This window comes from Nuphar pumila, chromosome 1 (assembly GCF_984573655.1).
Source record: "Nuphar pumila chromosome 1, dmNupPumi1.hap1.1, whole genome shotgun sequence".
In the NCBI taxonomy this organism is placed as follows: Eukaryota; Viridiplantae; Streptophyta; class Magnoliopsida; order Nymphaeales; family Nymphaeaceae; genus Nuphar; species Nuphar pumila.
In genome coordinates this window covers 18,966,643-19,023,583 of record NC_143249.1, presented here as the reverse complement: position 1 = coordinate 19,023,583, position 56,941 = coordinate 18,966,643, and the positions used below count along the sequence as shown (strand labels likewise).

General features: G+C 37.6%; 3 protein-coding genes and 1 long non-coding RNA gene across 4 annotated transcripts; all 4 read left to right on the top strand.

Moving 5' to 3' along the window:
• The first annotated feature begins 8,503 nt into the window (after positions 1–8,503).
• LOC149848223 (proteasome subunit beta type-1) lies at positions 8,504–26,573 on the top strand. The gene is made up of 7 exons (XM_089985122.1): positions 8,504–8,618; positions 8,764–8,871; positions 19,050–19,131; positions 25,578–25,707; positions 25,807–25,949; positions 26,048–26,134; positions 26,331–26,573. The coding sequence occupies exons 1-7, from the start codon at positions 8,557–8,559 to the stop codon at positions 26,403–26,405; spliced, it is 687 nt and encodes a 228-aa protein (XP_089841248.1). The 5' UTR covers positions 8,504–8,556; the 3' UTR covers positions 26,406–26,573.
• A 2,376-nt stretch (positions 26,574–28,949) lies between these two features.
• On the top strand, positions 28,950–34,351 carry LOC149848222 (GPI-anchored protein LLG1-like). The gene is made up of 3 exons (XM_089984538.1): positions 28,950–29,345; positions 30,439–30,495; positions 33,794–34,351. The coding sequence occupies exons 1-3, from the start codon at positions 29,255–29,257 to the stop codon at positions 34,153–34,155; spliced, it is 510 nt and encodes a 169-aa protein (XP_089840664.1). The 5' UTR covers positions 28,950–29,254; the 3' UTR covers positions 34,156–34,351.
• A 6,448-nt stretch (positions 34,352–40,799) lies between these two features.
• Positions 40,800–45,632, top strand: LOC149848221 (uncharacterized). Its single transcript, XR_016432675.1, has 3 exons — positions 40,800–40,823; positions 45,422–45,503; positions 45,580–45,632. It is a non-coding gene; the product is annotated as an uncharacterized LOC149848221 (long non-coding RNA).
• Positions 45,633–46,743: 1,111 nt separating this feature from the next.
• LOC149848220 (uncharacterized) lies at positions 46,744–48,082 on the top strand. Its single transcript, XM_090010761.1, has 2 exons — positions 46,744–46,968; positions 47,841–48,082. The coding sequence occupies exons 1-2, from the start codon at positions 46,747–46,749 to the stop codon at positions 47,925–47,927; spliced, it is 309 nt and encodes a 102-aa protein (XP_089866887.1). The 5' UTR covers positions 46,744–46,746; the 3' UTR covers positions 47,928–48,082.
• The last annotated feature ends 8,859 nt before the right edge of the window (positions 48,083–56,941 follow it).

Here is a 56,941-nt window from a genome sequence, read left to right as displayed (position 1 = left end):
TCACCTGATCTGCACTCCCATTTATTCTCTTTACTACATTATTTGTTCAATATTTTACAAGGAGAAACTCTAATTGAGGTAGCGGACCATGAGAGAGAATGCACTATCATATGGCACCCTTGATTTATGCCCCTTACTTTACCCCTTGCCTATTAAGAAGTCAATTGCTTTGACATTGCCGCAATGCAGAGTTTGAGTGCCAGGCTTTCAACACCCTATTCTTGGATTGATTTAAGGAAAACATCTTTATTCATCCCTAAATTTATTCATGCTAAATCATTGAAAATATCAAAAACAAATAAAGCATAATGTGGAAGCGTACATGAATACATTGTTGCACTGGTAGATTTTGATGAGGTTAGATCTTACAAAACCTCTATTGGTAGCCTTTTCTTGTTCTTTAAAGCTAATGAGAGATGAACAATTTTCTTTCTTAATGAAAAAAAAAAGAACCACTATATATGGTTTTGGGGACCATAACCTAATTGTAACCACCCTATAGTCTTCTTTCTAATTTAGCCCAACATAAAATCAGAAACTAACATATGAGGGCACATAATATATCTACACATTATTATAACCACACTTAATAAGATGTCATATGGAACAATCGTATAAGATCACTTTAAATTGGCTCTCACCTTAGACAGTTTATAATGTGTGATTAATTACATATGTAGTCCTATATAAAATATCTAACAATCTTCCACTTGGGCCACATATATCACAATACAATCACGCATTATATAATAACCTTATGAGCTCAAAAACATTGTCTTACCGGATGACATCTCTAACAATCTAGTTCATTGATCATGTCAACATAAAACCAAAGTGATCTTTAATACATTAATCATAAATGGGCCTATTAATGATCACATATATTGACATAACCAACGACATAGATCAAGTATGGATGTGAAGCATGAAAATTACATGTAATGTGATCTGAACATGTCTATTTCCAACTGATTATGTCTTATTCTTTAGTGAGATCATAATAAACAAGTGTAGAGTGAAATTGAAACCTAAGCCTTATACTGCAATGATAAAATAAAACTTTATTTTATTTCAAAACATCCAAATATAAACTCTCACTAAACCAATATATCATTAAATGATATAACACCCATTTGAGCAGTATGCTCGAGAAAGAACTTGGGTGGTAAATCTTTGGTAAGCAGATCTGCAATCGTGGAGTTTGTGCCAATATGTTAAATAGATATTTGACCATTCTGCACTCTTTATTTAATAACAAGGAACTTAATGTCTATATGTTTTGACTTCGATGCACTTCTATTATTGTTGGAATATAGTATTGCTGAATTATTGTCACAAAACAACTTTAACGATTTTTCAATATTATTTAAGATCTGTAGTCCTATGACAAAATTGCATAACCATATTCCATGATTGGATGTCTCATAACATGTTACAAACTTTACTGTCATAGTGAAAGATACAATGAGTGTCTGCTTAGCACTCCTCCAAGAGATAGCTCATTCGACCAACAAATAAACATAGCTTGACATGAATTTGTGACTCTCTTGGCATTCAACAAAGTCAAAATCAGAATACTCAGTGATATCTAACTGATTCGACTTCTTGTATGTGAGCATGTAATCCGTTGTTCTTTGTAAGTATCGCATAACCCGTTTTGCTGCTTTCCAATGATCAATTTCTGTGTTACTCAGATATATGCCTAACATCCCAACAATGTATGATATATCCAAATGTGTACACACTTGAGCATACATCAGACTCCTTACAGCATATGCATAGGAAATCATTTTCATATCCTTAACTTTAAAATGATGTTTAGGGCACTGAGCGAGACTAAACTTGTCTCTCTTAGCAACAGGGGTACTGTCACCTGGTTTACAATCCTTCATGACAAATCTGTCAAGAATCCTTTCGATATATCTTTTTTGCAATAATACAAGAATATCTCGAGAATGATCTCGATGTATCTAAATTCTTAATACAAAAAAGGTGTCACCAAGATCTTTCATTTCAGATTTCATTATAAAAAAATTCTTGGTTTCATGCAATAAGTCTATATCATTATTAATAAGTAGTATGTCATTGACATATAAAACCAAGAAAATGTATTTACCCTTACTGAATTTATGGTATATGCATTCATCAATTACATTCATCTCAAAACCAAATGAGAGAACAACTTGATGAAATTTATTATACCATTGACGGGAAGCCTGCTTGAGTCCATAGATGAGTTTCTTTAATTTATAAATCATTTTCTTTCTATCGCATAAGACAAAATATTCTGGTCATACCATATATATTGTTTCGTCAATGTCACTATTAAAGAATGCAGTCTTTACATCCATCTGATGTATTTCTAAATTAAAATGAGCCACAAGTGCCATCATTATTCTGAAAGAATCTTTTGTAGAAACTGGAGAGAATTATCTGTATAGTCAATGCTTTCCTTTTGAGTAAATCATTTTGCAACAAGACGTGTCTTATATCTTTTCCCATCACCCTTTGAATCTCTCTTAGTTTTAAATATCTATTTGCAACCAATGGGTTTCACACCTTCAGGTAATGGGACAAGATCTCATATGTCATTGTCTTTCATGAATTTAAATTGTTCTTGCATGACATATATTCACTTTTAAGAGTTAGAACTCTGTATAGCTTGAGGAAAGTTGATTGGATCATCTTTCTTTAAGCCAATATCACTCTCATATTTTTTAAGAAAAATAATGTAATCATTTGAAATTTCCCTTCTCCTCTGTCTAGTGGATTTTCTTAATAACACTTGTTTTTTAGTTACTTGAGGTATTTCTTGAGGTGTTTTTTAAGGTTATTGAGTTTGCACTCCAAGAGTAAAATCTTGATTTTAGATAGGAAGATCTTGAACATTACCATGTTTCATATTTGTTTGAACAATGTCAAAAACATCTTCAAAGAAACAAGCATTTTTCGTTTCAAAAAAGGACTTATTCACATGGTCATAAAATTTATAACCCCTAGATCTTTTAGAATATTCAACAAAATAGTAGCTAACCGTTCTTGAATCCATTTTTTTTTCATGTGGCCTATATGGCATTGCCTCAACTGGACATCCCCAAATATAAAAATGTTTCATATTAAGCTTCTTGCCTGTCCACATTTCATATGGGGTTTTGGTTACTGCTTTAATTGGTACTCTATTCAGTACATAAGTTGCAAACTTTAGAGCCTTTCTCAAGAGGGATTCTGGTAAATTAGAATGACAAATCATACTTCTTACCATATCCTTTAAGGTTTTGTTTTGTCTCTCAGCAACACCATTCATGCTAGAAGTGTCAGACATGGTGTACTGTAGGACGATACCGTATTTTTCTAGGAAGATAGCAAATGGCCTTGGACGTTGTTCACCTGATCCATCATATCTACCATAGTATTCACCAACACGGTCGGATTTGACGGCTTTAATCATTTTGCCAAATTGAGTTTTAACTTCTGTCTTAAATTATTTGAACACATCCAGTAATTGAGAATTTTTATGAATCAAATATAGGTACCCATAACATGAATAGCCATCTATCAACATAATAAAATATTATTGACCATTCCAAGAAGCTGTAGGGAATGCCCACAAATATTCATATGAATAAGTTCTAAGACGTTTGTTCTTCTGTCGGCACCTATCTTTCTTATGTTTATTCATTTTTCTTTTATGCACTCAACACAAGCCTGAAAGTCAGTGAAATCAAGAGAATCAAGAATTTCACTTGTCACAAGCCTTTCAATTATTTGTTTAAAAATATGATCGAAGCGCTTGTACCATAATATAGCAGAATTTTTATTGACTATTTTTTGTTTTGTACCACGTGAACTCGCATGCAAGGTTTCATGATATGAGACAACAATATTAAGTAAATATAGGTTATCGACTGCAGATAAAAAACCATTTTCAATAAGATTTGAATTAAGAAACAACTTAAACTGACTATTTTCAAATAAACAAGAATAAGCAAATTCGTCTAATGCAGAAATAGAAATCAAATTCCACCTAAATGACAGTACAATGTATGTTTTTTTTAAATCCAAATAACAATCAGTCTTTAATAATAACCTAAAAGTCCCTATTGCCTCAACTTAAACTGATTTACCATCACCCACATAGATGAATCTTTCAGCATCAATTAACATTCGACAACCCTGCATAGACACACTTATGTGAGTGGTAGCATAAGAATTCATCCACTAAGTGTGCTTGAGTATATAAGTTAAATTAACCTCAGAAGAAACGAAAGTGAGGAGGGTACCTTTCTTTTCATGTCAAGCATGATATTTGATACAATCCTTTTTCACGTGACCCTCACTCTTGCAAAATAAATAACTGAACTTTGCAATTTGATGTTTCTTTTGCGATGGAGGGTCTATTGCAGCTTCCTTATCATTTTTTTTCTTATATTTATCTTTAGAGGTAACTGCCAAGTGAACACTTTCTGTCTTTTCTTGTTTCATTCTTTCTTCTTTTTACACACAATAGAAAATGAGTGCATTTAGAGTCTATTTATTCTTTTGATAGTTATAACTGACCTTAAATTGATTGTATTGTGCAAAAAGAGATATCATAATTAAATGCACGAGTAAGTTATCATATAACTCTAACTTTAGTGCCTTTAGTTTTGAAGCAAGATGAGACATTTCTATAATGTACTCCCTTATGTTACAATTACCTTTATACCTAATTGAAACAATACTTGAAAGGAGAGTGCTTGTCTCAACCTTTTCGTTTTTAGCAAAATATTTTTCAATTTCCTCAAAAAACTTTTTGGAATTAACTTCTTCAAATATAACGCCTCTGAAGGTTTTCGAAATTGCATGTTTCATGATGATAAGACTCATGCAATTGGATCAATCCCATCTCTCATGGTTCCTTTTATCCTCAGTAGAACTCCTATCAGTGAGAGTAGTGGGTTGATCCTCTCGAAGTGCAAGATCAAAATTCATGCACCCGAGAACGATTATAACATTATCTTTTCAGTTTTTTAAGTTTGTGTCATTCAAAATAAAGATTGAATTGATATTTGCAAATATTGTAGAAGCAAAAGAATCTACTAAATCAAGAACAAAAAAAAACATAACAAACTCATAATTAATATATATATTCACATGCATTAACATTAATTAACATATTTAAACTATGGTGAACCCCATCACAAGATACCCAACACAACAATAACATTTAGTCTTTGAACATGAATGTTAACTTGTAAGTGGTGCTCTTATTACAGTAATAAAAAATGAATAATTAATCTTGTCATACAACAATATTTTCTTTAGACCGACTCATTATTCACATGGAAAACTTGATAATCATCACATATTTATTATTGAAAGTATATTTGAGCTTGGCCAAATAGTAATATTTATTTGGGCCGATCACTATTCACATGAATCTCAATTATACAAACATTTTAATAATCAAAATAAGTAAATTTTCACAAGAGATGTTATTTTGGTAACATGTTTCAATCAACTCATTTTAGAACATCAGACTTTCATTCCAAAGAAGAATACTAAAGTTCGAATATAATATGTAATTACATGCATATGAATAAGAAAAATAAAGTCATAATCCAAATTGGGTCAAAAATATCCGAAGTCGACCCACTAAAGAGACCCAAATGGCACACCTGATGACCTGAATCTAATAATTAAAATAAAAAAAAATCTTAATTTTTTTTCTCTTTTTTTTTATGAGTTCCATGGCATATGTGATTAGGGTCTGACCCATCGGGTCGGGTCAGACCCGACCCGACCCGCGGGTCATGTCAGACCTCACTCGACCCAGGTCGGTCCCTGCAAATCTAATGGGGACCGAGCCAAGCCCGTCGCCGAACCCTGGTCACTCGATAGTGGTTGGGGCGAACAGATGACTTCAGACCACCGTCGTCGAACGCCGACATAATGTCTGACAAGGGTGACTAAGCGAGGGCCAAGCGACACCTCCCGATCGTCAGAATCCAAAGGGAAGGGCCAGATCGACCCCTCCTCCATTCGGATGTTGCCTGACGGCGTGGGAAGTCCCGAACGACCCTCCTCCTCCATGGCACAACCGTACAGTGAGGGAAGGATCAATCGACCCTCCTTCGCCATCGCTCAGACGGTGAATAGAGGAGGGGGTCATCCAGCCCCAAACCAAATCCAGAGAAAGAGTTAGGGGTGGACCGTTTGGTCCTCTCGGTCTCCTCTTTTCTTGTGCAAGCATCGACAGAGTCAGACGGTGTTCGGCACTCTGTCCAACGTCATCCGGTGGCCTGTGGCCACCGAAGGGGGGCGCCACTCCTTGCTGTTGGTTGCCGGTCCCAACAACCCCCAAACGACATCGCCGACTACGATAAAAAATAACATTTTTTTTATGAGTAGCTCCAAATGTCGACGGTCAAAGGGGAAAAAATGAATCCGATGAGATTCCGGCGACCCAAAGGAAATATATTATGGCAAAATCAAGCATTTCAACGATACAACAAGAACAAGAGGCTCTAATACCATTTTTTGGATTGATTTAGGAAAAAACAACTTTATTCGTCCCTAAATTTGTTCATGCTAAATCATTAAAAAGATAAAAAATAAATAAAGCATAATGCGAAAGCATATTCGAATCCATCGTTGCACCGATAGATCTTGATGGGGTTAGATCTTCCAAAACCTCTATTAGTTGCATTTCCTTCTTTTCTAAACCTAATGAGAGAGATACAATTTTCTTTCTTGATGGGGAGGAAAAAGAAAACAACCACTACATATGGTTTTTGCGACCATAACCTAATTGTAATCGCCCTATATATAGTCTTCTTTTCAATTTAGCTCATCATAAAATAAAAAATTGACATACGAGAACACGTAAGGTATCTATACATTATTATAAATACACTTTATAAGATGTCATATAGCCCAACGATAAAAGATCATTTTAAATGAGCCTTCACCTTAGATAGTTTATAATGAGCGATTAATTACATATGTAGACCCACATAAAATATCTAACACCTATAACTTGAACACTTTAAGCCAACCCACTTAGCCAAATATGGCGGGCCTTGTGGGCAGGTGACACTTCTCTTAGTAGTTTCAAGTTAGGTTTTCAAAGGCCAAATGTATCATGTAACTTATATAGTCAAAGGCTTCGTGTTGGTAAACACATTATTTATATCAATCTAAGCTCTAAAAGCAAAATCTAACCACTGAATAGTTTAACATATTTTATTTATTATTATCATATATGTTATAGTTGACTCAAATATGGTGTTTTATGCTATTTTTAAACCACCTTTACTTTTATGAATTGTGAGCTGTTGAAAACTTTCTTTTATACTAAATAAATATGTCCAGCTAGATTTATCATTTGGTGGTTAGTTAAATGCAAACAAGAGTGCATATCACGGTATGATGCCATGGTACAGAACTGCCGTATATTTTCCCTTTAACAAAAAGCAAAAGTATGTTTTTAATTAATTAAAAAAATTAAAGTGCATCTTTTAGGTGAGTTTTTTTATTATGGAAACTGGAATATGTGAGCTGATATGAACCAATATTTTTATAATTTTATTTTTTCAAATCTAACACTGTAGATGGATTCGGCGTGGTCCATTTGCTTAGAATTGACTATTAGATCATTCTATTCAGATCAAGAAATATGATTTTTTAAGCTTGAATATTTACAAAAAATTTAAGCTGTTGATTTTCAAACCCTAAAAGGTCCATTTTATAAATCATAACCAAATGATCCAAGAGTCGGTTTCTATAAAACCAAGCATCTAGATTGCAATCATACAGTGAAAAAAAATAAAAATAAAAACTTATGAAAATCTCAATGCATACCATTTTACATATTTTACTAGTTTACATATTTCAGTTTTTATTATTAACCGATAGTTAGCTGTCATTTTAAAAAATTCTCAAGAAAATGTGATCTAATTAGAAAATAGAATATCCACTAGTACAAATATGGTTTGTATGTATAAAAAAGGAACATAGAGTGTTTTTTGAGCTTAAAGAAAGTAAAGAGGGCCTAAACACCCGACTTTCATTTTTTCTCGAATTTGAGTGAGTTTTCTTTTTAAAAATGTCAGTTTTCAATATCTGGTTCAAGTGGATTCAAGGAAGAAATTTGTTCTCTCCTAATTTCAGATCAATCCAAATATGAATCCAAAATGCAAACTGTAGATTATATCCAAATCCGATTCAATGAATTGAATCCAAATTCGAAGTATATGTGGTAGCACTAAATCACAAAAAACATGCTATTTACATGAAAAACACAAGCAAATCGGATTTTGACTTGGATTCGAACCAAATCCAACTTAAAACAACGATCCGAATCTGAAAGCAATCAGATTTAACAGATACAGAATCCAAACCGAATGCACAATCGGATTTTACTTAAAGGATCCAACTTGAAAATAACGTCAGACACCGATCGGATATCCGATCCGTTTACAACCCTTCTTGTGCCTAAAGAAATCTAAAGAAAGGTAGTCCCAAAGACGCCACAAAAGCGAAGCAGACAACCTCTCTCTCTCTCTTTCTCAAACGATGCCGCCGGTCGAAATCGCGAAGCAGCAAGCGAACTGGAGCCCTTACGATAACAATGGAGGGTAATTTTCCAACCCATTTTTATCCTTTTTCCCTCTCATTTTTCTTCTGCGAATTCGCTGGGTTCGATTTCGTGGTGAAACGATTCCGATCGATCGATTTTCACCTCCCATTTTGGTGGGTTTGTTTTTGTCTTTCTGATCTCAGGACGTGCGTCGCGATCGCGGGGTCGGATTACTGCGTCGTCGCCGCGGACACGAGGATGTCAACGGGCTACAGCATCCTCACCCGCGACTACTCCAAGATCTCCCAATTGTTCGTTCCCCACAAACCCTAGCTTCCTCTTCTCTTACTTTTTATTCTTGATTTTTGGATTGCCCGCACTCGGAACCCTGGTTTTAGTTGCTTTGTTTGAGCTCGTATCTGTTCTTTAAGGGGCTTGTTTGAATCGTAGCTTATCGCTCTCTCGGTTTTGGTTGCTTTCCGTTCTGTTCCTTTGTTTGGTTTTTGTTAGCTGTTTTGGTAGTCATGATCTCGAATGTTTTTACACGCGATTGGGATTAGAGTTTTCGGGTTTTTTCTTGTTTCGGACTGAGTGAAGTTTGCGGTAGACGGATCTACTTGATGTTTGTTACATTTACACCTATATGCAGCAACTAGCGCACAGATTTAATACCAACAAGAATAAAATGAGAGGTATATAATATGTCCTGGGAAAACATTGTGATGATATCTGGACTCTTAAAAACATAGGGTTTGATCACAAAATCTCGCAAAAATAGAATATACAATTTCCTGCAATATGCTCATGCTTAAATAGGCGATAAAAAGCAAAATATCCATAAAGCTATACCCTTAGAATTACATTAGGGCTGCACGCCAATAGATGTCCCATTTGGTCGACTAAGAGAGCTATGAGACAGTTAGTTTGGCATTTAACTACGTAGTGTACAAGATCTGATTTTGAGGAGAATGATTGATAGGAGTGATTGTCATGTTGCAAAAATTATATGACATCCTGGCTATGTCACATGGGTGCGGGTGCCGTACTTTCAAAAACCTTGGCTGCGGGGGTGCGGCAGGGCAAAAATGTAATATATATATATATATATATAAATATATATATAATTTTGAAGTTTTAACCATTAACATTGTCATAATATCATTCATCATCCATGCAATATATCAACCTAAATATCAATCAAATAAGTAAAGCAATTACATAAATCAACCCAAATATCAATCAAATAAGTAAAGCAAAAAAAGAACTAAATTACGTACCAAAGTATATCTTGATGAAGTAATGGATCTTAATAATTTTCTTCTTCATCATCAAATGCATCATTAGAAGGAATACTGGGCTCAGCTAAATCCATGTTTGTTATGTTGAAATCATGCTCTCCCTCGAAGTCACACTCTTCTGGGCTTACATATCAAAATTTGGATGTTTCTTGTCTGCGTTACAAACCCAATTTGAAAATGTTAAATACAATACAAGTATATTTAAATGAAAAACTAAGAAATAATCAAATAACTAAGAGAGCAAATTAGTACCTGTATTCAATATTGGTTCGTGAAAGTAATCGAAGATTATAATGAACATATACTAAATCCTCTGCACGCTTGCTGATGAGTTTGTTTCTCTTCATGTTGTGGATTTGAGAATATGTGCTCTAATTTCTTTCACAACAAGATGAACTAGCAGACTGCGATAGCAATCTTAATGCAAGACGTTGGAGAAAAGGTGTTTCTGATCCAAATGTTGACCACCATGTGATAGGATCTATATTATCATCTTCTCTCCCGAATAATTACGGTTCATATAATCTCGAAGATAAAAATTTTTCAAACTCTTGTGTGACTTGATGTAGAAGATATGCTTCTGGAAAAAGTCTTGTCATACACATATTTCTATGTCTTGATAGCTCTGGGTCTAAATTTGGAGGGACACAACCAATACCACCAGCCCACCACTTATTTACATAATATTTTGGATTAAGAGAATGTACCATGCATTGTAAAAGAGTGTTGCTCTTATCCTATATTCTGACTAAAATTGAATGAATATGATTAAAAACGTTTGAATCATCCAATGCAGGATTTTTTTCTTCATGCTTGAAAACTATGACTTGCATTTTTTCAATCATATTATCCCACATTTCATAAACTCTGTGAAGCATGGGCTCATCCTTATCAACTTCTCTTAACATTTCCCAAATAGGTTGCGTAAATTGAATGGAGTATACCACTCTGTCCCCAAACTCATCATCAAGAATGAATTTTTTAATTTCTTGAGCCTTGATATCATCATCAACATGATAGAATATCCAATTTTCATCAGTCACCTTGTTAACCAAAGCATTTTTTACTCTTTTAATCCTCTTCACTATCACAATGATAGACACAAAATGTATTTCAGCGACCTTCAACAATTTCAGGTCAGAATGCCTATTAAATATAGCATTAGCACGATGGTGGTTAACAACAAAATTCCTAATGCTTTTGACATTTCTTTCTAAATCTTCAATCCATGAGCATAAAGCATATGCTTGTGCATTTTCTTCTTTTTTGGCGTTGCAGATGCTCTTTAGGGTCAGATTTAAGCTATGTGCTACACAGGGAGACCAAAAAATATGAGGGTACTCACTTTCCAAACTCAACACTGTACTTTTACAAACTGGTGGTTTGTACCACTTTCTGATCACCCACTTCTTTTATGACTTCTATAAACAATCCCTTCAAATACTCTGCATTTTTATATTCCCCAGATGCATCAATTGCTTTCAAGAATATTGGGCCACTAAGCGAACAAACAATGAAATTGATCAGTGGACGCCTTTGAATATCTGTCCATCCATCAGACACAATAGAAACTTCATTTTGCTCTCATGAATATTTTTTAATCTCCAGCAACCTCTCCACATTTGCCCTCTCTTCTTCAAGAAGTGTGGTTCGTATTTTTTCTGAACTTGGAGGCATATTGCCACTCAAATTACAATTTGCCAAGGATGTTACTAAATCCTTCCAATAAGGATTTCTAGCTACATTAAATGAGAGTGAAATAGAATAAAAATATCTCTCAACTTTTCTATCCAATTATTCTTTTTCATATGTATTGAATGCTGCTTGTATCGTTCCTCTACCTCCTACATTGACTTTTTCTTTTTTTTCAGCATTTTCTTGGTGGCTTGCAAATGACATACTAATTGCACAAGAATCGGTCATTGTTTTTCTCTTCTCATATTCTTATTGTATTTTCTTGTATTGTCTTCGCATTGCCTCATCAATTTTTCTGCATCTTGAAATGCCATGTCCTGGTATCTTCAACAAATGAGCTTTCACTCTTGTGTAAGACCCAACAAAATCTCTTTCGCAGAGCTTGCATCAAAATCTCTTATTTCCACCACCTCCTTCTCCAATTTGTGCAAGTTTATTTACATGTACCCATACTGGCCCCACATCATCAATCTCACTACAATTATCAGCAAAACTAGCAGCAAAACTCACATGTTGGGATGAGGATGACGCAAGTCCTTTCCTTTTATCCGTCGTTTTTATCTTGAAAACACAAAAAAAAATACATTCAAAATTTCAAATCAATTATACATACATTATCTTGATATAAAAAAATATATAATATATAATATAATAAAATCAGGAGCAAGGAGGGGGGATCTGCCCCTCCCCTGCCAAAAACAGGGAGGGACTCATTCCCTCCCCTGAAATAAGAGGGAGCAGGGACGGGGGCTCAGCCCCTCCCCTGTCGAAAACAGAGGGAGCAGGGGGCGCTCAGCCCCTCCCCTGCTGACCCAAAAAGAGAGCGAGAGAGGGGAGGGGGGGCTTGGCCCCTCCCCTGCCGAAAACAGGGAGGGGTCGAGCCCCTCCCCTTCCGAAATTAGAGGGAGCAGGTGGGGCTCGACCCCTCCCCTGCCGACCCAACAAGAGAGCGAGAGGGAGCAGGGTACGTACCTGCGACGAGGGAGATGAGGAGCCTAGGAGGTGGCGTCGGGAGGAGAGAGCTCGAGCTGAGCTGCGCGGGAGAGGAGAAGAGAGATTAGGGCAAAAAAAATTGCCCTAATCCTCCTTTTCATCATTTTTTTTAACATCCGAAACATGGATGAAAATGACCCTGAGTGCATTGACCGCACCCAGGGTTGTGTTGACCGCACCCGGTGCCGCACCCGCGTCGCGTCGACGCGGGTGCGGCACCTTCTTTGCCGACGCGGGTGCGACACCTGCTTTGCCGAGTCCCTGTGACTTAGCATCCTGGTCTACTTGAGAGGTGGAAAAGGTGTTTGGGCAGTTGTTTTTTTTCGGGGTGTGGGGTGGATATGGTAGGATGTGTAATGAGATGTTGGTCTTACTAGCAGTAGCGATTTGTTAGGTGCAGAAGTTAAAAAATCAAGTACAATGTGGCATTCTAATAACAATGTCTTTGATATCCCAACCATTTGGTTACTTTGTTTATGATCCACAAGTAATACCATGAATGGTCCATTTCTTACTCTCATACATAGCGTCTTATCTGCCATGAGTAATAGAAAGACTCCAGAAAAGTGTCTGTTTCCCATGTCTACCTTCATATCCTGTGGAATAGTTCTTAGTGGGAAGCAAAAGAGGTCCATATCTTAACCATTGTCACACAAAAGGACATTACCTCAACCAGCAGATAAAATTTGGTTTAGTCCCATCTGTTAAGAGCCATGTTGCATGGATAGTTTACCGTGTTTGTGTCCCATATTGATACAACAATACACCAAACATGACATCTCTCTCCATGGGCACAATCAAACCTGTGGGACATGGTCAACACCACTTCCATAACTTTATCATTTTAGTGGCCTTGATCCTTTATTTTGTAATTACTTGTATTTTATTTTTCTTTTAAAATATTTCATTAATTATAATTTATATGCAATTTAAATTTTTTAACAACTTGGAATTGTATTTAATTTTTATTTATCATAGTGTCTTAGAATTGTTGTTAAAGAATTTAAAATTAAGATGATTTTCATGCTTTATTGTTTTAGATTTTGAGTATTCATCAAGCGTGTACATCATTATATATATTATATGTGTGTGTAAAATTTCCCAAATCTCTAGTGAGTTATAGACAGGGTTATATGGTTGTATCCTAGTGTTATAGTTGTATGAAACTTCCATGTTGTAGCAATGCCTTGTATCCATGTCTGTGTCTGTGTGACATAGGTTAGGAGACGGAATCAAATGACAAACAGGGAAAAGTGGATAATCAAAGGAGAGGGAGCCAAAGGATATGCTAGTATTTTTATCTTGAACCTATTTAGGTGTTCTAGGTCTACCATTGTAGAAGAGGGAAATAGCAAGGTGGAATTATTTTTCTTCCTTGAATTAATTAAAGACAATCTGGTGAGATTTTAGTTGTTTTATGATTTAGTTCTCTGTGAGTTTTGAACAAGATCCTCATCAGTTTGTTCTTTAGGAATTGAAGCCTGTAACCGAAGTACACCATGGATGTTATCCATGTTACAACAATAAAGGCTTCAACAATGGTGTTTCTTATATATCTAATGATATTTCTCTTTTTTGTTATTGCCCATGAGCATGTTCTTATCCATTTAAAATGGAAAATTTGTCACATCGGCATTTACCTCAACTGGATCAGATGGTTCTTTTTGAGTCCCATGTTTTTTATGTAGCTAGAAAAATCATCAAATTTAATTCAGTTGTTTGATGCGAGTACCATATGAAGAACAAACACAACTTATTAAAGAGCCACTTTGTTGAGTTGTTTATCCTGGGGAAGACTCCTAGTAAGAGTTTCGTTAGCCCTTCCATTTTTTTGTCTTCAAAGAATTCCATGTTGTTTAGAATAGAGTCAAGGCATAAGAGAAATCCACTATACTAACTGATAAGAAACTGAAAATAACGGAAAGGAAATTATTTCTAAACCCCAATTCTTCCATAACATAACAGGGCGGGGTTGCGCACGAGCTAAGTTACGTAGGTTGCTGCTATTGATTGCCCTGTATTCCGCCTCTGTACTAGATCTCAAAACTGTTATTTGTTTCTTGTTGCTCCATGAGTTTTCGTTCTCTCCCAATGATACAAAAGGCAAGAAGAAAATCTCATTAGGACAGCCATCCCATTCTGCGTTCGTGTATCGGTCTCATAGTGAACTAGTTTTTTTGAGCCTAAAGCCGTTGAGCTTGCGAGACTCGATGATGTTTAACTCGACAAGCTAAAATGAAATGAATAGATGAGCAGAGCGCTTCACGTTCCTTTGCCTCTCCCTGCTCCATATCTCTTAGTTAATTCCAATGACAGAGCAACCTATGTGTGCTTAGATGAAAAGGATTTGCGGATCCGTAGTGCTTATGGGGGATCAATCCGTATCTATGAAAACCTCAAAAGTAGTTTTTTTGTGTTTTTTTCCAATGGAATCTTGTTAAAATGAAGAAAAAAAACTCCAAAACCTTTTGAGAAAGAAAAAAAATCTATCAAATTGCATGTGATTTTGACTTCGAAAGCCATGAGTCCCATTCACAAAAGCCTACAGAACAAACTTGCTACTTTTGATTAACTCATTGCTACTTCTGACCCTTCCAAACACCTGTTCTTCTCCATGGAAGTCTCCTTTTGCAAATCTCTCCTCCGAACCTAACTATACCTTTCGCGGTTTGAGTGGTTCTGTTATATGCACGAATAACTGTAGTGAAGAGCAAACCAGGGAAACTCTGCACATGCCAACCATCTAAAATAACCCGTTTTCCAGATCTCTCTTCTCGGAGCACGACTTTAAGATGGTCTTCTATTTTGAGAAAGATAGTTGCCTTGCCTTGTGTGGTTTCTGTCAGGTCCGAGGCCTCATCCTCAATTCAGTGAAACTCCTGCATGCACCATTTATTGCAGGAGTGCTCCTAATTTTCAGTCCATGGTTTTGGCAGGATATGTGCCTAGCCCATATTTGAGCCGGATCACCGATGATCGCCAATCACCCTTTCTTCCCCCCTCCAAAGAGATGAACGGCCCGTGGGTCTTATCGGTCAATTGCTTTCCTTTGGACCCGAGCCCCCAATTCATCTATGTAACTTGACCCTTTCTTTAATGAGTCCATTGAAAAAAAGCTCCCCAAGGTAATCCCCTCCTAACGGAGAAGGGAAGGAGGTTCGACAGTTTTGGGGTTGAGTCAATAACATGCTATGAGTCGGGAATCTTTGCTCTTTTGCATTTTCGCTGCCTGCATTCTTCATGTCTGTCTGGGACCTTTGCATATTGTTTGAAAGAAATAAAAAGGGGGTCTCGTCTTTCTTGGTATGCTGCTGAAGCAACTGTAGAACTTGTTGGGCGATCCGCCAGAAAGATGGGGATGAAGTCAGTTGGGCTGGCTGTTATCCATAGCTAAACATCCATCAATGGGCCTGATTGCTCAACGTCTGAATGAATATGAAGCATTAAGCTTGAGACAGTTGATTTGGTTAAAGATCGAACCCGACTCATTATAGTTTGCACTGGTGAATGGAAGCTCCTTTACAGTGTTGTGAAAAGTGTTGAGGTGTAGCGAGGCGCTCCACCAAAAACCGAGGCGAGGCGTAAAGCGTAAGCGTCAATTTTTTTTTTAAACTTTAAAAAATTTATAAAAAAATATCTAAAAATACAAATAAATAAAGAAATGCTTTATTGATGAAATAACAACCAATAAGAAATAAAAAATCTCAAATAAGTACTAAAAAATATGAGATTAACATATAAAAGTAACTAAAAACTGATTATATAACTGGAAAATATATGAGATTAACTACAAAAAAGTTAAAATATACTAAGAAATTGATTACATAACTGAAATAACTGGAAAATATATGAGATTAACCTACAAAAGTTAAAAATATATGAGATTATTCTAAAAAATATGAGATTAACATATAAAAAATAACTAAAAAAATGATTACATAACTGGAAAATATATGAGATTAACCAACAAAAGATAAAATATACTAAGAAACCAATTACATAACTGGAAGATATATGAGATTAACCAACAAAAGTTAAAATATATGAGATTATTCTAAAAAATATGAGATTAACATATAAAAGTAACTAAAAAACTGATTACATAACTGGAAAATATATGAGATTTGTGTCACATGGGTGCGGGGTTGCGACACTTTCAAAAAACTTGGGTGTGGGGGTGCGGCAAAAAAAATATATATATATATATATATATATATATATATATATGAAATCCAAAAGTTGGACATAAATGATCTTGGGTGCGGTCAACGCACCCAGGGACAGGTTGACCGCATCGGGTGCCGCACTTGCGTCGCATCGTGTCGATGCGGGTGCGGCACCCAGTTGGTCGTGTCCCTGTGACATAGTATGGGATTAACCAACAAAAGTTAAAATATATGAGATTATTCTAAAAAATATGAGATTAACATATAAAAGTAACTAAAAAACTGATTACATAACTGGAAAATATATGAGATTAACCAACAAAAGTTAAAATATACTAAGAAACTGATTACATAACTAAAATAACTGGAAAATATATGAGATTAACCTACAAAAGTTAAAATATATGAGATTAACATATAAAAGTAACTAAAAACTGATTACATAGCTGAAAAATATATGAGATTAACCAACAAAAGTTAAAATATACTAAGAAACTGATTACATAACTGAAATAACTGGAAAATATATGAGATTAACCTACAAAAGTTAAAATATATGAGATTATTCTAAAAAATATGAGATTAACATATAAAAGTAACTAAAAAACTGATTACATAACTGGAAAATATATGATATTAACAAAAAAAAGTTAAAATATATTAAGAAACTAATTACATGACTGAAATAACTGAAAAATATACGAGATTAACCAACAAAAGTTAAAATATAGTAATATACAAAGAAATTGATTACATAACTGAAATAACTGGAAAATATATGAGATTAACCTACAAAAATCTTATTGATTATGTCTTAGAAATCTTGTTGTAAAAAAAAAACAATTTTTTTGCGCCTCAGGCTTGCGCCTTGAGGCACAGAGGGTCGCACCTCAAGGCGAGGCGTGCCTTTTGCGCCTCAAGGCACGTTTTTTATAACACTGCTCCTTTATCAAGAAAGAAGCGGATCTTCCCACGGCTAACCATTGACTCTACTGGTGAACCAAATAGTCGGTGGTGAGGGAATCTGGGACAGAGGACTCATAGTATCTCTCTAGATTTGGCAAAAAAGGTGAGAGACGTTGCCACAAAATTCGAATGAAATAAAGAGGGAGAGGGCTGAGTCGGCTGACCACAGAGCCCACTCTGACCTCGTAGGGTGGGCCCCTTTCTTCTTTTACTTCACATAGCTTTTCGTCTTCTTGATAGCTGGGAGTTCTCCAGAAGTATGAAAAGCTCCTTTCCCTCGCTCTACTTAAAGGAACAGACCAGGGTTACTGGAAGTGCCATTGTACATAGGGAAGCGCATTTCAGAAGCGCGAAATGTGGCACTTCCGAAACGTGTTGGGAAGTGCCAAAAAAATTGGAAAGTGTGCTTTCCCTTATTTTTTTTTATTTTTTTGTGTTTTTATTTTTTTTCTTTTTATTTTCTCTTTTTTTCGCTTCCTAGGTCGCTTTCGGTTTGCTTCTTAGGTCGCTTCCGAGACGATTCCTAGTTTGCTTCTAAGTCATCCCGCTCTTTCCGCTTCATAAAATTTTGGAAGTGCTTCGCTTCTCGCTTTTGCTTTTTTAATCGCTTCCTGCTCCCACCTCCCCGACTGACAACTCTGGAAGAGACCCTACTGACCTTTCTCACTCACTGACATGACCCCACTAGGCCTGGTGCGAGTGTGGCTGCATCAACTTTTGCTTTGAAACAATAATTATCACATCCTCTTTAGATCCCAAGCACACAACTGCTTTTGACCGCACAATAATCACACAATCTCCATTTTCTTTTTCCTATTCAGCAAAATAGGTAGCCACATTTGTTTCATGCAACTTACTTGGGAAAGTGCTGAGCTGGCAACACTGAAGTAATCCTTTCCCACCATGAATGAAACAAACATTAAATCATCATGGTGAAAAAGTGCCATGATGATACAAGTGGGCCCCAGTTTTTCCCAACACCTACTACTTTTTATGTGTAAATCTTTTCATACCTCCCTCCCTATGAAAGCTTTCACATGGGAAGGCTGAGCTGGCAGGATTTTTTAGAAATTTGTGCTCATTCCCATGTAAAGCCTTTCATTTACATGGGAATAAAACAAATGAGGCCTAAATGTGATATAAATATTCCAGCTATATTTCCATTTTTTATTAGCTTTGCTATACATTATTATGCTGAGTTCAATCATGTTCCAATTGCTACAAATGTGACTAGATAATGATTTTTTCTTTTAGTTTTTTTTTACGAGGTACAACACATATATATTTGCATGAAGTGACATAATGCAAAGGAGATTTGGTCAACAGTTTAAAGATTTTGGTAATGTAACTTGTGCTCTTTTGCTATTACAGAGCTGAAAAATCTGTGATGGCCTCTTCTGGATTCCAGGCAGATGTTAAGGCTCTTCAGAAAAACCTGGCTGCTAAACACTCTGTGAGTACATGGAAACGATTAATTTGTGCTGTGTCTGAAGTTCCATTATTTAAAAACATCATTGATGGTCTTAAATGTTGGACATATTGAACTATCTTTTAAGTGTACATCATGTTTCTGTTAGATTTAGGTGTTGCTCCATGGTGTGTTTGGGAAGCTAATTTCCTGCATTTGCGGTGGCAAGTTCTTCTTTTTTCTGTTAATTTGATTGCAATACACACTGTTAACCAAATCATGGAAAGACTTTAGAATGTTTCACAATTCATTATCCAAGGATAGCACTTGATTGTCATACTTACATGAGAGGAAAAAGATAAATACTGTGTATGGTACGTATTAAGCACATCTTTTGGTTCATGATGCTGCAATATTTATATGTTAATATCCTAAAGTTTCAAGAATTAATAGAAAAAAACTGCATGAGTAGAAATATGAAATGACAGAATTATTTTGATAGACAGCACATGTTTTCGTTGCCATACTCTAAACAACCTCTATGAAAGCTAGTTTTTTACAGTATTTTCATTTTAAAGGTACTAGAAATATGCTATAAGAAGAGCCCTCATGGAGACAGGTTTAAGCTATATCCCATTACTAGCATTAGTATGATTAATCTGTTGGGACAATTTTCTCAAGAAGCTAATATTCAACTCTTTTACCTTGGGATGGAGGTTGTTGAGAGATCTGCTAGGGTTAAAAAGCTTGTTTTACCTGAAGCTTAAATTATTGTATATTTTGTTGCTTATTTCTGGAACATAATCTGTCATGCTTTTTATAGTACTTCTGTGATGTTTCTATATTGTTATCCATGATGTGCATATTGTTCTCTGTTTGAAATGACCCTTAAGCTTATGATTTTCTTTGTTATCTTTCTAGAACTTCCTTCCTGCATTTCCTTTGGTTATTGTGTCACGCATTTGCAATGATGGTTTGATCCTTGGTTTGCATCTTGTGGGCTGACATTCTTTTTGCTGTAACTGTGAAACAACTCTCGATTTTTTTCATGTTGCCATTATTTTGGAAAATCTTATTTGTCTTGGTGTACAGAGGAAGAAAATATCCCTTGTGGGAATGAGTTGAACCAAGGTTGTAAGTATCGTATTGTTACCTGTATCGGCCGGGCGAAAATTAGCCTATATCGTATCGTAAACGTATCGTAAAATTGTAATAAAAATTTCCAAAATTTCCAAAAAATTAAAAAAAATCAGAAAAATAGCAAAAATTCCTAAAAAATCACAACTTATGAAATAATGATGAATTGCACAAAATACAACCATAAAATTACATATGAAGCATTTATTATCTCTATGAGCTACATAAGACTCTTGCAATTAAGAACATGTCACAAGACTCATACTTTTATATTAAAAAAAATATTATATAAAACCTCAATAATCATTATCATTATCATCTTTTTCTCCTCCTCCCGCTAAAGTTAATAAAAAACCATGCAACTGATAACTGACAATGTAAATAAAAAACCATGCAACTGATTTAAATTTTAAACACAATTAAAGTTTTAAGTAACAATATTTAATTCACATCCAAGTCATACTAAAATGTCATAAGTCATAACTAAACTACTAAGAGTTCATGATAACTAAAAACATTACATTTAACTCACGTCTTACGTGTCAATCTTCATCTCTAAAGTTCTAAACTATAAAGATCCTAAAACTAAACTATCTTCTAGAGTCTATTTGCCAAACATTAGGACAATAATTCCTCAGTATTGCATCCAACTGCCGTGCAATGATCTCTTTCTCTTCAGCCATTTTTTTGGCAAGTGGGTCATCATCATCATCTTAACAATGGTTGAAAGTCTTTTGCATTTTTGCAAAATTATTCTTCTTTGAATTTCTTCTAGTTCAACAACATCTTCATGAAAAGTGATAGGAATAGATGAATAATCATATGAAGGTACATTTTGAAAAAGATCTATAATATATTGCTTAAATTTATGCAGTCCACCTCTAATAATAACCCCACAAAACATACATATCAATGATGACCATGGTCGTGTTACATCATCCATGCGTCTGCAGTATTGCCATGCATGACTATCTCTATAAGATAAACGCGTGAAGATGACATCAAAAGATCTAAATAAAACATAACTAATTAACCACCAAATAAAAATATAAGCATACAAATATTCGACAACAAGTTTACACACACATAACAAACTTAAGTCCTAGCAGTATGAATGTCGACAACCGCGACATTCACCTTCTCGACGAAATGCACTCTTGAGAAAATCACAATAGCCCTCTCCCTTGCGCATGGATCAACCCCCAAATCATTCTCATTGCTCCTAGGGTGCGTGAGTTCCCCTCTAATAGCCTCTACACGAATGAGAGAATCAGCCCTCAAAAGGTATTTAAAACCCAAAAAGTAAAAAGTAACTTTCATTTTTTTTAAAGCGCGCCGAAGGTGTATACATATTTGTATCGTACGATATACCCGATATGGATACAATACACACTTGTATTGCAATATGAGTGTGTATCGTATCAGTTTCTCCCAAAGTTACCATACGTATCATATGATATGGTACGATACTTACAACACTGAGTTAACACACACCTTATTTAGAGTGGTGTCTCCTCATCACTTGGTTAGAGGTCTAGAAGGTTCCAATAAACTGATGGAGGACTTGTTTCCTGATTTTTGCTGTCTGATTGTCATGCATTTGCAATGATGGCTTGGTTCCGGTCTCCGTTTGTGGCCTGACATCCCTTTTGCTTGAACAACTCAAATGACTTTTCACTTGTTGGCATGTTGCTCTTATTTTGGAAAATCTGTTTTGCTTTGGTTATCTGAAGAAGAAAACATCCTCTGTGGAATGAGGAAAAGGGGATCTGTTATTTGGAGTGATGTCTCCTCACCTGTTGGGGGGGGGGGAATGTTTGGAAGGATCCAGTCAACTGATCTTTGTTGGAAAATGAAATAGCCCAGAGAATATTAAATTGGTTGATCTTGCCCTATCAATAGCTTTCATCTTTGCATCAATTTTTTTGAGTGACACCTACTCAACTTTTGTAACTTCACTTTCTTCTAATGAAATTTTTCACTTAAAAAAGAGGGAACTGATGGCTTGGTCCTTTGTAGAAATTCTGTGGCACTGACACTGAATTACCATTCTTCTTACAATTCATTTTGTGGTTGATTTGCTTCTTGATTTACCTTCATTTTATTTGTACATGAATGTCTTCCATCTACATGTAGTACACTGCAAAAGAAAATCATATTCATAGAACATGTTTAGAGTTAATATTTTCTATATAGTACTCTCTATGGCTACCTTAAATTCATGAGATTTTGATTTTCTTATCTTTTTTCCTAGAAATATAGTTGAGTGGTTTTTAAGAATAGATTTCCAAATGTACAACCTTGCAAGTCATGGAAGAAGGCAGAATTCTTCAGGAAAAGATAATAAAAAAAGGATAAAGGTCTATCTAAAGTCGGTCTAAAAGAAATGTGTGGGTTTCAAGAAAAGAAAAAGGAGGGAAAAGAAAGAAACCTGTTGGGCAGCTCATTAGTCTTGGGCTTGCATTGACTTAAGTTGAAATATTCTTGAATTTTTAGCTATTCAATGTCTGGAATTCTGTTAGGTTGTAGTATTGTTGTTTTTCAGGAACCTAGGTCTCTTGTGTGGACTCTTAAGTATATCTTATCTAGTGAAATGTCAGCATGGTTAGGCTTGCTTGCAGCGTCTACAGAGGGGCACACCTTTTATTCAATTTTTTGCTTAAAGCTTAAATTTACATTTTAAAAATAGGCCTTCTAAGAGATGACTATGAGCTAGAGAAGTTTTTTAATTGGAATGCATATTTTGCATAGTTAGAGAAACTGAGGTACAAGGAATAATACTTGAACCAAAATATAACGCCATCCTTGCTGGCAGCTCCACTTGTGCCTAGGAAGCTCTTTTACTAAAAGATTGTCTCCCAGTTGGATATTTACCTTGGCATTGGTTTTTCTCTATTGTAATGTTCTGTGCTTCCTTTGCTCCATCTGGTGGTTCTCATGCAATTTTCAGCTCCTGCTCTCAGTGCTTGTATGCACATACAGATGCTTACTCTTATTGCTCTTGTTAGCCTACACATTATGTATATTATACCATAATTCTGAATTTTTTAAAAATTGATTCAATCTTGTCTTCACAATTGACTGTAGGCAATCTAACTATCTTAAAGCAATAGCCGAGTCTACCATGGTTTCACAAAGCATCTGCAAATTCTTTCTGCTTTGCCAGATCAAGATCCCATCATTTCACTGAATAATTTTTCCTGGAAATTTGTGATCTATACCTTGTCATCATGCCTATTTGCCCTCACATCCATCGTCAAGTAAATCTGATACATGACTTGGTGCAAGAAACTTAACTGCACAGTGTTGAGCATAGTCAAAGTTATGCTGACCATGGTTAAAGTGTGTCCACCGAGATCCATCCCAAGCATAGAGTCACAAATATCATTGATAATTTGGAAAGATTGCAATCTTGTCACAATATTTTCAAGAGTTATAATACAATTCTGTACATGCATGATACTGTTAAAATATTGCCTATTTTTAAAATATCACTATTTGGTTTTGATTCTAACACTTTTATTATTTTTTTTTATATTTTTAATCACCTTATACAACAACAACAACAACAACAACAACAACAACTATGCCTTCATCCCAAAACAATTGGGGTCAGCGATATGAACCAAAAAAGAAATTCATTTTGGGTCTTCCACATGAATCCTTTTCCTCCAATCATTTCTATCCAACGTCATGTCCTCGGTGAGGTTCAAAGCATTCATATCCTTTCCTATCATCTCCATCCAAGTCTTCCTAGGCCTACCCCGACCTCTTTTAACTAATATATTTTCCCATTTCTCCAACCTTCTAACTGGAGCATCATTAGGCCTTCGCCGAATATGTCCAAACCACCGTAAACGATTCTCTCGCATCTTATTTTCAATGGGTGCAACACCTACCTTCTTACGTATCTCTTCGTTCCGAATCTTATCTTTTATTGTATTTCCACACATCCATCTAAGCATCCGCATCTCAGCTACACTCATTTTTTGAATATGATGTCTCTTGGCAGCCCAACATTCCGTACCATATAGTAAAGCGGGTCTAATAGTCGTCCTATAAAACTTTCCCTTCAACCGCAATGGCATTCTACGATCGCACAGCACTCCAGTAGCACTTTTCCATTTCATCCACCCAACCTTTATCCTATGATTTACATCTCCATCAATTTCTCCATACTTTTGAATGATGGATCCCAAATATTTGAAATAATCATTCATCGGTATATCTTGCTCACCAAGCTTCACTACACTCCCATCACTACTTCGTTGCTTACTAAACTGACATTCCATATATTCAGTCTTACTCTTACTCAACTTAAAACCTCTAGCTTCCAATGTCTGTCTCCATAATTCTAACTTAGCATTAACCCCAGCTCTAGACTCATCAATCAAAACAATATCATCAGCAAACAACATACACCACGGTACATTTTCTTGAATTGATCTCGTAAGCTCATCCATCACTATCACAAATAGGAAAGGGCTTAAAGCAGATCCTTGAGAAAATCAAAATTCTAGGGCATGTTTGGAAGCAAGAAAAACTCTCATAGGAAAACAAAAAAATTTCTATGAGAAGTTTTGATATGATAACGTTTCTAATTGAGAAGCTTTCACTTGTTCGTGTAGCGTGGGAAAATGTGAAAAAATGAGAGAGAGAGAGAGAGAGAGAGAGAGAGAGAGAGAGATCTGAAAATGCCAAAATGGTGATGGGCAAGAGGAAGACAAAAATAGAGGAAGCTCTTCTTGTGGCAACTCCATGAAATGAAGTGTGAAGTGTGTTGTGGGTGAACGGTTGCCCTAATGCAAAAAAAAATTTTGATAGGAAAAGTTCCTCCACTCCCGTGGGTGGAAGAATTTTTCCTGTAAAAAATCAAGTCTTTTAGAAAATTTTCCTTTAAAAAATTTTCTCATTTGGAGTGGTTGTAAAAGTTGCCATTTTTTCTTTCCTAGCATTTTTTCCTACCATTTTCTCGCTTTCAAACATGGCCCTAATGTATCACATGGTTCTTCCTTGCTAAGAAAGTCTCGATATCTGTGACCTTGATCCTGACTCCTGATACTGATGTTTGTGCCTTTTTTTGGATTCTGGATGAGCACATGCATGCAACGTGTGTGTGTGTGTGTGTGGTCATTATGACATTAATTTTGTTGCACTCATGCCCTAATAAGCATCAGTGTTGTCTTGACACATTCATGTCCAATATGTCATTAACTATGATGTTTGAGAAAAGCCTCTCTTCTCCCATTTTAGGTTAATGGAAAGGCATGTTTGTTTGGCTCCTGGCACTCTGCCTTCACTCTTTATTTTCCTTTTTAGTACTTGGGAGGTTTCTTAGTATTTTTGTATTGCAGATATATCAACATCAACATAACAAACAAATGAGCTGTCCTGCAATGGCTCAGCTTTTGTCTAATACACTCTACTACAAACGTTTCTTCCCCTACTATGCTTTTAATGTCTTGGGCGGCCTTGATACTGAAGGTAATGTTTGTTCTTTCCATTACAGGGGAAGTTAGCACCAAGACCAGTTTATCAGGTTCTCTCTTTTTCCTTGCCAATATGAGTGTTTTGCCATTTCAGGAAAAGGCTGTGTTTTCACATATGATGCTGTTGGCTCCTATGAACGAGTTGGGTACAGTGCCCAGGGTTCTGGCTCGACACTCGTAATCCCTGTTTTGGATAACCAGTTGAAGTCTCCTAGTCCTTTGCTGTTGCCTCCGAGGGTAGGAATCTTGAGATCTTTTCTATATGACTGTTTTCCACTTTGCTCATGATATTTAATTTTGAATGGGGGCCCTTATTTAGATACTTTGGGTGTCAGGATGCTGTAACTCCTCTGTCGGAATCTGAAGCAGTTGATTTGGTGAAGGATGTTTTTGCTTCTGCTGCCGAAAGAGACATTTACACGGTCCGTTTTTGAACTACTCTCTCTCTCTCTCTTTAATATTCCCAGCTTGATCACTTAACCCAGCCGTGTTTGGAGGAGGGGCTGTTTGGCTAGACATTGGTTTGAAGGTCAAAAAATAGTTCAGTTGGTTTCCTTTGGGTGGCCTAAGTACTTATGCTCTACTTTATTTTGTCCACTTAATGACTATGATTTGCAGGGTGACCGGGTAGAGATTGCCGTCATAAATGCATCGGGCATTCGCCGTGAATACATTGAGCTTAGGAAAGATTAATTGTTGTGGATTGTTATCTTTACTTACATACCCATGTATTCTCTTGCTCTCTTGTTAAACTTTTGTAGACAAATGAGAGCACTATTAAACCTTTTTTTTTTTTGAAAATACTTGTTATAGTTTTAGAATAATGATTCTTCTAATTGAAAATTACATTTTCCATACCAACAAGTCAGTCCGATTTTGCGTCGGGAAAAATCCAGGTATCTCTTAAAAGTTTCAGAAGCATGTGAGATCCACGTATTTCACACCTGCAAAGCTAATAGTATGATCCAATTCCAAGAGTTTCACCGAATGATCAAACGAGTTCTAAACTATGGTTGACGTTCTATCACCGTGTTTTTATCGATTTATCCTCTTAAATGGAAATCCAGTTCTAAACTACATCCAATTCAATAAAATTGGATCTGGATCCTTTTCTGTATGAAAGTACTGGATCCGATAAAAAAGCTGAAAACTTGTGTTTGACGTGTAGGAGAACACGATTGATCAGATATTGAGATCCAGAGTCGCTAGAATATGAGGAATGGAAATATGATGAGAACTATTCCATGGATTTTTTTGTTCTTTTCTCTTGAATGATGTGATCTATATGCTTGGTTTTATTTGAACCCGTTATTGAATCATCTTGATGCATAAATGAGGTTTTTTTAAGGTTTTAAAATCAATAGCTCAATCTCCATAAATATTCAAACATTCAAAAATTGCTTTTTTTCATAAAAAAAATACACGATCCAATGGTTGATCTTAGCAGATTCACCATGCCAAGCATGGATTTGCAAAAAAAAGTGTTGGAAATGCCCATATATCTCTAGTTCTCATATTCTATTGATTCTTGAGATCAATATCTAAAAAAAATGTTCAGGATTCGGTCATGGACACCATTGAATTTGATTCATTTGCACCCTTAACTATTACTATTTTTTTCTGAATAATTGGAGCTGCATTGCTCTTATAGTTTGTTAGCATAAAAAACCTAAAGTTCCTTTCATCTAGTAGGGAGTAGATTGACCCAGTTTCAGCCTTGCGGAAAGGAACACACGCCCGTGCTTTTCAACTTATGATGCATGGTAACGTTCACAAATTGCCCTAACAGATGAGTAGTTTATTGGTAGGGATAGCAGTGGATCGAGGGATAACGGAGCTCCGCCCTGCCTTGCCTTGTTTGGACCAAGGATGAAGGACATGAAACAGGAATAGAGGTAGGGGTGGCAATTTCTGACACGACCCGCCTCTTAGGCAGGTTCGGGTTTGGCTATAAACGGGTTTGTGTCATAAACGGGTCGACCTGCCTAACCCGTTTATTAAATGGGTTGGGTTCGTGTTAGGAGCATGCCAACCCGGCTGACCCGTTTAATAAATGGGTTAGGCGGGCGGGTCAACCCGCCCGCCTATCTGCCAACCCGTTTACCCGACCCAACCCATTTATTAAACGGGTTGGCAGGTCGTGTCAGGATACCCGTTTAATAAACAGGTCGGGTTCGTGTTTGCCACAGCCGACCCGTTTAATAAACGGGTCAGGTTCGGGTTGAGGTATGCTGACCCGCTAACCCACCGGGTCGACCAGCCAACCCGACCCGATTGCCACCCCTAGATAGAGGTGGGGACCCCTAGATAGAGGTGGGGATGAAGGTTAAAATCAAAACCCGTGCGGGCCCCCCCCACCCCACACACACCTGGGCCAAAGTCCACTGCCATCCCTGGTGAATATTTAATTTAATATTTATTTGTAGTTTATTTATTGGTGCTTGGATGACAGGTGCGTTGCTTGCTTTTTAGCTGGACCAACCTGATGGATGGGACCCACTTTCATGACCTTGACACAAACTCAAAATTGCATAGAACAACCATAAGAAACACAAATCGCTTTTTACCCGTAAACAAAACCTCCATCCATTGAGTGACTGTTGTCCTGGCAGCTTAAAACTCCAAGGGCTTACCTTCACCCCCAAAGAGTCGCCACGCTTTGGCTTGTGGAGGAGGTGGTGCTCATGAAATTTGAACCTAGGTCACCCGCTTAGTGGCTAGGCCCCCATCCCACTACGCCAAACCCCTTTGGGCTCATAAACAAGAAAATGCAAGTCGAAAAAGAAAAGTGACTCACTTTCAATTCATTCCAAACAATAGCAAAGTTTTAGAAAGGAAACATTCTATACTTTGCCTTGATTTTGACTAAAAAAACAAGAAAAGATCTCATCTTAAATGCGGAAAATTCTTTTCCTATAAAAAACTTTCAGATTTGAGGGAATCCGTCACCTTAATCAAAACTCTAACATTGTTCCAATCCATTTTTCTCATGCCACACAAACAAGAGAATTTTTTTCATAAACAATAGTTCTTATATGAAAACTTCTTACAGGCTAATTTTTTTCTCCTGGTTTGTTTTAACATGTGACAAGGAAAATAAAATATAAACGAAGTTAGTTTTTATTTGAGAATATCGCATCTTTATCATGATATTAGTAAAATAAAGTTAGTTTTTATTTTCCAGAGGTAAACCATATTTTTTTAATACGTTAACAGATTTTCCTCGCCGAGTTTTTTTTTCCGAGAACGAGATTTATGAATAGTAACATCAGTAAGTTTTTTATTTCGAGATTAACTGCAAAAGTGTTTCAGTTTCGGTGCTAAAAGAGAATATTTTCCAAGCCGCAGCTAATCTGCAATTTGTGAATTTTCTGAAAACCGCGTCTCCCCGCCGTTGAACGCTGTCCCTTCTTTCGCTTCTCCATCCCTTCCGTGTCGCTCTTCTCTTCTCCCTCGCTCTTTGCCCACAGAGACCTCTCTCTCTCTCTCTCTCTCTTCCAGAAGAGAAAGAGAGCTCTCTCTCTCTCTCTCTCTCTGCAGAGATGTCATCAACTCGTGTCTCCGCGATCTCCCTCTCCTCCTTCTTCTTCTTGTTCTTCTTGACGGACGTCTCGGCCGCGGGATATATCTCAGGTGCGTTTCTGAACGTAGATTCTCGTTTGCTTTTCAGGTCACGGGTTTGTCTTCTTATAATTTTCAATTCTTTGGTGAATTCGGGAAAATGTCGGTTTTGTTATGTTTCGATTCGTCTCTTTTGAGATCGTACCTGTCTTTTTGGTTGAAATTCATGAATTTTGGATCTCTGTAGCTCGGAAGAGCTCCGGATTGATTTTTGTGCGTGGTTTCATGTAAGATCGTGATTTTTGCTTTGTTTGGTTGTTTTCTCGTTGGAAATTGGTTCGTGATTTTGGATTTCTTTTGGTTTTAGTATTTTTTGTTCGTTCCTTCTGGGTTCGTATTGCTCCGTTTTTCTCCTTTCTTCAAAAATCTCAGATTTTCGTTCCTTATCTCGATTTCATGATTAAATAAACTTCTGGTTTCTTATGCGTAAACTCCTTCCATTTAAGTCCCAGATCGTCCTATTAGCTTTAGTCGTTTGTAAATTGATTGAAATTTTGAAATCTCTATTTTGTATAGTCCATTCCAGATCGTCTCTCCCGAGGCATCAACGCGAGGTGCATTTAGAACCAGATACGAATTTTCTATTTTTAGGTTAAGTTCTTTCTTTTTAGGCGGCGTCGAGCAACAGTGCACGGTAATTCGAAAAAAAAATCATTTTCTTTTTTAAGGAAAAAAAATAAAACCTTTTTGTGTAGATAAGGAAACTCGTTTCATTTCCTGGTGAACTAAACTTCTCTATTTTAATGGACCATATGCCTTCGATTAAGTCTAGATTTCTTAAATGTTAGGGAATTTGAAATTTTCATTCGTCTCTTTTAAATTGCCTTAATCCTTTATTCGCTTATTTCTACAGATTCTTCCGCACTTCGTTCTTTTTCGTTATGTCGATTTAGTCAGGTTTAAGGCAAATGTCAGCTAAGTTACTGTAGAGCTACCTGAACTCATGGCTTACTGTAGGAGATTCTGTAGTTTATAAATCGTGAACACATTTTGGATTTTGAAGCACGTAAATATCATGTCAATCTTTTTCTTTATTAAATAGTTTTATGAATCTCTAACTCCTCCCCCTAGTCCTTGTGTTTAGTGATGGCTCTTTTGTTTGCAGATCTCATCTTTGAGCAACACCACACAACTGGTAGAGGACTGCTTCAGGTGGAAAAGAGTGAGTACCTTTTCCTCGTCCAGTTTTCCTGTAAATTTAAGTGTAATGTCTTTGTTGAGGGTAATATTGTTTAGTTTGGCAATCAAATGTTGGTTTGGTTATATATTCTCGGGCACACACACAACCCTATAATGTTGGACGTAATGCACTTGTACAGACAGCATACAAACATATATGTTCATGCATGCACATTGATTTTGAAAATCATGCTATCATGCCAACTTAATTTTGGTGTTTTTCAGTAGAACTTTGTTATTTATAGTTATTTGCTTGCTAGCTGCAGCATGTGTTATTAACATCATTCTATATCTATGTTTTTTATCCTTTTTTCTTTTCACATTATGAATTGGAAAGAAATTTCTTATAGTGGTCTTATGGTATTCCTTTGAATCTTTTCTCCATCATAGGAAATCTTCTGTAAAATTCTGAAACCATAGAGTTGTTTCTGTAAAGCTGTCTTGGGCTATGTTTGAACGCAGAGAATTGCAAAGATCTGGATATTTCCATGTGCTTCCTAGTATCCAAATGACTCTTACAGGTATCTTATCCTTTGATGTTAAAAAATCATGGCCTTGGGCAGAGGTTTGATGCTTGGCATTATGCCATAATCCACTGTCCCCATCTCCTAGCACAAGCTTTTTCTCTTTGTCACATGATGGAAATGAGAAGATAGATACCCAATTTGACATCTGCATGCAATCATCAAAATGGAATCATGGTGACAATAGGGTGATTGAAAAATTGTTTGGACCCCTGATTCTAGTTTTCTACTTTGGTAAATATGGGTCCCTGGGGTGTTTTCAACATATCATAGGGTGAATACTTAGCTCTTTGACTTTTGTGGATCTCATGTCCCTGGTTTCTGCTTTCAATCTCGATGTTGGGAACCACATACTTTGGATTTGATGGTTAGCTTTCAACTGTGATATTTTTCTTGTATTGGTTACCGTTCTGAACAATATTATGGTCATGTGTCTTCTGGTGTTCCACAGCATGATTTCTGGCCGTCTAAGATAAAAGAAATAAGTCAAGATATCTGTAGTACTTCTTATGATATTTTGATGGTTTCTGGTGGTGGCTGTTATGTTTTAAGATGTATCATGGAAAAACAAGGAATTGGTGCATCCCACATAACCTTTGTTAAGGAACATGCTTGAACAATTTTTTGCATTCAGAATGCATGTAAAAGACATTAGAAATATATTGAAGGTACCATACTTGTTGCAAGGATGTTAGGCTAAATATGCATTACTATTTGAACATAGACATCTCCTTTGAGGCATTGCCAAATGCAAATATTTGCTTTTATATGAATTTTTGCAAAATGTAGGTTTGCATTGTTAAATGCAGTGCAAGTGGATCGGTTACTGACCTGGGTTGTGGCCTGATATAATTCGGGCATATCTGTTGCTAGATTCTTGGGTGATGGGTTTTCTCAGGTGCCTGGAGAATGCTGTACATTGTGATAAGATCTTTTGTCTAGTGGTGCTGTGCCAAGCTATGCCTTGTAAATTCCTGATGAAACCACCATAAAAAATAATATGCCCCTCATGGAACTTGGTGAACAGAAATAAACATGCATTTACATGCAACATTTTATGGACCCCATACTTTCTACTCCATGCATGGTAAACAACTTTGTATCCGAAGTGCACTCAGTGCTTTTGATAATTTCTTCATTTCAGGCAGCTGCTGCAGGACCCTTTAGAAATTGGTTTATTAAATGTTGTGTACAAAACCTGCTCAAGTAGGATGCATTTGTCAAAAATCAATGTTTTTTCCCTTGATGTCAGGACTGGGGAATGAACTTTATTGAACTCTTTTATATTTTCTGGAATAGATCACATCATTTATGGATATAGGATCAAATTTATGTGCTTGGCAGCGTATATGTAGAAGCATGCAAAACAGTGCAACAGATTCAGTCAATTGGATGTAGCTTGGCACTCTGAAGAGGAAAAAAGAAAAAGCCTTCACTTGGCGATGGATAGGTTATGCAATTAGGCTTCACGCTTCAGAAAACCTAAACTAAGACCCAGTGTGGGCTGTCAAGACTGGCTTGGTGCCTGATCAGGTTCTCTGCTTTGCTGAGCTCAAGCCAATTGTTGGTAAAAAAATTTAATTGTTTTGCATAGTGGAGGGCATGATTTGAACATAAATATGGTTTGATTTTATTATATAAGGTGGCATATGTATAACATATCTATGATGAGCTTATATTAAAGGGGATTGATTCATTGTTATTAAGCTTGTGCTTATCTCATTTATCTAAACAAGCTCTAATATTAAGTTGAAGCTACTCATTTAGCTAATTAGTGAGCCTAAGCTTCTTACGAGAAGCTTAGTTCATTTGGCAGCATATGGTATCTAACTAGATGTCATTTGAAATAGAGTTCAGTGAGAAGCTTGGCTTGTTGTAGCGTCCTGCATAAGTATCTAACTAGGTGTAACTCAAAATATAATGCAGCTTTGGTTGTAGGTAGCATGGACTAAAGGCAGTGTGATTCATAAATTTATTGGGTTCATGGCTTATATGAGAGAGAGAGAGAGAGAGAGAGAGAGAGAGAGAGAGAGAGAGAGAGAGAGAGAGAGAGAGAGAGAGAGACTCCTACCTCATTGTTCCTCACTGCAACCATGACACTTTGAGCTCAAGATCCTGTCTCTTTTCTTTGAAAAGACAGGGTCTTCATCTCATGCCATCCACCGTACGCATTCAACCTAATATAGCTAATACTTGAGTATGTGTTTTGCTTCCTCTGAAAATTGTGTACTGTTTCAGAATTCTTGTATGATTGGCATTTTGTATTTCAGTGTGGATATGGTTCGAATATCAAAGTAGTTGACCGCTCTGTGGTAATTCTAATATCAAACTTACATGCCGTCATTTTTCTGCATTTATAAAGTCTGATGTAGGATCGATTGCTATCTTTTGGATCTATGGGCCAACATTATAGTTAATGCTACCCCTTTTCTTTTTTCTGTTCTGAAGTTACAGATTAGCAATGGAAAATTTTGCTCCAGCTATTAATAGAGATGCTTTATTATCCAATACTGCCAAAAGAATTACACATAAATTTGGTTTTCTTTTTTCCCCTTTAATTTTGCTCCAGCTATTGGCAGAGATGCTCTATTATCCAATACTGCTAAAAGAATCACATAAATTTTGTTTTCCTTTTTCTCCTTTAATTTTGCTCCAGTTATTGGCAGAGATGCTCTATTATCCAATACTGCTAAAAAGCTGGCACATAAATTTCATTTTCCTTTTTTTCCTTAATTCTTTCTTCTTCCTTGCCTGCAGATTGCCCCGTGGCCTTTGAATTCAAGAATTACACCATCATCACAAGCCAGTGCAAAGGACCACGATATTTACCAACCCCCTGTTGCAATGCTCTCAAGCAATTTGCATGCCCCTTTGCAGCAGAACTCAATGACCTAACAAACAACTGTGCGAGCACAATGTTTAATTACATAAACCTAGCTGGGAATTATCCACCAGGGCTGTTTGCAAACGAGTGCAGAGATGATAAGAAGGGCCTAATATGCAATATGACCACAACAAATAATCTTCAGCAGAACTCTAACTCCATTGGGGCACATGTTTATGGCTCTACCCTCATCCTTGCTGTCATGGTTAGCATCCTAATCTTCCTTGTTTTATAAACCCAGTTATGTACTTTCAGGTAAAACTGTAATGATTGGTATGTGATATCTAGAGTCCCACTCTAGTATTTTTTATGTTGAGAGTCTTGAGACACCTCTAGATTTTGTTATGCCATTTAACTGCATCAAGATTCTTGTGTGTTGTCAACATATAATGATTGTAACAATAAAAGAACAATGGTTTCTCTTGCAGAAATTTTGGAATTAGGAGTATTTTCTCCATTCTTTTTCCTCATCACCATATTGTGATTTGCTGGGTCATGAAAATTATCTCCAGGATTCAATCCCAATGAGTGGGAGAAGAAGCTTGCAGGGATTTGGAAGGACTTTAGAGAGGAGCAGGTATCTCAAAAAGGAGATGAGACATTATCATCTGGTGAACAGAAACCAATTCATCTAAATTTGTCTATATCTCAAAGCTCTCCTCAGTGTTCTCCCACACACTTCTCAGATCCTTAAAACCTTCACAAAGTCCTTAGGTTACTGAGCCGAGCACAAAAAAGGGATGATAGGCTGGTCTCGGCTCAGACGTGCCTGTTAAGAACTATATGTATGTATGCATGTATTTTATGTGCATTTTTTGTTACATTGTATAGTGTAAAATAGTTCGTTTGAGTCTTTTCAGTTTACAAACAACAGGTTCTAGGTTTGATTCTTCTTTTTTATAGGCAAGATGGGGTTAGGCAGATGACATTTTTTTTTTAAATGAGTCAGGTTGAGCTTGGATCCTCTAGCTTCGACACGTCATGATCTCGAGCTTAGCCCAGCTTGTCTTGCTACGAGCTAGAGCTTAACTCGTGATCCAAGCTCAGACATCTCAAGCTTGGGCCATTGGGCTCATTGGCCAGTCCTTGGGGCAACATCTTGGTAACTTGGTGTGATATAAAGCAAGTCCAGTCCAGATGGTATCAAGCAGACTATCTGGAGCTTTTCCTTTCCTGAGACCAATATTTTCCTAATTCAAAGTTTCGGAATCATTAAGTTATGGCCATGTGGGTGTCCGCAGAAAAGTGGTGGCACTTGTTTTTAATATGTTTTTTCACCGGATCTAGTATTGACACATATTTTTTATCCAGATTCAACCCTGCCTCATCGAATTAGATTCAGATTCATATCTCTGTTTTCATTTGTCTGGCATGATTCAGACCATATCTAATCCGTTTGCACCCCTATCTCGAATTAGCCAAAATGTTAAAGTATCCAATTCATGATATTTAGAGGGACCATCCAATTATTGTCAAGATCAAATGGATCATTTTTCTGCTAGAGTGCTAGAAATCTGGGTTCCCTTACAGTGGGATTTTCATACCTGTGAGTGTACACCGTAGTACGTCTGCTAACTCATATCGGTCAAGGCAGATGAATTGCAAGTATTATCATCCACCATTTAATCTTTTGCAGAAAGACTTGATCAATATTTTTAGTGTGATTACTAGTTAGATGTAAAAGAAACCAGTGGGAAATGTTACTGTACCAAGTCTTATATGTACATGTCTTGCTTTGCCATCTTTCTTTCCAAGTGTGAAGGATCTGAATTCCCTAGTCAATTGAAAAAATCATAATAGAAAAGGAGGTGCCTCTTCCTTTTTGCCTTTTCCAGTGGCGAGGGTGGGATTTGAAACAAGGATTCCTTGTAGAAGTCGTTTCATCAGATTGAATTCCAGTCCAGATATTAATAGGAAATTGATTGTATGAATGTGGTGCCATGCTGGGAGAAAACATATAAGAAAACCTCCATGATTTTATGTTGAAAAATTTAGTGGGTGTTCGGGTGCACCTACTTGTCTAGAAAAGTGGGAAAAAACGGGGAAATTCATGTTACAGTAGAATGCAACATCCCCAACTAATCTCTTTTGTGTTGCTAAGCAGGTGTGCTCTGTGGATTTTCTCCATTAACCTTCTAGTTTTAGGTTAATATCAAGTCTTTGACGCTGCTCACTTGGTAGCATGCCAATGAGCATGGTTGTACCATCATGGGGGTCGCCCGTGTGGCCAGCGGGGTGATTGTGAAGGTGTTGAGATGAAGAAGCCGGATCAAACCCCGCCGGGGCACGGGTGTGTCTGCAGCTGTCAGAGTTGGACCACTTAAGACAGGGTGGTCGTGGGGGCCCACCCTGGGTTTCCTCGCCTCTGCAAGGGTTCCTTGACAAAAAGAAAAAGACAATGAACGTGATTGTTTGTGACCATCTCTGGACCACATTAATGTCACCAATCGTTATTGTCATCACAGTTGCCATGACATTATGCAATTGGTTTGGCTTTGTTGATATGATTATGCTTGACCTGACACTATATCTGAATTTTGCAAAATTGATGGACAATGGTGTCCGCCATCCGCACAACGCATGGGGCCCATGCCCCCACTCAAACGCAGGATGCACAAATGGGCTGGGTACCGCGTCCCGCACATCCCTCTGAGACACTTTTTGGTGTATGAAGGAGTTCTGCGCTCACCTTAGAACAAGAGAGGAGAGGACACCCCTGGGCACCTTTTTAAAAAAAAACCCAAAAAATTATCCTTGTCCAGCCTTGGACAAGAACACACGCTGATAGGACAGGAAAGAACAACATGTCCTTAGACAGGGCTGTCCGTGAATCAAACGCCCCACTAAATTTTCAAATTCAAATTTATGAATTTAATGTATTGATAATATATATGAGAGAGAGAGAGAGAGAGAGAGAGAGAGAGAGAGAGAGAGAGAGATCCTTGTGGAGAAAAAAAAACAAAAGACAAGCATATATGGTAATAGTTATGAATAGAGGTGTCAAGGGGTCGGGTTTACCCAGACCTTTGGTGACAAATAAGAAGACCCAATTAAGACCTGGGTCCGGACCCGAAGGTCCAATTAATACATGGAAAAGGGGTATAGTTTTTAAAATTTCATACCAGACTCGGACCGGACCCGAGTTCCGATTAAGACCCATAATTTTTTAATGTAAAAATGATAAAAAAAATATTATTTTATCAGGTATGGTCTGGGTATAGTTCATGTAGTTCTTATCGGGTCCAGATATGGTTTCTCTTATAATAGACTCGATTAGACCCAGGTCTGAACCCGATACCATACCCAAAAATCTGGTCAAGTATGGTTCTACCTGGGTCCGAACCAAATCCAACCCGTTGGCACCCGTGCAGATAAAAAAAGGGTTATGCAGATTTATGGAAGCAGATCAGGTCATGCTGAACATTAGCGTTTTTGCTCATACCAACATCGTGGCCATCCAATTTGTATTTTAAAAAGCTAAAAAGTGAACAAAACCACTTGGCATTCATCCATCCAAAATGCAAACACGACGTCCACGATGTGGGCATGAGCAAAAACGCTCATGTTCAGCATGACGTGATCTGCTTCCCACATTTATCCTCCTTCTCATAGGATGGTAATTCCATCTCTACTTGTTTGATCTATTAACCAAAACCAGCTATCCGTCCATAAAATGGAAAGCACATGATAATCACAGATTGTGAAAAGTCAGACAACACATCTTTGCTGATTTGTCTGTAAATTTACAGGTCCTTTTCATATTAACAAAGGATGCTTTTTCTAAAAACCCTATTGCTTTTCCTATGGTACCAAACCTTGTTAGCTGATTTACAGACGCATCTGGGAGTTAACTTAAGTACCCACTCTAATGAATGAAGGTTGCCTCCATTTACCATTTATCTGGGTAGGGATGTAAAGTATAAACGGGTCAGACTCGGGCCGGATATAAGATAATCAGATTTATAGTTGTATCGTGTATGAATAAAGCCTATGATCTAATGAATATTTATAATGAAAACAGAAAATCCCTATAAACTATGATCTTAATATGGATCTATAAGATATATCCAATTCAAAACTATGATCTAAAGAACCAATATGGATTTGAGATAATTTGATGCAGTGAACAAGATGATCACTCCTAAATCTCGCAAGAATAAGCACCCTAACGTAGCTACGAAACTATGAACTATGAAAAACAAGAAAAATAACTAAAAATCTCTCACAATTCATTTATTTCTTCTTTTATTCTCTCAACAATGAATATTTATAATGAAGAGAGGAAAACTATAGAAACCATGATCCTAATATGGATCTACAATAGATCCAATCTAAAATTATGAACCAAACATGACTCAAGAACCAATATAGATACGAGATAGATTTGATATAAAATAAAATCCAAAACAATATCTTAAATTATTAAGATCCAAATTAAATAAGTAAAAAAAGCCAAATAAAAAAATAGATCTGAATGAACCCTGCAAACCCGGTGGTGACTTGCGCTCGCTCCTGCATCATTCTCCCCGGGTTGGAGAAGACTCACCCTCAAAGCTAGATCCCGCTTGCGGTTTTTTCAATTTCACTTTATTGGTTGGGTCATGCATGTACAATATTCAGTGTAGACAATGTTATGCCTTCAGCTGGGGATACCAAGTATGACCTAGTGAAAAGTGTAGAAAAACCATATATGCTATTCCCAAACCAATCATAATCAGCCATCATGCCTCTACCAAAAAAAAAAATAATCAAATGGATCATATACATCCAATACATAAATACTCCAATATGAGGTATCCATAACTCTATGCTCCATGTTGATCCATAATGATATTTGAGATTGAAGAAAAGTTTGGGTATGGTTTAAAAAAAATGAGTATGTGCACTACAAGAAAATTGTTAATTAGCGACGGAAATTAGCGACGGATTTTTCCCGTCGCTACTTAGCGACAGATTAGCTAAAGATAGAATCTGTCGCTAATTTGCGACGGATTAGCGAGGAAACGACTTTTATCGCTAATCTGTCGCTACTTAGCGACGGATTAGCGACTGCATGTTTTTGTCGCTACTTTTGATTACAAGAACACCATTTTAGCGACGGATTTAGAGAGGAAACTCTGTCGTCGCTAATTAGCGACGGAGTAGCGACAGAATATATTCCGTCACTTTTTTGGTATTTGGGTTTCGCGACGGCTTAGCGACGGAATTTTTCCGTCGCTAAGCCGTCGCTAAATGTCGCGTAAATCCCTAATCCCATCCCTCTTTCTCTTTTCCCTGTTTCGCTGTATTGCTCCCTCCCGCCGCCCGTCGGCTCTCGCCACCGTCCGGCCACCGCCGCTCGCCAGCCGCCGCTCCCCGTCCACCGCTCGCCAGCCGGCGCTCGCCAGCTGCCGCTCGCCAGCTGCCGCTCCCCGTCAACCTCCCGCCACCGTCCGGCGAAGCGCAGGTAATATTCTTCTTCTTCTTCTTCTAAACGCAGGGGGTACGCCCCTTCCCTGCCGGAAACGGAGGGGGTTTAACCCCCTGCCGTGCTTTCCGGCAGGGGGGGTCGACCCTCTGCATTTCCGGCAAGGGGGGTCGACCCCCTGTCGGAAAGGCATGGGGGGTCGACCCCCTGCCGGAAACGCATGGGGGGTCGACCCCCTGCCGGAAACGCATGGGGGGTCGACCCCCCTGCCGTAAAGGCACGGCAGGGGGTCAACCCCCCATGCCGGAACTGCCTTTCCGGCAGGGGGTTTAACCCCCTTCCCTGCCGGAAAGGCAGTGGGTTTAACCCCCTGCCGTGCTTTCCGGCAGGGGGGGTCGACCCCCTGCGTTATGCTGCCTAAGTGACTTGTCAAAAAAAAAATTTCTGTTTTTGAATGCCTATGCTGCCTATATGAATCGTTTGAAAAATAAAATCTGTAGTAGGAATAACATGCTGCCGATGTGTATTGCTTTGAAAAAAACAATCTGTTATGAGATATATTATGCTGTCTATGTGAATTGGTTTAAAAAAAATCTGTTTTTTAATGCATATGCTGCCTATGTAAATCAGTTTGAAAAAAAAATCTTTAGTAGGAATACTATGTTGCCTATGTGTTTGTTTTTAGAAAAAAAATTTGTTATGAGATACCTACGTTGCCTATGTGATCTGTTTTGAAAAGAATTTTTGTTATGGATACCTATGCTGCCCATGTGATCTCTTTTTAAAAAAAAAAAAAGTTATTATGTGATCCCTATGTTGTCCATGTGATTAGCTTGAAAAAAAAATTGTAATATGTGTATATAAGATGTCCATATGGTTTTAAGTGTAGTTTGCATATATGTTGTCCATATGGATTTTAAGTTGAAATTTTTTTTGTAATGTATATATACAAGTTGTCCATGTTGTTCAATTTGTTAGTTTGTTAATGTCTACTGGTAGTTAGTTTTACTTCAATTTGTTTTCTTGAAATCTGGTTAGTTAGAGTATTTCAATCTATTAGTCTTTTATAATTATATTTTTCTTAGATAGATTGGTATTTAATGTTCTCACAATCAGTTAGTTAGATTAGGGCTATTTGAATTCTTTATGATAGTGGTGGTTAAACGGAGTTCACATCTTTTCTAGTAAACTAATTGATTGATTTACTATTCCTTTGCTAAGTAGTTCAGATTAGAAATTGTCTATGACTTTATGTTAGTCGACTGATTCAACATGTTATAGCTGGTTTGTTAAATTAGCATCTTCTAGTTAGATTTGGCTTAACATATATACTATTTTTCTTTTCTCTTCTTTCAATTAGTTAGAGTTGTTTTAATTTGTTTTAATTTTTTTAGTTAGTGTTTCATCTTGTTTCATGATTAGTTAGTTTGTTACTTAATTTGTTTTGTTTTTGTGCAGATTTTTCAACGGAACCAACTCGTGCTCGGCCACCTGTGGTAAGTAAATGACAAAAACAATGCAAATCGGGTAAATACCCGTGGTGAGTAAGTGATGCAAACGTATCACATGTTATTTAATTTATTGAATGCAGCACTTTATTGTTCACACACTCACTCAATTGTTGATATCTAAGATTGCTTTGTTGGAGTTCGGAGATCATGCTGAGCATGATTTTAATGTAGAAATATGGAAGTGTTCTTATTTTTGGAGTACGGAGTCCATGCTAAGCATGGTAGTAGTTAGTGAGATATTGAAGTGTGTTTGCTGCAGGTACATGTTTGCCATTTATTTGATATGAATGATTATGATGTATTGCAATGTTTGATGTAATTGTATCCATGCTTGCATGTAGTTACTTTCAATTTGATTTTGACTTCCATGTGAAATTTTATAATAAAAGCATGCTTCAAATGATTGTATCATGTCATTAATAGTTTGCACATGAAAATATTAAGTTATCAATGCATGCATCAAAATTCTTGTTATTGTTTGACATAGTATATTGCATGATAAATTTGATATTTTCTTCATCGTCGCATTCTGATTGTTTTTTTCTTAATTCGTTAGGATACTATTCGTAACATCATACGACAGAATGACTGCAAACCGTGAATGGATGTACCGTAGGATAGTGGACAATGAGTTATCGCATGAATATATGGATGGTGTCGATAGTTTTATTGAATTTGCAACGGCGAGTGTCAGTACGGTAGATCCCACAGGTCGGATTAGGTGTCCCTGCAAGATTTGTAAGAATAATCGATTTGTAGAACCTCATGGCGTTAGACATCACCTATACAGGAAGGGTTTTGTGAGTGATTATCAGAACTGGGCATTTCATGGAGAAGAATTTAGAAACGATTTTGATGCACGGGTGAATGTGGTGCACGATAATCCATATACGAATTTGATATTTGATGCTGCAGGAACAGAACTGGGTTCTGCTATGAGTTCTAGTGATGTAAGAACTGTCGTAGATGAAGAATCACCAAACGATGCAGCTAGTAGATTTTATGATTTACTTAAAGATGCTGATGAGCCACTTTGGAACGGTTGTGAGAGTCACACTATCTTGTCTGCAGTTCTTCAACTAATGAATTTGAAGTCCGAGTATAATTTGAGTCAATCATGTTTTGACCGTTTGTGCATGATTGTGAAGAGTATGTTGCCTAAAGATGAGAAATTGCCACAAAATTTCTATCGTGCAAATGTTATGGTCAACGCTCTAGGTATGGGTTACAAAAAGATTGATGCTTGTCCAAATCACTGCATGTTGTATTTCAAGGAGCAGGAAAACGACATATCATGCCCGTCATGTGGGCATCCTCGGTTCAAGCCAAAGACAAGAGGCAATGGTAGCACGAGATCAAAGGAAGTTTCATACAAGTCGCTCCGCTACTTTCCTATCACTCCTAGATTGCAGTGATTGTATATGTCTTCAAAGACAGCTAAACACATGAGATGGCATGCAAATAAAGTTCGACACGATGAAAACAAGATCACGCATCCTGTTGACGCTGAAGCTTGGAAGCACTTTGATCGTACTCATCAGAACTTCGCAATGGAAGTGCGAAATGTTAGACTCGGTCTATGTACAGATGGATTTAATCCATTTGGGGGTAGATCAACTCCATACTCATGCTGGCCAGTATTTGTAACTCCATACAACCTTCCACCAAGCTTGTGTATGAAACGTCCAAATCTTTTCTTGTCTCTGTTGATCCCTGGTCCGACCTCACCTGGCCAAAATCTTGATGTATATCTAAGGCCATTGATTGATGAATTAAAAGTACTGTGGGATGACGGTGTTACCACGTATGATGCCCACAAAAAACAAAATTTCAACATGAAGGCCGCTGTTCTATGGACAATCAGTGACTTCCCTGCATATGGTATGTTATCTGGTTGGAGCACACATGGGAGGTTGGCTTGTCCGTACTGCATGGAGGATTCCAAAGCTTTTAGATTGAGGCATGGAAGGAAGCCTTGCTGGTTTGATTGCCATCGTCGATTTCTACCCAGCGATCATCCGTTCCGACGTCAAAAGAATGCATTTACAGCAGGCACAACTGAAATGGAAGGTCCATCCTCAAGATTGTCTGGCATAGAGATTTTAAGAAGATTGCGATACTTTCCAGATGTATTAACAGATGCCCGCAGTCCTACACCCTTCCGTGGATTTGGGAAGGAACACAATTGGACGAAAAAATCTATTTTTTGGGAACTACCGTATTGGCCGACCCTATTGATACGACATAATTTGGATGTGATGCATGTAGAGAAAAATGTGTTTGATAATGTGTTCAATACAGTAATGAATATTAAAGGAAAAACGAAGGATAATCCGAAGGCCCGTATGGATTTAAAATTAATATGTAAAAGACCAGAATTGGAACTCAAAGAGTATAATGGCAAAGTACTGAAACCAAAGGCAAAGTACGTGCTCGGACCTGATCAAATAAAACATGTATGTCAATGGTTGAGACAACTGAGATTTCCAGATGGATATGTCTCTAACATTGCTCGGGCTGTGAAGATTGACGATGGACAGTTATATGGGTTGAAGAGCCATGATTGTCATATCTTTATGCAACGATTGATACCCCTAGCATTCCATGATATGTTAGACAAACCTATATGGGGGGTATTGCTTGAGTTGAGCGGATTTTTCAGAACATTGTGCGCATCGGAGGTCATTGTATCAGATGTAAAGAATCTCGAGGACTCTGTCATCACCACTGTTTGTCTGTTAGAAAAGATATTTACGCCAGCATTTTTCGATGTTATGGAACATTTGATCATACATTTGCCATATGAACTAAGGGTTGGTGGCCCTGTGCAATATCGATGGATGTACCCATTTGAAAGGTATATGTTTTTTTATATTTGTCTCTTTAATGACAGATATTTAAAATTTGAAATGTATATTATTGTCAGATGCATGTTCGACCTAAAAAAAAAGGTTCGTAATAAAGCAAGAGTAGAAGGCTCTATTTGTGAGGCGTACACTTTAGAAGAGATTTCAAATTTCTCATCTATGTACTTCGAACCTCATATTTCAACACGTTACACATGCCCGCCCCGTAACGATGATGGAGAACAAGTAACTGTAGCTGACAAGCTGTCGATATTTCAACGACTTGGGCATGCATTTGGTAGTTGCCGATCAAGGCTATTGACAGATCGAGAGCAAGATGCAGCACACATCTATATTCTTTTTAATTGTTCAGCGATCGACCCATACATCGAGTAAGTATATATATATGCAACTCAATTATAAATCCTTTTATGTTCTATATGTGGATACATGGCTCGGTAATATAAGTATTTGTGGTTTGCAGACGATTTGATCTGGAGTTGCAAAGCAAAGTTTCACATCTCACTAATGCAGAAGTACAAAAAGAACGTGAAACTAAGTTTGTGGAGTGGTTGAAACAGTTGGTAAAGAAGCTAACATAAATTTTGTACTTATAAACAACACTAAGTTACTTAATTGATCGTGATCACAATAATTGTTTATGTCTGTGCGTAGGTTCGCCATGGTGATGTTAAAGATCAAGGAATATGTGATTTAGAAAATGGTCCGACCAAAGTTGTGCAATGCTACAACGGGTATATCGTAAATGGTTATCGATTCCATACAAAAGACTACGGTATAAACAAATCAACGATAAATAGTGGCGTGTGTGTCAAGGGTAGCAGCTACGGTGAAAATGAACATGATTACTACGGTGTTATAGAGGAAATAATGGAGTTGACTTACTTAGGCATGAATAACAGGGTTACGGTATTCAAGTGTCATTGGTTTGATCCAACTGCAACAAGACTCGACAAAGCTTCAGGCATTGTGGAGGTGAATCATAAATCCAGGTTTGGAACATATGAACCATTCATATTAGCCTCGCAAGCTCAACAAGTTTATTATACTTCATATCCGAGTATAAAAAAGTCAGATAGAAATGAATGGTGGGCAGTTTGCAAGGTGAAATCCAAACTATACCCCGAGTATGATCAGTTACAAGAAGATGAGTTAGCTGAAGACAGTGATTACTATCAATCAGATGATGTCTGTGACTTCGCTTATGGTCACGATGTTGCGCATGATATGCATGTCATATCTCCATTGGCTGATGAAATATTCATAGAGGAATGTGATCCAAATGATGTACCAAGTGGATGGGCAAACAATGAAGAAGAAGAAGAAGAAGAAGAAAGTCAAACTAGTGACGAGGAAGAATTCTCAAGCTAGTGAAAAAAATCTTATACTACAAACCTCTATTTAAATGCATTGTAATACTTGATGTGAGTTGTATTGCAATATTTGGTGTGAATGATTAAAAATTTTATTTCAATGTATTGTAATACTTGATACGAATGATTCGAATGCATTGTAATACTTGATGTGAATGATTTCAATTATCTGAATGTATTATAATTTATGCAATTAACGAATGATTTGAATTAGTGCAATACTTGATGTCAATGATTTGAATTATTTGAATGCATTGCAATGCTTGATGTGAATGACTTGAATGCATTGTAATACTTGATGTGAATTATTTGAATGTATTGTATGACATATGTTATTTGTTAGAATATGGTTCGTGGAGGTTATAGTGGTCGCTCATCCAGTAGTAGCCAGGCTCAACCTTCATCTTCACGGGCTCCTGTGATAGGTATATCATATAACTAATTAGATGCTTGATTAGTTCAAATGCACATTCTGAGAACTTGGTGTGTATTTTTTTACAGATGATGTTGCGCCTGTACACGACCCACCTACACCAGTTGATCGCACAAGTCAACAGCCAACACAGGAAACAGGGTCTTCACAGGCTGGCACAAGAAGACTCATTCGAATAGTGTATATCGATAATCGACCGTAAGTATTTTGTTTTCAATTATTGCATATCTTTTAAATATTTTATATTGATATTTACTGTGTAACAATTCATGTGCAGCACGAGGTTTGAGCCACAAGAAGTAGTACGGGAGATTAGGAATTCACTTCTTCAACATCTACCAGGACCAGTTGCTCAATGGAAAGAGTACCCAAAGGAGGTATTAGATAGATTGTGGTCCTCATTCATGGTATACAGTTGTTCCTCATAGTTAATGTGTTTCATATTTAATTTATTTAAGCAATGTCTACTAACTTTCTGAAAATATTTGTAGGCTTCGAATCGCTTTGCAACTACGGTGGAAGAAAATGATGCAAGGAAGGTGTGGCAGAAGGTGGCTGCCAATCGATTTGCAGACATGCTGCACACTATGAAGACTGCAGCAAAAAAAGCATCTGGCGTAGTAGATGATCCATTACTGTGGAAGGGCCATGGTCCTATTACTATCAGGAGAGATTACTGGGATGAAATGTGCGATATGTGGGCGGGAGATGCATTTAAAAATCGCTCTGCGAAGGCTTCACAAAATCGATCTAAGATGCCCGAAGCCCATCTACACACAGGTGGATCTAAGACATTTGGGAGCCACCTAAAGAAAATGGTAACTCATCAATATATAATATTAATTTTATAAGTATAGTTACAAATTTGTGTACTAAATCTTTTGTCATTTAACTTCGCAGGAAGCAGAAAAAGGAGGCAGTGTACCATATAAGGATGTGTTTGTAGAAACACATAAACGGAAGACCACGGGAGTCTTCGTATCAGAGAAGGCGAGAACGACAACGGTATGTATTAATTCTATTAATAATCATTGCAATATATATGCAAGTCATCATAATGTTATCATTAATTATTAATGAATACTTTAAACATTATTTTGTAGGAGGCATATGAGCAACAAATGGTAGAGCGATATGGTGAAGACGCTACTCAGCATCCATCATTTGATCCTACAGCATGGGTGACTGCAGCAGGTGAACCCAAAAAAGGTCGCGTGTTCGGGTTTGGGAGTAATATGAACACTTCACCAGTTATTGGTTCTTCCAGTTACGGCTCACCAACTTCTTGCGCCGACATAAGCTCCAAGCAGCCGACTATTCTTTCCGGTGATGATGTACGCGAGATCATTAATGAATCACTGAATAACTACTTCCAATACACCGTCGCCCCCTTTCTCCGAAATGAGATCAAGGCCGCTGTTCAGGATAGGGGATCTTCGATTCCAGGTCCCTCTCAGGTATAATCACATATATAGTTTTTTTGACTATCTTAAAGCACATCTGAGCATGGTAGAATCACATATAGAGTTTTTCTAGATGCCTTAGAACACATATGAACCCTTAGAACACATATGAACATGCTATAATCACATATTCAATTTTTTTACTGCCTTAGCACACATATGAGCATGATAGAATCATATATATATATATATATATATATATATATATATATATATATATATTTAACTTTTTGTCTGTCTTAGAGCACATATGAGCATGATAGAATCACATATAAAGTTTTTTTGATTGCATTAGAACACATAAGCATGCTATAATCACATATTCAGTTTTTTTACTGCCTAAGAACACATATGAGCATATTATAATCACATATTCTGTTTTTTGACTGCCTTAGCACACATATGAACATGCTATAATAACATATAGAGTTTTTTAACTGCCTTAGAACACATATGAACATGTTATATATCATTTATGATAGAATCACATATAAAATTTTTGGCTTTGCCTGCCTTAGAGCACATATGAGCATGCTATATTCACATATTCAATTTTTTACTGCCTTAGCACACATACGAGCATGATCGAATCACATATATAGTTTTTTGCCTGCCTTAAAGCACATCTGAGCATGGTAGAATCACATATAGAGTTTTTTTATATGCCTTAGAACACATATGAACATGCTATAATCACATATTCAATTTTTTGACTGCCTTAGCACACATATGAGCATGATAGAATCACATATAGAGTTTTTTTATTGCCTTAGATCACACATGAGCACATGATAGAATCACATATAGTGTGTAATTTATTTCATTATATTTTGTTTATCAATACTGACTGTTCTTTTCTTGTGTAGGCTGCTAGCGATAATCAGGGTAGTGGAGCTGAAGGGATAGATAAAGACAATGAACAAGAAGACGCACAAAATCTTGGCGATGATTAGAGGACTGTGTTGAAGAAGTTCTATTTTTTTTATTTTTCCTAATTGTAATTGTTGAATTGTAAATAATTAAACTTCTTAGTTTTAAGGTGGAACGATTAATTATTATAGATACTTGTTATATGAATTTTTTTGTGTGGTTTGTTTTTTATTTACAGGAAATATAAATTGTACAGGAAATATAAATTGTACAGTTCTCCGTAATTAATTTTTAAATAATTTTTTTTGATTTTTTTTCGTTTTTGCGACGGATTAGCGACGGATGATTCCGTCGCTATTCATATTAATCTAGCGACGGCTTAGCGACGGAATTAAATCCGTCGCCACGCCGTGGTCGCCGTTTAGTACCGGCGGATTGGCGACGGAATATAGCGCTCGTTATTCCGTCGCAATTAGCGACGGACTTGGCGACGGAATTATTCCGTCGCCAGTTAGCGTCGAAATATTCGCGACGTAAGCATACTGTCGCCGCGTTGTCGCTAATCCGTCGCTAACATGGTTAGCGACGGATTAGCGACGGATTAGCGACGGAAGGTGGTCGTCGCTAATCTACTGCTCTGTTGTAGTGGTGGTACTTTTGGATCTGAGTACTAGTTATTGTTTGAGGGGGTTTATGATAGGCTATATCTAATGGGTTTTGGGTATTATGTAAGATAACAAAAAACTTACTTTGGTTTGAACCTAATTAGGTTTGGATATCAAAGATTTGGATCTGGATATAAAATTGTTCACTTTCGGTTGGTTCTAAGATGCTTTGCCACAAGTCCAATCTATGATTGGGTCAACAAATTTTAAATTGGGTTTTAGGAGTTCCATTAAAATAGATTTGGATTCATTATGATATTCTAGATCCAAATATTCTTTAATTGGATTTGGGTCTTTAGGAAAGTCATGGGTAGGTTCTAACAAAGGTTTGTCTGAATTGAATTGTAAATTGGTTTTTCCTACTTTAGGTTTGGGTAAAAGTTTTAAGAACAGGTAAAGTTTCTTGGATATACTGCCTTATGACTATTGAAGCATAATGAGAAGGAACAAATTTATTTGCATTAAATGTTGCATTTTCTCTCACGTTTGAATTGGTCTCAAACCTTGATTCTCTCGATCGTTCTGAAACTCATCCTACCACACTTGGGTTGAACCTTAAAATCGTGTCACTGCTAATGGGACCCTGTGGTGCTCCATAATATAATGGTACTCGAGGTAGAACCACACCACATAAGCCCAATCATAGAACACCTTTGCATCAATTTGGCCATGAAACTTTGGAAGCTTCAATGGACCTAGCTAGGGCTATCGTAGGTCCAATAATAAGGTTTGGGTTCAGGTATTTTTGGGTAACAGATTTGGTAAAGATCCAATTGAATTAAGACTGAATGAGGTAGATTATGAGTCGTCAGACCCGAAATGGGGTAGGACTAAGCCTTGATCAGGTTTGAATGATAAAGAGTATGGTATGGACCTAATCTAGGTCCATAAAGTGGCTGAGTCTGGTTTTGACTTGGTGTAAAACAAAGATGGGGGGCTCTGTTCAGGCTCGATTAGGCCAAGTTTGGGTTTGCTCAACAATATTCTGACCAAAATAATGGGCTTGAGCGTGACCCAAATAAAAAATCAAACCAGACCCAACCTCAAGGAGTTGAAAATAGGTTTGAACTGGACCCAGATCCGCTTGAACCGAGTTTGAGACCCTGGAATAGGCTCCAATTAAGATGTCCTGGACCTAAATCGGGTCCAGCCCACATAAATTGGGTCTGGGCCCCTGAACTGGCCCCATGGTGAGCTACACAAGGAGTGGGGGTTTCCCACTCATGTTAGGGCACCACACCAAATGGCCCTCCCCACCATTGACTACGTTGGTGCCGTGGGGGGGCATTCGGTCGACAAGTGGCCACTCCGCTGATCGACGATGAGGCAACATATACCCGTCCCCACCAGTGACTGTGTTGGTGTTGTGTGAGGGTGTCCGGCCGTCAAGTGACCACCCCGTCACAGTGAGGTTCAACCGATGGGTGGTGTCTGGAATGGTACTGAATGTTGGCAGCTCCGTTGGCTACCTGTGTTGGTTGCTGCAAAACGAAGAAGCCAGCGGCATGCTAGTCATTTCTGACATGCAGGTGGCCTTCAACAGTGCTGGCCATTGGTGGTCACTAACTAGGGAAGTCCGATGACAGTTCTCTGCAAGTTTTCTCGATTAGTGGACAGGCTATCGGTGGTTGATTTTCCAGGTTGCTCAAAAGAGAAAAATGTTGTATAAGCCCATCCCATTATCGATGTTGCAACAACGTCTGGGCACGATTCTGCCATTGGTGGAAGGTGTCTTCGATACAGGCATGAGCTGGTGTGGGTTTCTCAGTCGGATATCTACTGGTTGATGAACTGCTCCTTGCCGGATTTGGCTGTGGTAGAGAAGGTTGGTCGGCCAATAGATTAGGGCACTTGCCGGCCAGAACATCGGCCATGGCAGGTGGGCTCATCATCCCCAATATTGGCGATTGGTGTTTTAGTAATCTGCAAACCAAAATCCGGTGCATAATGTTAGGTGTAAGAAGGGTGGAGAGAGAGAATTCAAAAGAAGAAACTTGGGCTGTTTTAGAGAAAGTTTGGTTTTGACGACGTGGAATAGTCCCATATTGATCGTGTTTGAGTTTGTTGTGGGATTTATAACCCACATTTAAACTTTTACATTTGTTTATGAGAACAAAAGGTTGTGATGACTACTACACACGTGTGTCTGCTCACCGAGCCGGTTCGGGTAATTGGCCTTTTAGGGCCATATTCAATCAAGACCAAAGTACCTTTTTGCTCAAAGTTTTTGTGGATATTTGGATTCTTTAACGGGTTATGAGAAATGATAACGGGTGCACGACTCCTCTTTGTCTGTGCCCGTTATGGCTCTTCGGATTTCGTTAACGGATCTTGACTCTTCGCTTTTCGTTAACGGGTCAAATCTCCTCGGATTCCGTAACGGGTTCCTTCCACGCTTTGTAACCGTTCATGGGTTATAAAAGCGTGGTTAGAGTTGGGGTTACGCACATCCTAGATGCACTGATTTTTGAAGAAGAGCTCTGCGGTTTTCTCTTTCTCTGTTGCTCTCTCTCTCTTCTGAGTTATCCCGAAAGGAGTTTGTCTGCAACATCGGTTCGTAGAGGTTGTTTTTGAAGGACGATCCGTCGGAGTGCACCGTTTTGATTGTCGAGTCTATTGTATCCTGGGAGAAGGACGCCGAACCCTGTTTGCACTGTATGTGAGGGTGAATCTTCTCTAAGGGGAGTACTTTCGTACGCCTTAGCCATTTACACAGTATTAACATGATTTTCTTGTTTTTATTGTGTTATGTGCATCTGTTTGTTCATTTGCATATGTCTGAATTTTGATATATGGTGGAACCCGACATGTTTGCTCCTTGTTATTGTTTCGATCGTCTGTTAATCATGACGTCTATACTGTTATATTTCCTGATTTATATCATGATGATGATTGTGAAACTGCGTGATCCTAAAATCGATCCAACACCTAACACATGTAGGGCAATCTGGATGTAGATATGGATGCATAGGGCATTTGGTATCCGAAAAATTGTTTGCCTAACGCATATGCATCAATAGGAATGGCTCCAACTGTCGAACAATGTTCCAACCCCTTCGCTACAGTGACAACGACCCATAAAATGGCTTGATCATTCTCTTCGATCACAAAATAATGTTGGTCACAATGAGAATAAATGGCTGTCATGGATGGAAACTGTGAAGAATCATCAGGAAGAATCCTAGACGTAGGAATAACTCGTGTTCAATCAAACACACTCCTCTAGTTGAAACTCTTTGTCTAATCTCAAATATGATTAGATTGTTTTCTAGAATCACATGATCTTACGAATTGAGAATAACCTTAGGGTTGCCTTGATAGGATTTCTCTAGAACTTCAAAATAAAGCAATGATCGAAGAGAACAATCTGATACCAAATTTGATGAAGTGAACAAGAGGTTTCCTCATTAACCCCCACAAGAATTGGCACCCTAGCGCAGCTACAAAACCATTAACTATAAAAAATAAGAAAGATAACAGAAAACATAGAAATAACTAAAACATCTCATATAATTCATTCATCTCTTCTTTAAGTCTTTTTACAATGAATATTTATAATGAAGAGAGGAAACTCTGATCATAATATGAATCTAAGATAGATTCATTAATCCAAAACTATGATCCAAACATAACTCAAGAACCAATATTAATATAAAATAGAATCCAAAACAAGATCCTAAATTAAATAAGTACAAAAAAGCCAAATAAAAAAATAAATCTAAATGGATCCTATAGACCCAATGGCAACTCGCTCTCGCTCCTGCATCAATCCAACATTTGACACATATGTATAATCAGGTAGGATCTTCGGGCTTAGATTCAGTTCAGGCTCGGATGTGAATGCTATACCCGAATTTAAGAACACATTTTCCAAGGGAGAATCGTTCTTTAGTAATGGTGTGAGAATGGTTCTCATTCGCTCATATGCAAGAAAATGTGAGGAAAGAGGCAGTGAGATTCAAAATCACATTTGGGGCCTACCTTACTCCATAACTGTTTTCAAATTATATTGTGTTGGAATCCTATGATTCTGAATCACATGAGATGGAACAGATGTGATTTGAAATTACATTAGACTCAAGCAAACATAAACTGGGTTTAGTTTGGATGTGGCTTTGCTTACTGAATAAGACTAAACAGGCTCAGATTCGGTTAGATATTCCACCAAAACCGAATCATTTGTATCCCTCCCCTCGACCATGGATACCAAACCTAGATCTTATGTCACAGTGACACACCAAAATGGCTATGTGTCACCGATGACATGCTACCACACGTATTCAGACAGGGGTTTACCGCGTGACACCCTTGAGACACAGTCAAAGCCATGTTAGATACTTTGACCGTCTCTCAAGCTATTCTCTTTAAAAAAAAAAATCTAAAAAATGTTTAAAATCTTATTGTTTGAATTGCTTTTTGTCATTTAAAATTACTTTTTTGCTTTGATAAATTTTATTGTTTGACAGTCCGTTATACAAGTGGTCTTTCTTTGCTTCTTGAACCATCTCATTTGTTTTGAGAACCCCAATGTCTAGCTGCTCTATCTTAGCACAAACACGGTGTCCTATTAATACATGAATCCAGGCATAGTGTGTGAAATTTTGTACCTGACCCGAGTTCTGATTAAGACCTATAAATTTTTAATGTAAAAATAATAAAAGATATTATTTTATAGGGTACGGTCCAGGTCCGGTTCACATCGTTGTTATTGAGTACTAGTATGATTTCTCTTATAGTGGGCCCAATTAGACCTGATACTATACCCAAAAATCAGAGTCAAGTCTGGTTCCACCTGACTCCCAACCAAATCTGACCTGTTGACCCCACACACACACACACACATGACATGCCTAGGGATGGCAGTGGACCACGGCAGGGGCGGGGGGACAAGGTCTTCACCTCCGCCCCATCTCAAAATCCTGTCCTCCATCCCTACACGGATTTTGATTTTAACCTTCGTCCCTACCTCCATCACCGTTTCATGTCTTCCATCCCCAGTTCAAATGGGGTGAGGCCGTTTCTTCTTGATCTACTGCCATCCTTAAAGAAGTATTGAAGACGAGGCAAGGCAGTGATTGGAGATGAGAACGGGGCAAGAAAAAGTGTAAATTCATCCTTGCACAGGTTTTGATTTTAACCTCCATCCTCGCTTCATATCCTCCATTCCCGGTCCAAACTAGGCAAGGCCGGACCGGACGGGACGGGATGGGACGGGATGGGACGGGACGGGACGGGACCCGTTTTTCCCCGGTCCACTGCCATCACTAACCATGCCTACCTTTAACTTTTTTAAATATCATCAAAATATCCTTATATTAAAAAAAAAAAATTTTACACGACACACACATCTACACATATACACGTGTCACAATATGTTAACTTTAAAAAATAAACAAATTTATTTATGTTATACATGCAAATCACGTACACATAAGTACTGGTATCATTGTGACATAGCTAGATATGCTTAGCTAAAATAGTGCAGCGGTTTACAATGCAACCATTTGATTGGATGCTATCAAAGATTTTGGACAACCCCTAAACATAGCGAGTACCTTTTTATACACGAGAAGGGAGGCAAGATGTGAGTGATTAGTAGCAAAGATGAAAACCAATTAAACTATGTAATATACAAGTCATCATGATACACAAATACCATATATGCATGCTCATGTTGAGCAAGCTTAAGCATCCTAAACTAGCTGAGTTGAACCACCTTTTTGTTCACTCTACTCTTGGCTCATAAGTTGCTAGTAGCTCAGCTCACGCGTTTTAACGAGGGCTACGAAACTACGTTTGAACGGCAAACGAGTTGCCGGATAACCAAGGGGGGGCATGGAAATGGATTTTTCCGGTCAGCCAAGGTGCAGGCCGTGTCCACGTGTCGCAGGACACGGCGACTCAAGACGGAGAACGACAAGGACGGTGAGGGTGACAGGTGGCATGTCCAAGGACAAGGAAAGTGACAGCACTACATACAGAGTGACGCATAGACAGGCTCCCAGCTGGATCAAAAGGTAGGAGCCAGCAGCTGGCCACATGGCAGTGCCTGGGACGATGAGGAGGACACATCACAGAGTGTGTCGTCCAATGCATAGGCTGACGTCATCATTTCGGGGGGTTTTCAAGCCTGACCAGAACAAAACTGAAGCCCCCAGCTTTTCTGTTCCATTCTAACTGTATTTCACAGAAACACTCATCTGTGAAGATAATGGCCTGAAACATTAGTTGTGGGGGTTCTTAAAGACCACATAGTTGATGTGATTTTTAGCAGAAGTCATCCCCACCAAGTTGGTGTATAGATGGGTGTTTTGAAGCCACCATCAATAGTAGAATTGTGTGCATGTGGAACCCAGACAATGTGTCAGTAGAGGTTTTGCTAAACATGGATCAACTCATTACTGTGTCCTTTGAGCAAGGAAAGGACCTGGTGATAGTGGAAACTACTAGAACACCACCCAAAAAAGAAGCCTTTAGTGGTCTTGGGTGATTGGAACACCACTAGATCAATCGAGGAGCGACAAGGATCTCATTTGGATCACCAGGACTCGCAAGATGATTAGTAGATATGGTCCAACACTCCGACCCTCGGTTCACTTGGTAGAATGTGCAGCAGGACAATCAATTTCGAGTAGCTAGGGAGATTGGACAAAGCATTGGTGAACCAAAGGTGAGTGGATTGCCTGTGAAACAAAGCAATAAAAGAAGAATAGAACACAAAACCAACACTTTTATAGAGGTTCGGCTGAAGCCTACGTCCACTTTCTCTTCTCTCTCTCTGATGATGCCAAAGGAGAGAGAGAGCCCTCTATTAAATAGATTTTTACAATACAAAATGTGGATCCTTATTTTTAGGATCAGATTTCACACAATGGGAAGGGTTTCCAAAAACTGAATTCGGTTGTAACGAATAGAGGTTTTTTCCTAATCTGAAAGAGTCGGTTTGAGAAACATGATCTGGCGCCTTTTCATGAGTTTTTGTTTGCGTAACAGAAACGTGACCTGTCACAACTTTATAATTATCTTTAACATTTCCCTTCAAGCCAATCTCCTCAAGATTGAGCTTGGATATGAAATAATTGAATTCAGGATCGACAAGAGCCTTAGTAAAGATATCTGCGACCTGTTGGTCAGACGTGACAAATTTTACATCTAATTCTTGACTAGCAACTTTTTTCTAAACAAAGTGATAGTTGATTTCAACATGTTTTGTTCTAGCATGAAAGACTGGATTTGCAGAGAGATAAGTGGCTCCCAGATTATCACACCACAAAGTAGGTATGTGATTCTCTCTTAATCCTAATTCATGCAAAAGTTGCTTCAACGAGATCACTTCTGATGCACCTCCTGCTAGAGCTTTGTATTCTGCCTCAGTAGAAGATTTTACAACAGTTCTTGGTTTGGAGGAAGACCAAGATATAGCTAATTGGCCAAGAAAGGTAACATATCCACTGGTAGATCACCTGTCATCTGGACATCCTACCCAATCTACATATGAGAAAGCAGAGATCTTGAGATTTGTTTCTTGTGAGAAGATAAGACCACAATGGATAGTGCCTTTGAGATATCGTAATAAGCGTTTGACATATTTCCAATGTGTTTCGGTGGGATCTTGCATGAATTGGCATGCTTTGTTTATGACATACGTTATGTCTGGGTGAGTAAGCATAGCATACTGCAGACCTCCGACAATACTTCTATAGAGAGTTCCATCTTCTAGTTTCTTTCCATCATATTTGGATAAAGTGACTTTGCTGGCTGCAGGAGTTCGAATAGATTTGCATTCTGATATATAAGCTTTGGCTAAAAGATCAAGAATATATTGTCTTTGAGTCAATATGAGTTGACGTTCCTTTCTAGTAGCCTCTATTCCTAAGAAGAAATTTAGAGGTTCGAGATCTTTGATGGAGAACTCTTTTCCAAAATCATTCACCAACTTTTGAAGTCTTGAGGAGTTGTTCCCTGTGACAATTATATCATCAACATATATCAAGACATATAAGTTGTCAGATTGTGACTCATGAAACCCATGTTTAACAAGATATGATTTGAGCCTTTGGAACCAAGCTCTAGGGGCCTGTTTAAGGCCATAGATAGCCTTGTTAAGCTTACAAACATACTGAGGACAAGAAGCATCTTCAAAACTGGGAGGTTGACTCATGAGAACCGATTCTTTTAAGTACCCCATGAAGAAAGGTATTGTTGACGTCTAATTGCCGTATAGGCCATTTCTTAGCTACAACAATGGCAGTGATTGTTCAAACTGTAGTAGGCTTTACAACTGGGCTAAACACTTTTGTATAATCAACCCCTTCTTGTTGTTTATATCTTTTAGCAACTAATCTAGCTTTATACCGGACTATGGTCTCATCTGAGTTTTGCTTGATTTTAAAAACCCATCTGCATCCAACAATGTTATCTGACTCAGTTGG

What these genes read in the sequence shown, in the direction of transcription:
- LOC149848223 (XM_089985122.1), top strand. Translation starts at nt 8,557, where the DNA reads ATGCCGCCGGTCGAAATCGCGAAGCAGCAAGCGAACTGGAGCCCTTAC. An exon ending in CCTTACGATAACAATGGAGG is followed by an intron (nt 8,619 to 8,763) that starts GTAATTTTCCAA and finishes TTCTGATCTCAG; the next exon opens with GACGTGCGTCGCGATCGCGG. An exon ending in CTTTGCTGTTGCCTCCGAGG is followed by an intron (nt 25,950 to 26,047) that starts GTAGGAATCTTG and finishes TTTGGGTGTCAG; the next exon opens with GATGCTGTAACTCCTCTGTC.
- LOC149848222 (XM_089984538.1), top strand. Translation starts at nt 29,255, where the DNA reads ATGTCATCAACTCGTGTCTCCGCGATCTCCCTCTCCTCCTTCTTCTTC. An exon ending in GGCCGCGGGATATATCTCAG is followed by an intron (nt 29,346 to 30,438) that starts GTGCGTTTCTGA and finishes TTTTGTTTGCAG; the next exon opens with ATCTCATCTTTGAGCAACAC. An exon ending in ACTGCTTCAGGTGGAAAAGA is followed by an intron (nt 30,496 to 33,793) that starts GTGAGTACCTTT and finishes CCTTGCCTGCAG; the next exon opens with ATTGCCCCGTGGCCTTTGAA.
- LOC149848220 (XM_090010761.1), top strand. Translation starts at nt 46,747, where the DNA reads ATGAACACTTCACCAGTTATTGGTTCTTCCAGTTACGGCTCACCAACT. An exon ending in CGATTCCAGGTCCCTCTCAG is followed by an intron (nt 46,969 to 47,840) that starts GTATAATCACAT and finishes TTTCTTGTGTAG; the next exon opens with GCTGCTAGCGATAATCAGGG.